At 42.3% G+C, this 60,948-nt stretch overlaps 3 protein-coding genes across 9 annotated transcripts; 1 reads left to right on the forward strand and 2 right to left on the reverse strand.

The window, feature by feature from the left end:
- The first annotated feature begins 3,462 nt into the window (after nucleotides 1–3,462).
- Nucleotides 3,463–14,775, forward strand: XAF1 (XIAP associated factor 1). Of its 4 annotated transcripts, XM_058164612.1 has the most exons (8): nucleotides 3,500–3,709; nucleotides 5,009–5,144; nucleotides 6,824–6,880; nucleotides 8,878–9,073; nucleotides 10,905–10,972; nucleotides 12,478–12,828; nucleotides 13,191–13,257; nucleotides 14,640–14,773. In XM_058164612.1, the coding sequence occupies exons 1-8, from the start codon at nucleotides 3,642–3,644 to the stop codon at nucleotides 14,681–14,683; spliced, it is 987 nt and encodes a 328-aa protein (XP_058020595.1). In that variant the 5' UTR covers nucleotides 3,500–3,641; the 3' UTR covers nucleotides 14,684–14,773. The 4 variants fall into 4 exon arrangements, with proteins under 4 accessions (XP_058020597.1, XP_058020595.1, XP_058020596.1 ...); XM_058164613.1 differs by lacking the exon at nucleotides 13,191–13,257 and having other exon boundaries at nucleotides 14,640–14,775; XM_058164611.1 differs by lacking the exon at nucleotides 14,640–14,773 and having other exon boundaries at nucleotides 13,191–14,597.
- A 262-nt stretch (nucleotides 14,776–15,037) lies between these two features.
- Nucleotides 15,038–33,323, reverse strand: TEKT1 (tektin 1). 3 transcript variants are annotated; one of them, XM_058164608.1, is made up of 8 exons: nucleotides 32,126–33,317; nucleotides 30,692–30,899; nucleotides 26,889–27,054; nucleotides 22,613–22,741; nucleotides 21,668–21,811; nucleotides 20,594–20,816; nucleotides 18,579–18,775; nucleotides 15,038–16,437 (listed from the first exon to the last, which is right to left on the reverse strand). In XM_058164608.1, exons 1-8 carry the CDS (start codon nucleotides 32,219–32,221, stop codon nucleotides 16,278–16,280), a joined length of 1,323 nt encoding a protein of 440 aa, XP_058020591.1. In that variant the 5' UTR covers nucleotides 32,222–33,317; the 3' UTR covers nucleotides 15,038–16,277. The 3 variants fall into 3 exon arrangements, with proteins under 3 accessions (XP_058020591.1, XP_058020592.1, XP_058020593.1); XM_058164609.1 differs by having other exon boundaries at nucleotides 31,687–33,317; XM_058164610.1 differs by having other exon boundaries at nucleotides 16,295–18,775; nucleotides 32,126–33,323.
- A 623-nt stretch (nucleotides 33,324–33,946) lies between these two features.
- On the reverse strand, nucleotides 33,947–56,669 carry SMTNL2 (smoothelin like 2). Of its 2 annotated transcripts, XM_058164605.1 has the most exons (9): nucleotides 55,966–56,659; nucleotides 44,867–44,954; nucleotides 43,168–43,356; nucleotides 42,044–42,139; nucleotides 40,318–40,381; nucleotides 38,055–38,225; nucleotides 37,343–37,460; nucleotides 36,990–37,141; nucleotides 33,947–36,723 (listed from the first exon to the last, which is right to left on the reverse strand). In XM_058164605.1, the coding sequence occupies exons 1-9, from the start codon at nucleotides 56,395–56,397 to the stop codon at nucleotides 36,597–36,599; spliced, it is 1,437 nt and encodes a 478-aa protein (XP_058020588.1). In that variant the 5' UTR covers nucleotides 56,398–56,659; the 3' UTR covers nucleotides 33,947–36,596. The 2 variants fall into 2 exon arrangements, with proteins under 2 accessions (XP_058020588.1, XP_058020589.1); XM_058164606.1 differs by lacking the exon at nucleotides 33,947–36,723 and having other exon boundaries at nucleotides 37,339–37,460; nucleotides 55,966–56,669.
- Between the last annotated feature and the right edge of the window lie 4,279 nt (nucleotides 56,670–60,948).

The following is a 60,948-nucleotide window of genomic DNA, read 5'->3' on the forward strand; positions in this document are numbered from 1 at the left end:
ATTGGTCCCAACAGACGTAATTCTCCTGGCTGGACCATTCTTCAGAGTAGAGGAAATCTGCTGAGGAGCTCATCCTGGCCCTAAGGTCTTTCTCACTGTCAGATAGTTGATTAATTGTCCATCTTTGGGAAGCCACAGCTCCTTTTAGGAACAATGGTTATGATTAGCATTTCAAAGGAAAGGGCAAGGACTGATCAGCCACAGCAAAAATCCAAAGAGCTTTCTGGGGTTTTAAAAGCCAACAGGTGTATCAGGACAGATCTGAACAAGCGTCAAACCAGGGGTAAAATGCTCCCGGTTCAGACCGGATCACCCGATCCAGTAGTGATGGCGGGTGGTGGTTCGGAGAACCGGTAGCAAAATTCCCTGCACCCCTGGCCCCAGCTGAGCCGCACGATCATCAGAAGATTTTTTTTTACTTTTAAAAGCATTTTTTTCTTCAGCTGAAAAAATGCTTTTAGAAATAAAAAAAAGCCTCTGATGATCGTGCAGCTCAGCCGAAAAGATTGTAAAAAAAAAGCTTTTAAAAGGCTCCCCTGGCGATCCCAGCTGAGTTGCCTGATTGCCAGAACCTTTTAAAAGCTTTTTTTACAACCTCTTGGACTGAAGAGGTTGTAAAAAATGCTTTTAAAAGGTTCTGGCAATCAGGCAACTCAGCTGGGATCGTCAGAACCCTTTAAAAGCATTTTTTTACAACCTCTTCGACTGAAGAGGTTGTAAAAAATGCTTTTAAAAGTAAAAAAAAAGTTGGCCACACCCACCCAGTCACATTAACCCCCCACCAAGCCATCCCCACAGAACTGGTAGTAACAAATTTTACATTTCACCCCTGCTTCAAACCTGTGTGTTATATAAATAGTCTTAAATATAAGAATGATATTGGTTTGTACGTTGGGTATATGCATGCTGCCTCTCAGGAAGTCAGCCCTGGCAGCCAGAAGATGCCTCTTCTATTTCTTAGCACCTTTCTTTGGTATAAAGGTAGTCCTTGACTTACAAGCATTTGTTTAGCAACTTTTCAAAGTTAAAACAGCCCTGAAAAAAGGGACTGGCCCTTCTACTTATGACCATTGCAGCATCCCCATGGTCAGGGGATTAACCAATCCCTTGCATGTATGATCACTGCAGCATCCCTGTGGTCATATGTTCAAAATTCAGATACTTGGCAAGCTGCATGAACAGGTAGTCCTCAACGTACGACCACAATGGAGCCCAAAATTTATATTGCTAAGTGAGAAATTTATTAAGTGAGTTTTGCCCCATTTTATGACTTTTCTCGCCACATTTGTTAAGTGAGTCACTGCAGTTCTTAAATTAGTGACGGTTGTTAAGTGACTTTGCTTGTTAAAAGGTCGCAAACGATGACATGATGCTGGGACACTGCAACCATCATAAATGTGAGTCTGTTGTCAAGCATCCAAATATAAATCATGTGTCTATGGGAATGCTGCAACAGTCATAAGAGTGAAAAACAGACATAACTCACTTTGTTCAGTGTTGTTGTAACTTCGAACAGTCACTAAACGAACGGTTGTAAGTGAAGGACTACCTGCATTTAGGACAGAGGCAGCATCCTGCAGTCATGTGATCACCACTTGAAAGCTTCTCAGCTAGCTTCTGACAAACGAAATCAATGGAGGAAACGGAACTCTCTTATCACGTGATTCACTTAACAACCAAAGTGATTTGCTTAACAACAAAACCCAAAGAAAAGTTGTAAAATCATTTGTGAGTCCCTCAACGATTGCCTTGCTCAGCAACAGAAATCCTGAGCCCAACTGTCATCCTAAAGAGCTGCAGTGGCGCAGTGGTTAGAGTGCAATACTGCAGGCTACTTCTGCTGCCTGCCGGCTGCCTGCAATTTGGCAGTTCAAATCCTACCAGGCTCAAGGTTGACTCAGCCTTCCATCCTTCCAAGGTTGCTAAAATGAAGGCCCAGATTGTTGGGGACAATAAGCTGACTTTGTAAACCACTTAGAGAGGGCTATAAAGCACTATGAAGCGGTACATAAGTCTAAGTGTTATTGCTATTGCCAAGTCAAGGGCTGCCTGCAGATTCTTAATATCACATGGCTTTTTCCCTGAGAGTGGTAGCCTACCCTTCCTCTTGTTAGCAAAACATATTCTCCTCATTGTGCAGAGCAGGAAGGATGAGAATATTTTGAGGAGGCTGACTGACTAATGAATAGCCACTGGGTGTTTTCCTTCCTAGTAAGAATTGGAACCCACCTACCTCCGGGAATCTACCAAGGAATGATCAAGGCTGAGAGATAAACATCCACCATTAAACTTACATTCAATGGTGTAGGGTGATTTAAGAAGAAAAACAGCTTGCTTCATCGATGTAAGACTACTTCCCTGTTGGAGGAAGACAATTTGGCCAGCATTACATAATCAAAGTAAAATATTGGGAGTTGCCAGGCACTGTTGTATCAATAGAAACTGCAAATAAGGAAAACCTTATATAGGAGAATAGAATTTCTCAGCTCAGCAACTTTTAAGATGTGTGGACTTCATGTCGCTGACTAGGGAATTCTAGGAGTTGAAGTCCAAACATCTTAAAAGTTGCTGAGCTGAGGAACACCAGTCTAGATGAGTAATCATTAGGCATTTTGCCATTTTAAACGAAACGGCACACCGGTCTTGCAAGCCAAAGTGCTGGGTAAGGTTGACCTTACACTTAGCAACCCTGGAAAAATGACTGGTTGTATTTTCCCCTCACCTTCCCATTACACACATAGAAAAAAAGACTGCAACCATGGAGTAGGGTAAGGTAAAGGTAAAGGTTCCCCTCGCAAATACGTGCTAGTCGTTTCCGACTTTAGGAGGCGGTGCTCATCTCCATTTCAAAGCCGAAGAGCCAGCGCTGTCTGAAGACGTCTCCGTGGTCATGTGGCCAGCATGACTCAGTGCCAAAGGCGCACAGAACGCAGTTACCTTCCCACCAAAGGTGGTCCCTATTTTTCTACTTGCATTTTTTCCGTGCTTTCGAACTGGTAGGTTGGCAGAAGCTGGGACAAGTAACGGGACCGCACCCCTTTACATGGCAGCACTAGGGATTCGAACCGCTGAACTGCCAACCTTTCGATTGACAAGTTCAGCGTTTTAGCCCCTGAGCCACCTGAGCCTACCCTATTGGAGTAGGGTATTCTGCTTCAAAAAGCAGCAACCTAGTTCGGTGGCCCAAGACAGGCCAAAAATGTCTGTCCTTTTCCAAGAGACGGGGCTGAGTAGGCCCCACCAGAAGAATGTTTCATCCAGCTTGTCCCACCACTTGCTGCATGAGGTACTTTCCCTGCTGTAACCTGAGCAGATCTAAGCAGCTCTGGGCCTTGGGATTGGAATGGGAAGGTTAAAAAAAGAGGAGCTCTGCTGCCCTCTAGTGGCTCCTCAAGTTTGAAAGACTATTTTTCAAATATTTTTTACAAAGATAAACATTTCATCACTTTGTTGATTCCGCTTAGCTGCGGGCGTTTGGAGATCTGGCTCCCGGGGGTTGGGGGGTGGCTCCGAAGTATTCTGCCTTTGAAGGAAAAAAGAAATCCTGGCTGTTCGTCCAGTTTCTTTGGCAGCAGCAAAAGTGATGTGCTACAGGCGGGCAAACGTTCTCAGTTTCGTTTCCGCTGATTCAGATTGCAGAAATGAAAGTGAAAGATGGAGCGAGTCCGAGCGGAGAAATGGAAGAGGAGAGACGCATCTGCAAGAACTGGTAGGAAAGCCTCAATGCTAATCTCAACTTCTCGCATAGGCTCAGAGCAGTAGCTTAGAGAGGCAAATGTGCTTTGTTTTTACAAAGATCGTTTCTGTCTGTTCCAGAATCTGCTTGGTGGCAGGCTGGAGAAAGGAGAAAGCTTTTGGAAGTTGGGCAGGAGTGATGTGGGAAGCCCAGTCACTAAACTCTAGCCCAGTATTTCTCAACTTCAGCAACTTTTAAGATATGTGGACTTCAACTCCCAGAATCTCCTAGCCAGCCATATACAGATAGTCCTTGATTTATGACCACAATAGAGCAGGGGTCTCCAATCTTGTCGTCTTTAAGACTTAAGCAAAGCTGGCTGAGGTACTCTGGGAGTTGAAGTCCACAAGTCTTAAAGTTGACGAAGTTGGAGACCCCTGCAATAGAGCACAGAATTTATGTTGCTAAGTGAAACATTTGCTAAGTCTTGTTTTGCAATCTTTCTTGATGCAGTTGGTAAGTGAATAATTGCAGTTGTTAAGTTAGTAACGTTATTAAGGGAATCTGGCTTCCTCCTTGACTTTGCTTGTCAGAAGGTCACAAAAGCCGATCATGTGACCCTGGGGCACTGCAACCATCATAAATACGAACCAGTTGCCAAGCATCCAGATTCTGATCACATGACCAAAGGGATGCTGCAATGGTCATAAATGCAAAAGTTAGAAGTTAGAAGTCACTTTTTTCAGTGCCCTTGTAATTTTGAATGGTCAGTAAATGAACTGTTGTAAATCAAGGACTTCCTGTATTTTTTTCTACAGCTTCAGCTATATTCTGAACCTGTCAGAATCCAGCAGGTTCTGACAGGTTCTAGAGAACCGGTAGTGGAAATTTTGAGTAGTTCGGAAAACTGGTAGCAGAAATTTTGAGTAGTATGGAGAACCGGCAAATGCCATCTCTGGCTGGCCCCAGGATGGGATGGGAATGGAGATTTTGCAATATCCTTCCCCTACCACGCCTACCAAACCACGCCCATCAAGTCACGCCCACAGAACTGGTACTAAAAAAAATTGGATTTCACCACTGATCTGGTCTATTTTCAAATTCATTTTTTTTCCTTTTGCTGGTGATCCAAAATACCAAATATCCCTCTCTGTTCAGTTTTTCAAGAATTAGCAGGTCCCAAGCCTGTGTATGTAATTTACTTCCAACATTCCACTGGGTTGTGAGGAGTAGAAAGAAAAACTGGTCTATTTATATCAGTCTTTTTACCAAAAGTGAAGTTTCAGACATATTGACACCTTGCCAATGGCTTTTTTTTTCTTTTCTTCCTAGCAAGAGGGATGTGGCTGCAGTGAATTTCTCTCTCCATGAAGCTCATTGCATGCGATTTCTTGCTATCTGCCCCAAGTGTGAGGAACTGGTTGCTTCAAAGGACATGAAAGAGCATCTCACCAAGGCCCACCAACAGGTAGGTAGGATCTTTTGCTTCGCTGATCTTTGACAGGAGGCAATCCATGGGCTGCTGTATCTAAGGTGCAACAGGAACATGGTATGATGAGAGTTTATGGTTATGTTCATGCCGGTTGCCAAGCTGCCTGAATTTTGATCAGTGGAGATGCTGAGACGGTTGTGTGAGGACCAGTTGTAAGCAGTGGTGGCCTTCAAAAATTTTACCAAGGGCTTCTCTGCCCGGTTGCTAGGTGGGAATGGCCATGGTGGGTGTAGCCTCCTGCATCATGGCAGGGTTTTGCCCTCCCCGGGCTCTGGAGGCTTTCCTTGAGCCTCTGGGAGGGCGAAAATGGCCTCCCCAGGCTTCCGGCCTTCCCAAACTTCTGGTAGGCCCGATTTCTGCTCTCTGTGAGCATCTACACATGCCCTGCACTTACCTGCATCCAAAACGGACCGCGTGGGGACTCCTGGGAAGGGAAGGGCGGGGTGGACGGGACCAGCGAGGAGTGGGATTTAGGGGTTCTCCAAACTGCACAGAATCTTAGCTAGAGGTTCTCCCGAACTCCTGCGAACCCCCAGCAGCCCACCCCTGGTTGTAAATGATTCTTTTCAGGGCTGTTTTAACTTTGAACGGTTGCTAAACAAATGGTTATAAGTCAAGTACCTGTATGTGAAACAGCTTAGCATTTTGCATTGTTTTGGGAGATGCTGGGCCACCATTTCCCCAATGAAAGGAAGAGTTCTTTCTATGCAACTTTTGAGCTTCAGGTCCTATAACAGCAGGGCTGGCTTGATAGATTTACACTCTAACCTCCACCCCCTCCACTTGTCTCCCTGCAACAGTTTTGTCAGTTTTGCTCTTGACTTCCCGCTGAACAAATATTGAGACTGGTTAACTATTGGAATAATTTCTTTTGTGGGTGGGCTGGAGTAATGGGCTATCGCTGCTGCAGGTTTTGCAGAATTCAAGGTGGGAAAGAGATATTCACACTCCTTGTTCTGAGCACCAGATCTGCAGAAATGAATACAATGATAGGTAGTCCTCTGAAAGCTTGTGGAGGGGAGACAGTGTCAAAATGGACATGATTTTCTATAGATGCACATTTGCAATGGTTTATTACCCTTGAGTTGATCCTGAGAATCAATAAAAAAAGAACACCCTCACCTAGCCCTATTCTTCCTAAATCCCATCTAGAAGGAAGGCTCTTCACCTTTCATTTATAAAGCTAATTTGACTAAAATTAATCTTCATATACCTTGCCTTTCCATCAGCGGTGAAATCCGGCCGGATCTATCTAGCTCGCACAAACCAATAGCGCCAGTGGCGGGAGGATCCGGCCACCTGCTGGGACATCATTACGTCCCATTTTTGATCCTCTGCACATGCACAGAAGGCTCTGTTCCTGTGCAGAAGGGGCGCACGCTCTCATACTCCTGAAACGGTAGCGAAAGTAAGTGCATTTCACTGCTGCTTTCCACGATCATCTCCAAAACATGCATGTACATCCATCAATGAGCTGTAACATTGCAGGCAACCAATAAAAAGTTTACCAAATCAGCCATGCTCTTTGGCGAAACCTCAACATCTTTGGAGCAGATCAGTGTTGTGTCTTGCCTTCCTGACTTCCAGTGGGTGGTGGTTTTCTTTGGGTAAAGCAACTGATTGCCTGTTTTCCATCCTCCCTTTCCCTCTTCCAGGTCAGATGCACACTCTGTCACCAGATGATGCAACAGTATCTGCTGGAGCACCATGAGGTAAGGCAGACATCTGTCCTTGCCTTTGCACAAGGTTTGTGGGATGCGTACAGGTCCCTGTTTTCATTCTCACCTATGCTGGGTGAACAGCATCTTCCTTGCATTCATTTATGACTGTTGTGGTCCGTCAGCAGCCTACGGAGCTGGCAACGGAGTCAGACAGCGATGAGGCTGAGGTGAGGCCAGGGCCATCGGGAAGTGAGGTGCGGACTCCAGAGCCTCCAGAGACTGATAGTAGTGAGGCAGAGGAACAGGAGGAGCCTGTTCCTAATGCACGCATGAGAAAAGCTGCCAGAAGACAAGAGCAGCTCAAGCAGAGAGGACAACTCGGGAGTAGGGCCAAGAGATGACTGGACCCTCCCATAAGGCTTAAATCAGACCAGCATTTGGCCTTTGCCGGAAAACAATGTTGTAGCTTCTGCTTGTCATCTGCGTCTTTGCTTTTGTGGCTTCTGGATGTTTGCCAGGAAGGGCCTTTGGCAGTTAGCCTAATTGAACTAAGGTTTGTGAGATAACTGAGGAATTTGTGCTGGGAGGCATTTGTTTTACTTTGAGTTGAACGAAGCTGGGAATGAAGTAATTCCCAGCTGTTCGAATAAAGTTTGTTTTTCCACGGACTAAATTTATTACTACCTACTTGGGCCTGGGTCACAACAATGATGTGTGGACTGACTTGAGCAGAAAATAGTCATTACAATATCTTATTTTCACAATGGAAATAAAATGCCCTAAAGCTCTTATGACCTAGCACCTAGGTAACTTCAGAACTGACCTCCTCCAATAAGAATCAACCTTCCCCGGTGAATTTGCTTGTAGTAGCAATTTGAGAAGGCTGGGAAGGACCGAGACCAGAAATGCTCCCTCTGAGTGGTAGGTCTCTTCTTTGAAATAGTTTCACTCTGGAACAAGAACGGCCTTATCTGGAGTAGCCTCCTGGAAGACAATCCAGAAGGTTTGGGGGTGAAGTGAGATATCATTAATAGCAACTGTGATATTGTCTTGTGCCCTGCAAGCTTTAACTGATGTAGTTGTGTTAACACTGTAAATACCAAGAGATGGGCGGTCCATAAATTTAATTAAAAATGAAGTAAATAGGCGAGAGGATGTTTCTGTTGTCTCTGATGGGTGTCCATTTTGTACATTACTGAGCAGTATACCAGGCTTGTTACTTAGTGTGATATTTGCATATGCCTAGTACAATTTAGTGTTAATCACAGAAAGCAGCTGAGAATATAGCAGCCTGGAGAATTTTTGTAGGCTGGCATTATGTGGGAATTCTGTCTCTTTGGTCAAGTATACGTTTCATGCAGTGGGTGAATCCAGAAAATAGACCAGTTTGGCATAGTGGTCGAGGGACCAGGCTAGAAAATGAGGGAACCATGAGTTCTTGTCACACCTTGAGCATGAAAGCTGGCCGGGTGACTTTTGGCCGGTCACTCTCAGCCCAAGCTACCTCACAGGGTGGTTGCTGTGGGGAAAATAGGAGGAGAAAGGAGTATTATGCATGCTCACTGCCTTGAGTTACTATAAAAGTAATAGAGGTGGGATAAAAATACATGATTTTTTGTAGACCCAGGTTTATGCAATGTACAAGACATCATACAAGGCAAGATGTCATCCACACACTTCCTGTGCTCCATAGCCAGGGGTGAAATCCAGCAGGTTCTGACAGGTTCTGGAGAATCGGTAGTGGAAATTTTGAGTAGTTCGGAGAACCGGCAAATATCACCTCTGGCTGGCCCCAGAGTGGGGTGGGAATTGAGTTTTTACAATATCCTTCCCCCTGGAGTGAGGTGGGAATGGAGATTTTGCAGTATCCTTCCCAAGCCACACCATGCCCACCAAGCCACACCCACAGAACCAGTAGAAAAAAATATGAGTTTCACCACTGTCCATAGCTAATTCCGACTGTCCAAGGTTCTTTCTGCAGGCTCTGAGGCCTTAAACACAACTGCAAAAACTGAACTTCGGGTCCTTTGTTCTTCTCACCCTTGCAGGCCGAAGATTGCCAAGAGCGCTCAGTTAAATGCCACTACTGTGAGCTGGAGCTGCCATTCCATAAGCTGCAATCTCACCTGGATGCGTGTGGCAGCCGCACCACCATGTGTTGGGATTGTGGCAAATACATCATGCACAAAGCCCAAGAGGGACACAAGCTCACCTGCCAAATAGGCAACCGGCTGAGGGCTTCTGGTGAGTTTCACACACCTGTAGGTATCTTGGCTAGCTTTGTCCATTCTCCCTCCCCATCAGTGCCCTTGTGAAATGCCACCCAGGAATTGATAGAGACTGCCCAGTGGTGGGATTCAAATAATTTAACAACCGGTTCTCTGCCCTAATAATTTCTTCCAACAAGCAGTTTGTCAGACTGCTCAGAAAGTTAACAACAGGTTCTCCCGAAGTGGTGCGAACTGGCTGAATCCCACCATTGAGACTGCCCCATCTTTTTGCATCTAGGAGTTGTGGCTGTTTTTCCCTGACCTGTGATTAGAGAAATGAAAGTTCAAAATGATTTTCTCTTCCCTATCTCTCTCTCTCTCTTGTGACTTCCTCTCTTCAAAATGTAGTTTAGACCAGGGGTCTCCAACCTTGGCAACTTTAAGATTTGTGGACTTCAACTCCCAGAGTTCCTCAGCCAGCATTGCTGGCTGAGGAACTCTAGGAGTTGAAATCCACAAGTCTTAAAGTTGCCAAGGTTGGAGACCCCTGGTTTAGACAGAAGTCAGGCATTCCTATCCCCATGTATTTCTGAATCTAGCTTTTACCTCAGGTTATAATGAACATCTGTTAGCATTTGCTGACAGCTGCGCTGAGCCTAAAATCTGCATTCAAAGTGTCACATAATGAACAGTGTCTTTTTTTTTAAATGGGACACATGACATTGTTGCTCAAAACTCACTCAGCACTCTCCTTATGTTTGAAAGCACATCCTCTAACATGGGTTCCTGCTGAATTCAAGCCACCAACAGGAACCCATGTTTTCAATTTACCATAGATCCTGGCTTGCTCTGAGAGTTTACAGGAAGAACTGTTGCCACTAGTAAATAAAAGCTGGTAATCACTCAATCAAATAAATAAGCTTGTTCTCTGTTCTTAGATTAGACATTTAGCAATTGGAAGGGGGCAGAAAAAAACTAAGATCCACATTCCTCATTGAAAGCTAGAATGAGGATTAAGGAAATTGTTTAGTATTTAGGGAAGGCTGAAATGAGGTAGAATAATTTGTAGCTCCGAATATCCAAGGGGTTGTCTGTAGCAAAGCAGGGCAAAGTCTAGCAATCCCTACCCACATCACTGCACTACCCCTTCCTTTCAATTCCTGTGTTGTGACACTGTTCCAGAGCATGGCTTGCACACTGGCATCACTTTGCATGCTCAGACTCCATGAAAGCACATCTTGTTCCTTGCTTAGGAGTGAAAGACAGTCCGGGCAGCTTGCTTCCTACTAGTAATTGCCAACTACAGTATTAATTGACCTCTTAGCACCATATTTAAAATTTTCCCTCCTTTACCTAGAGTTATTTTTTAAAATTCTGGGAATCAAGTTGTGTTTACTGATTTGACTGGCTATAGTGCAGGTGCCCTATTAATCATTGCCTTAGCCTGTTGTGTGATGTTAATGCATGATTGTTTTAGTTGCTCAAATGTTGCATGAATGCAATATTGTGTCTTGCTAAGGTTTAGTGTTTTCTCTTTGTCTAGATCAAAGTTAATAGTTGATCAAGGATTTAACTTGCTCTGTGAACATACTGTTGATTTTGCCAAAAATGGGGTTGTGCTACCATTGCTAAGCATCCATATTTCCCAATTTATCCTAGGAAATTTAAGAGAGGGACAAAATGGATGGATGGGTGGGTGGATTCATTATTTCATTCATTCATTCTCTTCCCTCGCTAAATCTGTGTCTAGATGATTTTGGCCAATCAGAGGCTGTTGGAAGGGGCACAGATCAGTCTGAAATCTTTTTGCAGCTCTTTGATCAGAAAGTTGGGACTGATTATTGTCTTCTACCTCTCACGCTCAGGTTCCAAAACAAATTTATGCCAGCAGTGTAACAATTGGTTTCCAGCAGATCAATATCTACGCCATCTGGTAAGAATTTTGGCCATCAAAAATTGGCCTTCTTATAGTAGTGGAAGTCAACGGTGATAAAAAAATCTGGAGATTCTGATAGTGATCGGTGGACTCACAAGAGACCAGCGTGGTTATTCCAAGTGTGTTCTTTTGTGTCATTGTTAGAGTAGAACTTGTTGGGGATGATAAGCTATCTCTTGAGCTGCCAGTCACACTTTTGAATAGCTGATATATTTGTATCCAACCAAGTAGTGATAATTTTACTGCCAAAGAAGAACTGGTAGTTTTATGAAAATACTAGCTATATTTTCATGTTCATGGTAGCAGTTAAAGCTGAAGCATCTGCATTTGCAGGATATGAAAATCACTATTGGCTTTAACCTTGTTCGATTTGTTTATAGCCTAGCACAGTGATGGCAAACCTTTGTGCTGCTGCGTGGCAAAAGCGGAGGGAGCGCAGGAGGGTCGCTCACGTGTGTGCCAACACCCATAATTCAGTGTGCTCCATGCATGCGCACATGATCCCCCTGCGCTCCCTCTGTTTTTGGCATGTGATGGCACCGTGGGCCTGGTAGGCCCATTTTTCGCCCTCCCCATGCTCCAAAGCCTTTCTAGGAGCCGGAGGAAGGTGCAAACGGTCTTCCCCACCCCCTCGGAGGCCCTCCAGAGGCCAGAAACGGACTGTTTCCCGACTTCCAGTGGGCCCAAAAGGCCCAAAAATCAGCTGGCGGCGCTGGAGCTGAACTAGGGCAATGCTTGCGTGCCCACCAATATGGCTCCGCGTGCCACCTGTGGCACGGGTGCCATAGTTTTGCCATCACGGGCCTAGCATCTTCAGTAAATTTCATTTATGGTTCATAATATAAGTGCGCAGTAAATGAATTGAAGAACTATGAATCTAAGAACTAAGATCTCTGAGGGAAATGGGTGATTAAGAAGTATAACCAACAAACGAAGTTACATGTGTTTTCAAAACCACTTAGGACTATGTAGGTCTAGTTTGTCCTTCTTTCTGATTTTATCTGATTGACGATGTTTTCAATTGACTCAATTGCTAAAGGATTATAGGGAGATTTCAAATGACTAATAATTAAAATCAGAAAAACAACAGAGACAACAATTTAAGTAAACTTAAATGCAAACCCTTAGACAAGCTGACTGTAAAAGAACTTTAAAAACTAGAGGAAAAAAGTATGGGGCAGAGGAAAAAAAAATTTTCTTTCACCTTTTATCCCTACAATTGGAATATTGACATTTGAACCCAGGATTGCCTGGATTCAGACCACTGAGCTTTGGCCTTTGTTGTGGGTCAGGGCCAGTTCTGGAAATGTGGGGTGGACATGAAGAAAAGGAAATCCTTCTCATAGGTAAAACGGATGATGATGTTTTACCAGAAAGCAAAATATCTTGTCTCTGTGTCTTGGGGCAATTAATTTCTGGGTTATCCTGCCCACTTTCATGACAGCTACTCAACCTACAATAACCAAGCCTTCTTTGAAACCTTTCCTTTATCTTACCCACAGAATGAATGCAGTTCATCTCCTCAGCTCATGGGGGCTCTCGCCACCCATTCTGCCGCAAGATCACGGTCTCCTCCATCTCCACAGAGCCTTCCAACTCCAGCTCCTTCTTCTCCTACTTGGAAGATGAAGGCGGAGAAGGATGTGCGGCCCAAAAGGAGGGACAGAGAACTGCCTTCTATCGAAAAAATATCTCTGAGGTCTCCAAGAAGCAAAAAGGCACCTGGCCGCCAGGCCTTTGCCTCCATCCTGACCTCCACTGGGCCTCAGGCCCACAATGACATGTATGACCAGCTGGTGACATGTTCCCAGTGCAACATCCTCCTTCCGAGCCCAACCCTACAGAAGCATGAGGTGAGGAAGATGAAGCCTATGGGAATGAGGCAATAAGGGAGCCATTTGGAGGAGGGAGTATTATCTAAAACTGCTGCAGGGGAGAATTCACGGTGGGATCTCCTTCTCTTGGGGAAGCTATGTCTGCCTCCCTGGCATTTGCTGCTAAACAGCTGAAATCCTAGCCATGACGGGCTATTAATATCTATATTTAGAAAATGGCGGGAGAAGGGAAATTTTTGACCAAAAAAGATTATTCAAGTTTAGTGAGCTTTTTGAAATTGAATTTCTCTACAATGCCTTTAAAAAAGACCTTTCAAAAAAAAAGAGAGAGGTTGCAACAGCAGAAATGTCCTCAGGTCCCGATTTCATTCCTATTTCAGAAAAAGTGCCAACGGGCAGCTTCCCTACAAGCAATTCGACAGAGCCCACGATTTTTAGAAAAAGAAGGTACTGATGTAATATCTGGTTTGCTCCTTTCCTGCCTAGTGATTATGTAAACCAGGGGTCTCCAACCTTGGCAACTTTAAGACTTGTGGACTTCAACTCCCAGAATTCCTCAGCCAGCAAAGCAAATTCTGGGAGTTGAGTTGAAGTCCATAAGTCTTAAAGTTGCCAAGGTTGGAGACCCCTGATGTAAACCACTTCATGCTTTTTTAAAAATGGGGAACATCACACAAATGTTGAAAGTATCTCCACCTGTTCAAAAAGGCTGCACTATTCCATTCAAGTACTTGCCATATTTCTGCACTGCTAGAGATTCAGAATGAGACAGCAGGATCTGCTTCTGTCCTGCCACCACTGGAATGACAACAGGGGTTAAATTGCAATAGCACTTAGACCTATATACCCTTTCATAGGGCTTTTACAACCCTCTCTAATCGGTTTACAAAATCAGCATATTGCCTCCAACGATTTGGGTCCTCATTTTACCCACTTCGAAAGGATGGAGGGCTGAGTCAACCTTGAGCCGGTGAGATTCGAAGTAGCCTGCAGTACTGCACTCTAACCGCTGCGCCACCTCCGCTCCTAAGGAAGCAACTCGTTTGTTTCTCCAGGAACAAGGAATTAAAAAAAAAAAAGCATACGGGGTTTGCCCCCAGCCTCTCAACAGGTGCCTTTCTTCTGTGCCTCTCCAGACTTCCTTGTTCTATGGAGCCAGCTTGGTCTCCTTCCACATAGAGCAGCTGCTTGAAGACTGGGAGGAGGTGGAGCATTTGTTTCATTCAGCAGTTTTGAGAGGCATATGGGCCACTTATGGTCACCCTCTGTTTGAAAATGGCCCTCTGTGGGCATGCGAGCTGTTGCTAGTGCCTCTTCTCATTTCCGGCACGTACATGCACGCTGGCCAGTTGGTCTTCACTGGAAAGTACTGGAAACCCAAAGACCAGGTGGCTGGTGTGTGCATGCGCACCAGCCAGCTGGTCTCCGGCTTTCCGGCACACTGGTGTGCCTGCACGCACACACATTCCATTTTGGGCATTCAGTGCCGAAAAGGTTAGCCATCATTGATATAGGGTCATCCTGCTTGAGCAGGGGTTTGGACTAGGTGTCTTCCAACTCTGTTATTCTGTTAAGTGGATAAATGCAGTGGTACCACCAACCTCAAGCATAGGTCTTAAATAAACATATAAATCGCAGAGGTTAAGACCTTTAATTTGCATGCATTTAGAATATGAATTCGTGCATGGGGGAGTTGTCCTAAGAGCCAAGGAGGAGACGATTCCCTTTCCCCTGAGATTTTTCCCCTTCCACACCCCAAAGCTATTATCCCCTGCTGCCCTCTACCAAGTTCCAAAGTATATTCTCTTTCCCCGTTTTTTTTATCGCAGGAGAATCCATGCAAAGCTCACCAGAAGGAAGTAGCTGGCAATGACTTTTCTCAGCGGCTGAACTGGCCCTTTTTGTTCCAGCAGGATCGGGTTCAGTAAAGTGCCTTGCAATACCCTGATCTGCCTTTTTAAGAATAAAAGAGCTACAGTTCACAACCAAGACTGAGCCATAAGCACCATTTGCGAGTTTACCACAAAGAGTCTTTGGAATGCCAAATAATTCTATGAGGTTTGGCGCAGCTGAATGGCACATGCAAAAGAGAAGAGTCTTGCATTTCTCTTCTCAAGGAAGAAGGAAAAAAATCTGTTGGTCATTGAAGAGAAACTTGGTTGGCCCGGGAAGAAAATATGGGTTTGCTGGAATCCAGAACTTAAAAGTATCTACAGGTAGTCCTCAACTTAGAACATTCACTTAATGTCCAAAGTTACAACAGCACAGAAAAAACAGACTTACAGTCCTCACACTTACGACTGTTGCAGCATCGCCACAGTCATGTGGTCAAAATTCAGGCACTTGGCAATTGGCATGTATTTACAACAGTGGCAGCATCCCAGGATCATGTGGTCCCCATTGGAGACTTTCCAGCTGGCTTCCAACAAGCAAAGCCAACGGGGTAAGCTTAACAACTACACGATTCACTTGATCTCCGTGGAGGAAAAAAGGATCATAAAATCAGGTGTGACTCGCTTAACGACTGCCTTGCCTTGTAACAAAAATTCTGGTCCCAATTGTGGTCATAAGTGGAGGACTACCTGTATAAGCTATGGGGATCATTGCCTACACAATATCCACATTTTAAAAATTAGCCCAAGTATTAGGAATCACATGACATTGCAGAGAATTATGCCAGGGGTATTTGAGAAAGAGCCGGGAGAAAAGAGTCAAAATGGCAGCTGTGATCATTTGGTTGAAGCCACCAACGTGTATGATCACTCCCGTCTCCTGTGGAGGTCACTGGTATCCTTTTTGATCTTGTGTCTCATGGATGAATGATTATGTGATCTGGATGGGACTGCCAATTGGTAATCGGGGTCAGGATCTTACGGAGGGTGACTCTAGCCCAGTGGTGGGATTCAGCCGGTTCTCTCCAGATCGCAAGAACTGGTAGCGGTGACTGCGGGAGGCTCCGCCCACCCACCCGGATGTCACGCGCAACTACTGCGCATGCGCAGAATGCTGTGCGCGCGCTCACATTTGTGAACCGGTAGGGAAGGTAAGTGAATCCCACCTCTGCTCTAGCCTCCACCTCATCCCCATTTTACCCTGTTCTAAAGGTTAACTTTTTAAATCTGTCTTCTGCCTGAAGAGAACAGAACATTTACAAACCCTGGGAAAGCAATGTATTGAATCAGCCATTCCCCTTAAGTTTTTAAACTATGTCTGCACTAAAGACACTAGTTCAAGTCCTGCTTGTGTTTTTCCCAGTCATCACTTTCACCCTAGTCCCCTGTCACAGGGACCCTCCAAGAGCTTATGATGAAGTTGGGCTCTGAGGTTTCACTAATTTATTATCTGGTAGAAAGTTCAAGGCCGATGTTTGGCTTATATAAAAGATTTTTTTTTTTGAAAGTTTAAGCCAATGTTTTAAGATCTATTCATAGGGTCCAGCCAAGCAGAGAGTCTGCCAGGCTCGCGGATCAGAAATTATTGATGGAAATGGATTCTCTCATCTGCATGCAGAGCACTTCATCAATATAAAGGGTATTTGCTTTGACTTCAATCTCTTCCTCCAGGGAGAGCTGCCGGCGGTTTAGGCCTTTCAGTTCTATTTCAGCCTGAGCCAATGTGTCCGTCAGCCTAAGGGAGGAACAGAAAAAAGGGTGAAGGCCACTACTTTCTAGAGTTTGGCCAGCCTCTCCATGGCTTCAGTCAATCAAATCATGACAATCTTCTGATTGTATGTTCTGCTCCGACCCTGCTTCCACTTCGGTATGTCATAAGAGATGGGTGTCCGACTCTAATCCTCAGAAAAGAAAGAAGGTTTAGTGTTAATGCCACTTTATAATGCCTTGGTAAGGCCACACTTGGAATACCGCATTCAGTTGCCACGATGTAAAAAAGATGTGGAGACTCTAGAAAGAGTGCAGAGAAGAGCAACAAAGATGATTAGGGGACTGGAGGCTAAAACATATGAAGAACGGTTGCTGGAACTGGGTATGTCTAGTTTAATGAAAAGAAGGACTAGGGGAGGCATGATAGCAGTGTTCCAATGTCTCAGGGGCTGCCACAAAGAAGAGGGAGTCAAGCTATTCTCCAAAGTACCTGAGGGCAGGACAAGAAGCAATGGGTGGAAACTAATCAAGGAGAGAAACAACTTAGAACTAAGGAGAAATTTCCTGACAGTTAGAACAATTAATCAGTAGAACAACTTGCCTCTAGAGGTTGTCAATGCTCCAACAGTGGAAGCTTTAAAGAAGAGATTGGATAACCATTTATCTGAAGTGGTGTAGGGTTTCCTGTCTAAGCAGGGGGTTTGGACTAGAAGACCTCCAAGGTCCGTTCCAACTCTGTTATTCTATTTCCAAGAGATTCTCATTGGCACTAAATTATCTCCTGCAGGGAACTAACTCCATGGATTTCCTATAACCTTAAGTCTGAAGGGATGGAGTCTTTGGTATTTGCCTTGCTCTGTTATCTGGGATTATTTTGGTCTGCAGCATCCAAGGAAGTAGATAGTTGCTGTTTCAGTTGGTTTTTGCTACCTTGGATCCCTGTCCTCTCAACTTGTAGGGAAAACAGGCGGTGTGTGTGTGTGTGTGTGTGAGAGAGAGAGAGAGAGAGAACATGTGGATCTAAACAATTGTTAAAGCCTCATTGCAGAAGACGGAGCTTCTGGCAACCTTGAAAGAAGAAAGAAGTTCCTGAAGAGGGAATTTGTGGAGCTATTGGTGTTGGAGAACAACCAAGCTTTAGGGAATGTACCCAACTGTACATTGCCACTCTGAACTGGGTATTCTTTCCAGCTGTCTGGAAACTATCTAGGTCTGAATGGGAAAGAACAGTTTGAAGCTGAATCCTGGCAATTTGTTGTCAATACACGAAGTGCCCCGTTGTCATCAAATTCTTCTGATGGACATACAGAATCTGTCAGGGAACACGTTCACAATTTAGGGGGGTGTAGGTTTGCACAACAGGCCAAGCCACAAATATCTACTTTAACATTACTCAAGCTTGGCCCATTGAACAAATGGGCAGCCGCGAAGTCTTTACCCAACATCACTAAGCTTGTAATTCGAACAGAACTTGATGGTAATGAGTCTGCTCGTGTGTCATGTATTCCTGCTTGCCAGAATGGCAGGAAAATGCCTCCCCAACTCAGCTGCTAGAAGCACCTGTTCAGTCTCAATCAGTCTCATTTGGATTGCTGGGATTCCTAGTAGCACTGCTTGTGCATCTTAAGTTTCCGTTTAGAGCCAGGACTAGAAGCTTAAGGAGAAAAATCATTCCCAGGACTCAGAATGCTATGCACTTTCCCAGAGTTTGATTCTGCTGCAGGTCAAATTAATGATACCTTAGAATCAAGACTCCCTCCATTTAAATTCTTTGTCCATAGAAGAGCCACCAACTGCTCTGATCTCCCCCATGAAGCAGCCCCACTTTCACTTCTATTGGAGAGAAGTCACTCCACAAATCCACTGAAATCTTTGACCAGAAGAGGGAGAATTTGGTTTAGAACAGGGGTCTCCAACCTTGGCAACTTTAAGACTTGTGGACCTCAACTCCCAGAATTCCTTTGCTGGTCTAGAATTAAGGTAAATGACAGGCCAGCAACCAAAGGATCAATCACAAAATGAAATGCAATGATCCACCGCACATACAGGTTTTGCAGAACAGGGATCTCACACTGTTTCCTGCTCCTTCCTCGCCCCAGAAAGTGCTAACTTCCTGAGATAACCCCCAGATTAAACTAAGCCCTGTGGCTTCTGTGTTGTACTTGCCTCTGGATATTATGGTTGATTTCCTGCACTTCATTCATGAGTCGATATTGCACCATGTCTCGGCAAAGCTCTACATTTGGGCGGTGAGTCCGGGTCTCCAGGCGAGTTTGGGCCACCTTGGCTGGCCCCTTCTTATCCAGGATAGCTTTCCTCAAAGCCTCAATATTTTTTGTCTGAGAGTTGATCTCCTCCATCAGCTTTAAATACACACAGAAGAAAGGGAGGGACACGTTTCAGCTGTGGTCATACCACGCAATTGGATCCCTTGAAAGTCTAATGGTCTAATATAGGACATGACGAGCTTAGTTCATATTAAGCCTGAGCTTTATTCTTTTGAAACTTTTTTGAGGGTTAGTTTTTTTAGCTATGCATTCTGCGTGAATACAGTCTGCTTGGTTAGCTTGTGATTTAATGGGCTGCAAACCCAGAGAATCACCTTAATTCAGTAACCAAATCAAACGTATTATGCAGATTCAGTCTTTGATTCTTAAAAAGACTTAAGGAAGATGAGTCAAAGGAGGGGTTGTTGAGCAGGAAATGCCTGCAGAGACTCTGTGACTCTCCCACATTGTCCTTGCTATTTTCCTCACAACTCTTTAAAGCAGGGGTCTCCAACCTTGGCAACTTTAAGACTTGTGGACTTTAAGACTTGTGGACTTCAACCAGAATTCCCCAGTCAGCCAGCCATGCTGGCTGGGGAATTCTGGGAGTTGAAGTCCACAAGTCTTAAAGTTGCCAAGGTTGGAGACCCCTGCTTTAAAGGGGGAGGAGGAATACTTGCAACTACTTGCTGGGCTGATGAACTGGCCATCCGCTGAGGAAGCCTCCCCTGCAGTCTGCCAGAGAGAAACTCTTTTCATTCAACTTCAAGTAATTTCTTTGCATGTAGGAAGCCAAGACTGCTGCAGCTCAGTTGGGAAACAAGTTTTCTGCCCAATATTTTGAACACGTGTTAATCTTGAGCTAAGCTATTGAAGTGGTTCAGAACAAAATTGAAACCAAGGCTTGGTTCCGCAACAACTATTGAACTGTCTTCTTTCCATAGAAGGTTCAGGATTGGTCACACGTACGACCACAAATATAAGGCAATTCCCCGAATGTTGCTTGATCAGTACCCTATGAAGGTTTTTCTCAAGTCTTCTGGAGGTGCCAAAGGTTAAAATAAGAAAACTCTCCATCAAAGAGGAGTACCTTTTCATTAGCTGTCAGTAAATAAATAATACTGCGAAGGTGGGGGAGAATGACGGATAACATTTTTCAAGTTTCCCCTATTTAGATTTTCTGGGGAGCATAGGTGGTCCTTGATTTACAACCGTTTGTTTAATGACTGTTCAAAGTCATGACTGTGTTGAAAAAGTGAATTATGACTGGTCCTTACACTTACGACTGCTGCAGCATCGCTACAGTCGTGTGACATAATTTGGGCACTTGGCAACTGTCATATATTTATGATGGTCCCAGCATCCCAGGGTCACCATTTGATCACCTTCCCAGCCAGTTTTCAACAAAGTCAATGAGGCTAAGTTGGATTTACTTAACAACCATGCAATTCATTTAATGCCTGCAACAAAAAAGATTGTAAAAATTGGGCATGGTCATGTGATGACTCATTTAACAACCACACCACGTAGCAAATTCTGGTCCCAATTGTTAAGTCCCAAGTAAATCAAGGACTACCATGTTACACCTATGATAATTTTAAAGGATGATAGTAATCCTTAATATGGCAGAAAACAGCTATAGCTACTTCTTTTCTGAAGTCTTAGCATTATTGTTTGGAAGCCTGCTAAGATGACTCTTTGGGTCAGAGTTTTGTGGTCATGTGTAAAGGACATCAGATATGAGCAATGCTACAGATTTTAGCAGACCCAGCACTGTATTATAAAAGTTACAATTCATTCAGCACATGATGGCTAGATGCAAATAAAATCTTATGACTAACATGAAGATATGTTTCTTTCCTTCCCTCTTTTTCCCCGCCCCATCCCAAAGTTGGATACCCCTCCAATATTTACCTTTGCCAGGTGAATTTCTAATTTGTTCTTGGCATCCTTGGTCTCCTTCACTCTATTCTGGAACGCAATGTTTACTGTCCTATTTTGCTTGCGCATGTCGCTTGCAGTCTGGGACAAAATGCTGTCAATCAAGGCTCTGAGGGTCAGGGAATTGTTTCGCTGCTTGTCAGCTTTTTCAACATTTGTGTTGGAGAAATCCATCCATTGTTCAGGGCTCACCGAGCTGTCCAAAAACAAGAATAAAAAGTTGACTCCCACATGGAATCCCTGAGTATTCAAGAGTCAGGGGAAAGGATGGGAATCATTGCGGAATGTTCAAATCTTGGAGGCAACAATCACGATCAAGGATATTCACAGGGTGGGTTTGTTAGTCACAAGATGGTGGTCACAACCATACAATCAAAGTCCTGTCATCAAATGCAAAGAAAATAATATAATACCAAGTATTCTGAGCAGGGATGTATTCAGCAGGTTCTGACAGGTTCTGGAGAACCGGTAGCGTAAATTTTGAGCAGTTCAGAGAACCAGCAAATACCATCTCTGGCTGGCCCCAGAGTGGGGAGGGAATGGGGATTTTGCAATATCCTTCCCCTGGAGTGGGGATGGAATGGGGATTGTGCAGTATCCTTCCCCTGCCACGCCCACCAAGCCACACCACACCCACCAAGCTACGCCCACAGAACCGGTAGCAAAAAAAATTGAATTCCACCACTGATTCTGAGGGTTAGTTATAGCTCTATGAGGGAAAAAACGATGGATTGGTGTAGCAGTTCTGAAGAAACTTCTTGGATGAAAAGCAAAACATTTTCAAGAAAAAACGAACTCCAGCTGCCTTTTGAAAAAGCACCTTTGGGACAACCGTGACCTGGATGACTGAAAATCTCCATAGACATAAGTGGAGCATGAAACCAAATGAACTTCTCTCTTGCTATTCTCACCTTTGGCAGCATCTACTGCCCAGTTCCTTTCCAATTTGGCCTTTGTTGAAATGCATCACGGTTACAGAAAAGCCAATGTGTGTCCCAATGACAGGTTTTCCTGGTTCACCCACTTAGTTCCCCATGTGACACTTACTTCTCCTCAACCTTCACAACATTTTGGGCATATCCAATATCAGTAGAGTTGTTGGTCAGATTGGAGCAATAGTTGTCAATTGTGAAGGCCGTGAATTTATCCTTCAGGTCCTGTTCAAGATTGTATTTGGCAGTGCGATTAAGCCTGAAAGAGGAAAAACAGTCTTTGAGAAGAGAATACATAAACAGCTAGCCCAGCCATATAGTCCTAAAATGCAGATTACGCATTTATCAAAGGACTTAATACAGCACAGCAGACATATTAGAGCAGTATTGTGCATACCACAAACCCCATGGAACAGAACACCAGATTTGCAAAGATGCCTTTTTTCTCTCTCATAATTTTTGCTGTAGAATGAAGAGACCAGCTCACCTTCCTCCTGCATGTGTCTATAGGAGAGGAGCAGGCAAAGCTGGAGGGCGGAGTTAAATGTGTCATCAGTTTAGAGCCCTTGCATTGCCACAAGAGATCCAACACCCTCCTCCCTTGAATTCGGTTGGTTCTTATCTAGTGCCAATTTTGTGCTGTTACTTGACCAGATTAGTGTGTGTGTGTGTGTGTGTGTGTGTGTGTGTACACATACTGTAGGCTTCAGTAAATGGTTTGTGCTGCAACCTTACAAATGGTCTTGATTCTTTGCGCCTGACATTGTCAATGCACAGTCCACCCAATTTCATTCTTTGGAAATGAGGTGAAAACTCATTTTGCTCATTTGCACCTGAGAATTTTTACATGCAGAATAGCTACTGTTCCATTAAGCTATAGTCTTAACATCAAAGACTGTATGTTGGCCTTCCCCCCACCTCCCTTGACTCTGTGGGATTAATAGCCTTAGTTCATACTGCATCTCAATTTTGGCTCTTCCCTATTACCCATATCATCTCCAGAATCTACATAGCTTTCTCTTTTCTTCCTTCCTGCCTCAGAATTTTGTTTTTCCTATACCTGAGTTGTTCATCAGTTTGCTCCAGTGTACGTTCAAGCAGAGCAACAACTCCCTGGAAGACTTCAACTTCCTTGATCAGCTCCCGTTCCACTTCATCATGGACCAAGTCAATGCCAACCCGCCTTTCCCTGAAACAAAAACAAAAATTATTTTGGTTTTTTTTTTCCTCTGGCACATCAGGAAATTCTGAGTCTGGGATTGTAACAATGTTTGTCAAATAATGAAGCATGTCTGATTTTTTCCCCTCCATTTTATTGTTATAAGCTACCTAGAGTAGCCCCATGGTGAGATAGGTGGCAAATAAATTTCACAAATAAATAAAAATAAAAGTAATAAAGGCACATATTCAGACAATAAATTTAAAACATTTCAACCACTGTATAGCCTATCTTTTATCATACCTAAACAACAATGTAATATGGGCAGGAATTTATGTACATATTATATTTTTATATCACTATACTTCCCAAGGATTCACAGCTGTGCACAACTAAAATTTAAGAACGTTACCATAACACAAAGATCAATATAATTCAAAACCAATAGAATCATATAAAGTATCAACTACAGAACACTTATGCACAGGGGTGCATAAGCGCACCTGCGTGCCTACCATCCCTGTCATAATATTCCTTTTTACTTACTCTTTTCATGTATATAAATTATGTTTATATTTTTACCTGTTACCTTATATATGATTGACAAAAATAAATAAATAAAATAAAAACAGAACTAAAATAAATAGGCATGAATAGATGTCAATCAACACTCTTCTGAACAACTTTTTTCAGAACTTTCCCGTAAGAGTAAATGCACTGTCTGGATCTCTGATGGGAGGCTGCTACAAAAGAAGAACTCAGTCACCAAAAGACACTAATTTATCATTTTTTCCCAAATCTCTTTTGAGGGAAGAACTTACAGCATAACACCCACGCACACCCCCAAGAAGATAGATATCTTTTTAGGTCAATATCAACACTTGGAATTGTATCCAAAAGCCTACTGGAAATCAATGCAAAGTGCACATCACAGGTGTAATACAGGTAATCTTCAAGTTACAACCACAGTGGAGCCAAAATGTCTTTTGCTAAGTGAGCCAGTTGTTAAGTGAGTTTGGCCCCCTTTTGCAAAACTTCTCGCCACAGTTGCTAATAAAGGTCATAAAATGGGTCACAACTCACTTAACATCAGTCTTGCTTAGCAACAGAAATTTTGGGCTCAGTTGTGGTCCTAGGACTATGTAATACGAACCCAACTTCTCAGGCTAGCTTAGGATTTCATGTATGGTGCAAACCTATAAGTAGCCAGTTGTGTTGGGCAAACATAATATATGGATTCAAACACACTACTCTGGCATAGGCCTTAAATCAAACCGTCTGGCTTAATATTCATCTATTGGTTACAACTGCTCTTTAATATTTAGAAAGGGCTTTCCCAGCCCTATCTAGCTATCTATACCAGGGGTTAGGCTAAGATCTCCTCCATGCAACGCAGATGTTCCACTACTTAGCCGTTATACCATCACAGCACAGAAGGTAACTTGGAAATCAGTTCCTTCACCTCGCTGCTCAGTGAAGAAATCCACTACTTCAGTTTCCCCACAGATGGCGAGCTAGCCTTTGTTTAAACATGTCCAGTGTAGAAGTCCAACATCTGAATCAGTCTGTTCCATTGCCAGGAGTCATTAGGAAATTTTATTTAATGTCCAATTGAAATATACTACAGATAGTCCTTGACTTATGGCCATGGTTAAGCTCAAAATTTCTGTTACTAAGCAAGACAGTTTTTAAGTGAATTTTGCCTCACTCACATTAAGTGAATCTTGCCACACTTGTAAAGTGAATCCCTGCAGTTGTTAATTTAGTAATATGATTGTTAAGGAAATCTGGCTTCTGCATGGACTACGCTTGTCAAAAGATCCCAAAAGGTGATCACATGACCCCGGGGACACTGCAACCGTCATAAATACATGCCAGTTGCCAAGTGTCTAAATTTTGGTCACGTGACCTTGGGGGTGCTGCAATGGTTGCACATTTGAAAAACATCATAAGTGTTTCAATTCAGTGCCATTGTAACTTTGAACTTTGTAACTTACAATAAATGAATTACTGTAAGTCAAGGACTACTTGTGTCATTTATCAATAGAATCAAAGTTAAGAGTGACCTTAGAGGTCACTGCATTTAAACCCTACTGCAGGATCTATTTATTTTATTTTATTTATTTTGTCACAACAATATATGTAGGTATCATACAAAAAGATTATATTGTATATAAACACATATAGGAGTAAATATAGGAGGTATAAGCATATATATATATATAGGAAGAAGAAAAGAAAAACAATAGGACAGGAACGGTAGGCACGTCTGTGTGCTTATGCACGCCCCTTATGGTCCTCTTAGGAATGGGGTGAGGTCAATAGTAGAAAGTTTTTGGTTAAAGCTTTTAGGATTATGAGAAGAGACCACAGAGTTAGGTAAAGTATTCCAAGCACTGATGATTCTGTTACAGAAGTCATATTTTCTGCAATCTAGATTAAAGCGGTTGACATTAAATTTAAATCTATTAGTTGCTCTAGTATTATTGCAATTAAAGCTGAAGTAGTCTTTGACAGGAAGGACATTACAATAGATGATTCTGTGAGTTAAACTTAGGTCTTGTCGAAGGCGACGGAGTTCCAAGTTTTCTAAGCCTAGGATTTCAAGTCTGGTGGGATAAGGTATTTTATTGTTTTCAGAGGAATGGAGAACTCTTCTTGTAAAGTATTTCTGGACACGTTCAATTGTATTGATGTCAGAGATGTGGTGAGGGTTCCAAACAGGCGAGCTGTATTCTAGAATTGGTCTAGCCAATGTTTTATATGCTCTGGTTAGTAGTGTGGTGTTTTTGGAAAAGAAGCTACGCAAGATTAGGTTTACAACTCTTAGAGCTTTTTTTGCTATGTAGTTGCAGTGGGCTTTGGCACTTAGATCATTTGACATGAAAACTCCAAGGTCTTTAACGGGATGGGGGTCGTCTATAAGGTAATGTCCATCTAGTATGTACTTAGTGTTTGGGTTCTTTTTTCCTATATGTAAGACTGAGCTGGTTGAAATTTGGAGCTGCCAATTTTTAGACCAAGCGGTTAGATGATCAAGGTCGTTTTGAATGATAGAAGTATTGTCTGTGGTGTTAAATAGTTTGACATCGTCAGCAAAGAGAACACAATTACTTGAGATATGGTCACAAAGATCATTAATGTATAGTATAAAGAGTGTTGGTCCAAGGATGCTGCCTTGAGGAACGCCACTCTTGACAGGAACAGGATTTGATAAAGCATTGCCAATTTTGACCACTTGTTGTCTGTTAGACAGAAAAGCAGATATCCATTTGTGAAGGGGTCCTGAGATGCCGTAGGATAATAGTTTTAGGAGAAGTTTATCGTGTACTACTGAATCAAAAATCTACTACAGCAGGGGTGTCAAACTCGATTTCATTGAGGGCCGCATCAGGATTATGTTTGACCTCGGGGGGGGCAGTTGGGGGGAGTGGCTGGGGGGGCATGGCCAGCTCGATGTTACTCGTGTCACGGGCGCCTGTAGTGGCCTGAGCGCTCTGCCAGGGAAAATGGGCTCCCAAGCTCCATTTCGACTGCGACAGCCTCCTGCAACCCTCTGCCAGCAAAAATGTTTTTGACTGCGACAGCCTCCTGCAACCCTCTGCCAGTGAAAACGGAGCTTGGGAGGCTGGGTGTGGCCCTCCCGAGCTCCGTTTTCACTGACAGAGGCACCGCGGGCCAGTCCTTCACTGTTTCCAGGGCTGCCCTGAGGGTCAGATTCAGCCCACAGGCCTTGAGTTTAATACTCCTATACTGCAGCATCTCTGACAGATAACCATGCAGCCTCTGATGCAAAAGAGAACTTTCCACTTCCTACAGCAGCCAGCTCCATTGGTTAATAAGTTAGAGTTCAGGAAGTTAATTTAAACCTATTGTTTCTTGTCCTGTCACAAGGAACAACGCCAGACAAGCCTTCTCCTTCTTATACGTGAAGAGCTTTTCACAAACTTGAAGATCACCATTCTCTTTTCTAGACTAAATAATCCCACGTCTCCAGTTATTTCTCATAACATTTTTTCCTGCCAGCTGCTATGAGCGACTCAAGACCTTTTCTCCCAGCTAAACAGTCATGATGACATTACACAGTTTCTTAACCCAGACAAGTTTATCCTGCCTGCCTCCAGCAAGTAGAACCTGAAGTGGCCTCTCAAGTCCAAAAAAGAAATAATCCTCTCACCGGTTTAAGAGACACTCCTGAGCAGTGAAAAGAGGTTCTTTGCAGCCCTCCAGAGCCTTTTCCAGCCTTGTTTTGAATGACACAAGCACTTCAGTCTCCTTCACAATCTGGTCAAGTTTGTCATCCAACTGCTGCCTCCAGAATTTTATCTCTTCAAGTCTCTGTTCTGCAGAAGTGAGAATACTCAATCACCCCAAGGTAGAGGAAAGCAGTATCCAAATCCAGCAGCAGCTAGATCTCAGGGCTTCATTCAAAAGGAGAATCTGATGACCACCCGTAACAGACCATGTGGATGAAGCTCAAGTGAATGATGCCATCAATTCAAGGGCTGAGTTCACACAGTATTGAATTAACCCATTTTCTGGGGTTGCGCAGTGTGGTGAAATTCAGCTGGATCTATCCAGATCACGTGATCTGGTAGCTCCGGTGGCAGGAGGTTCCACCCACCTGCCCGGATGTCATCACATCCTGTTTTTGACCCTCTGCACATGTGCAGAATGCGAGCGCGCTCACATTTGCAATTTGGTAGCGAAGGTAAGTGCATTTCACCAGTGGTGGGTTGCTCCCGGTTCTGTCTGGTTCTTGAGAAATGGTAGTAAAAGCGTTGGGAGGCTCCGCCCACCTGCCCTCATGTCATATTTGATGATCTGCGCATGTGCAGAAGCGTGCGCGTGGTCCTGCTGCGAACTGGTAGTAAAGGTAAGTAGAACCCACCGCTGCATTTCACCCCTGGTTGCGCAATATACTGAACCATAAACTATCCAAAAAACCTGGGTTTATATGGCCCAATGAGACCTAAAACTGTAAACTGTATATTTTACGAATGCAGCTGTTACATCTTTATCTTACCTGATTAAGCATCTTGGGTGGACATGTTAATTGTCATACATTGCAAAGGGTGGGGGGTTATTTTATTTTATTATTATATTAATTTATTATATGATTATTCTCTTTTATCAGTTTTATTGTTTTATATATGAGGTTTTATATTCTTGTAGGCCACCTTAAGTCGCCATGTGTGAATAGGTGGCAATATAAATTTCCTTAAGTAAATAAATATCTGCACATCCATCTCACAGTTCAATATTCAAGAGCTTCTCTATGGTTTATAAGAGGGATGGACAACCAGAGTCCTACATGAACTTCCCCCAAGGCCATTTTTGCAGCCCAACATTGTATTGCTAAAATGTGTTGACCAAATGTCACCCTCCAGCAGAATAATATAATTGTCTTTTTAAAAATTGACACTGTCAAATAGGCATGTTAGCACATTTTTTCCCAGTTTAAAAAACTTCCAACCCCTTTCCCTCCAGGGACAAAAAAAATCATTATTGCGTCATTATCGTGGGACAACTACCCCATGCCTTCTGCGGCTCTTAAATGTTGGAAAAAGCAGGGTTTTTATTATTATTTATTATATATATTATTTTATTATTTTATTAATTCATTTTATTATCTTTTTATATGATTCACTCTTTTTTTTTAGTTTTATTGTTTTATATATGAGGTTTTTATATTCTTGTAAGCCGCCTTGAGTTGCCATGTGTGTATAGGCAGCAATATAAATTTCCTAAAATAAATATGTAAGTAAAATTAATTAATTAATTAATTGTGACCACATACCACAGATCCCTTCAGGACAACCCCAACCAGCATGCAGCCTCCAAGACTCCTTTTAAGGGTCCCTGGTTCCAAAGCCATTCTAGCATGGACCAGATCTTTTTAATTATTTGTTTCAAAGGTTTCTATGCTCACCCATCTGAAACCATTCTGGGTAGCCCACAACAGCAGGAAAACCAGTAACATTAAAACAGAACCATAAAACAAACAGATACAAGAACCTTGTAGCCAGGGGTGAAATCTACTTACCTTCCTTACCGGTTCAGAAGTGCATGCACCGTATGCACAAAACTTTCTGCGCATGCGCAGATGGTAAAAACACATTACTTCCTGGTTAAAACCATGAAGTAATGACACCCGGGCGGGTGGGTGGAGCTTTGCTCAGCCATCGCTACCGGATTGCTGAACCACCGGCTACAATCGGTACCAGGTCGCACAATCCAGTCCAAACAGGGAGCATTTCACCCCTGCTTGTAGCTTAACTATCTCCTAAGGATGTCACACAGGAAGCTCCAATTACTTTCCTTCCAGACTTTCTGTTTTGGGGTTGAGGTTGGATGGTTCAGGGGCAAAACTGATACCTTGTCTTACAAAAATTTATCATGCCCATTTAAGCCCTTTGAAAACTTCCAGTATCAACCAATTTTCCCATTCTGTTTTTTAATACTTAACATATCTATTTTGCCCCTCAACCTCTCTCAAATAGGGTTCTTTTTTGGTCCATCCACTTCTGTACATGAAGACATCATTGTCTCATCTCTTGCAGTCCTTACCCAGCAATCCCTCACCCTTTGAATCAAACTTATGAACAGTCCTCACACTTACAGCCATAGCAGCATCTCCACACAAGCAATCAAAATGTGGGCTTTGGCATCTGGTAAGTATTTACGATGATTGCTGTTTATAAACCTTCTTAGTACCTGACTTCTGACAAGCAAAGTCAATGGGGACACCATATTCACTTAATGACTGCATGATTCACTCTGGCACAAAAGGTCATAAAAACAGGCACAATTCGTATAACAACTGCCTTACCAGAAAGGAAATTCTGGTCCCAATTATTGTTGTAAGTTGAGGACCACCTGTGTTTTCTGGGTGTGTATATTACAACCATAAACGAACAAAATGGGCACAAAATACTAACACCACCACCCCGCCCCAAAAGGCAATAAGGAAACTTAAAACAAAGCTTTGCATGTTGTAGAAATACAGCAACTTGATCTTTAATTGACTTGGTTCAAGCATCTTATGCAAACTCAGCCCCCTCCCCCACCCCGCTGTCAGGTCCATGTACACATAGGTAAAGGTTCTCATCGCACATACGTGCTAGTCGTTCCCAACTCTAGGGGGCGATGCTCATCTCCATTTCAAAGCTGAAGAACCAGCACTGTCCGAAGACGTCTCCATGGTCATGTGGCCAGCATGACTCAACGCCAAAGGCGGTACTTACGGGACCGTCTGCTGCCACCGAATGCCTCTCACCGACCCGTGCGCTCTCACAGAGAGGGACTCCTCAGGGTGCCATCGGCCAGGCAGTGCCGACTGGCGACACCCAGGGGAAGGGCCTTTTCTGTGGGGGCCCCCACCCTCTGGAACGAGCTTCCCCCAAGACTTCGCCAACTTCCTGACCTTCGAACCTTCCGCCGCGAGCTTAAGACAATCTATTTATCTGCGCAGGACTGGACTAGAATTTTAAATTTTTTAAATGTTTAAATTTTAAATTTGGTTTTAAATGGGTTTTTATTATTTATATCTCTATTTTAAATATTCGGCCTATGTAATAAGTTTTTTAAATTAATGTTTTATCTTGTATATATATAAGTTTTTTAAGTGGCTGTAAACCGCCCTGAGTCCCTAGGGAGATAGGGCGGTATAAAAGTACGAATAATAAATAAATAAATAAATAAATAAATAAAATAAATAAAGGCGCACGGAACGCTGTTCCCTTCCCACCAAAGATGGTCCCTATTTTTCTACTTGCATTTTTTACGTGCTTTCGAACTGTTAGGTTGGCAGAAGCTGAGACAAGTAACAGGAGCTCACCCCGTTACATGGCAGCATTAGGGATTTGAACTGCTAAACTGCTGACCTTTCCATTGACAAGCTTAGCGTCTTAGCTCCTGAGCCACTGCATCCCCCATGTACACATTTGTCCATATAAATGCATTAAAAGCATCCATCACCTATTCTCTTGTTGACATCACTCTGGGTCTTCTGAGTGGTTCTCTCAATTTCATCTACCAGCCGCTGGCTCTCATCCACCAAGCGTTCCGAATGAGACCGTTGGGCCTCGGCACTACTGTATTGGACCTTGTTAGCAATGTGCCATTCGGGGGGCAGAAACTTTGGGGGTGCTTGTATCAACTTGGCCATTATCGCATCCAGAAGATCCTAAGAAGGAAACAGGAGTTAAGTAACACTTAGAAATAAAATTGGAAAAGAGCAACAAAAAAATGGTAAACAGCAGGGAGAATAAACAGAAGTTGTTTTTTTTAAAAATGCATTCCCTAAAAAACTTCCCCTTCAGTTTGAAGGCAAAAGACTATAGTTATATTTCAAAAATTATTACAGTGAAATGTATATCTTCATAACTCTCCATGTCTGTGTGTTTATTTATTCCATTACTATAGCTGTCCATCTCAATAAATGACTGAGTGGTGAACCGTCTTAAACTGCATTAAAAGCAATCCCAATCACAAATACCAAGCTTAAAATACACAATAGCTGAGGAAAATATCACAACTGATGATCACTAGCATAGCTAGGAGGCAGGATTCTTCACACAGAGCCAATTTACTGCTTCTTGGTTTATTTAAAACGCCAAATCACCCTTTGAATATTTCATGTATTCCATTTGTGCTTCTTTCTGCCCAGAAGGACATCCTCCAAGGATCAGGACTTAGAAAAATCAAAGACCTTATGATATCATATAGCTAACTCTTTCTATGGATTCATCCAGAAAAGTCAGTGGCCATCTCAGATCCAAAATTCCTTGAATGCTACATTTTTGCTCAGTTTTTTAACCAGTTTGACTGAAAAGTTATAGGAAATATTAAGACCAAACATGCATGAAAAGAAAATGAATATTTTAAAAAATATTTCAAATACTTAAAAAAAATATTGTGGAGTGGTTATGGCACCAGGCAAAAAACTGGGAAGCCATGAATTCTAGTCCTACCTTAGGCATGAAGGCTGGCTGGGTACTTTTGGGACTAATCACTTTCTCAGCCCAATCCACCTCACAGGGTTGTTGTGGGGAAAACAGGAGGAGGAAGGAATATTAGGTATGTTTGCGACCTTGAGTAATTCATTTTTAAAAATGTATCCAGTCAGAGAAGTAAAAGCCTTGCATCAGATCGAAGAGGGAGAAACTATCCCCTTGAAATAAGCCAGGAAGGACCGGAGACCACGGCCTTAAGCCAGAAATTAAAGAACTGAGAAACTTCCAATGCATTTCCCCCCCAAGTTCAGTACTGTAGCAGCTTCTTGCAAAATCCCCAAGAAAGGAAGGGAACTGCTCCGAATCTTACGTGCATAAGGACACGGGGATCTTAAGTTATATCCATTATCCCTATTATTAACAGAGCTGGCCGTCCCATGCAAGCCTGCCTACCCACCCTTTGGCGGTGCTCTCCACGGCAGCTCCTCCGTTCGCAAGTTCGAATTGGGGCGTAGGAAAGCGGAAAACCAGACACAACAAAACCTGTTTCCATGGGAATGGGGGCGACGCCTCCTATGGCAACCAGGCAGGCGCTGTAGAACGGGGCCGCGATTGGCTGCTGCTCTTGGTAAACCCGTAAAAGAGAAAGGAATGAATGAATGAACGAGTCAACAGAAGCGCCAGATCAAGATATTTGAATACGTTAAAATCCTTTATAAGCAAATCCTTGGTCCCGTCGGTAGCAATTTTAAGACGACTGGATCGAAGGTTTAGCCCTGAGTGGGTTGATTCTCTATGGATATGCGGATGAAGTGGCGGCGGGCGCAAACCCTGCAGCGCCGAAAGCGGAGGGATCCTTTTCTCTGATCTCGCCTTTGATGTGAAGGACGAGCAGGTTTGCAAAGGAGGGCTGCCACATTTGGCTGCCACAATCCGGACGACCAATAGATTTCCAGCGAAGAGAGTCAGTAACTCTTCACTGCCATACTCCGGATCTTTGCAGCAGCGTGATTTTATCTTGGCCTCTCTTCGTTCTTCTGTCAGGAATAGCCTCTTCTCTTTCAGAGATTATATTCCCAAAAATGTTTTACTTACTTCAACTAACTTCGCTTCATTTGGTTACTAGATTAATCGATATTTTATATTTAAATGAATTGAATTGTATACTGACCAGTGTCTGGTTTGTAGAACAAGAGCTAGTGAACCATCACCAGGTTTGGTATATTGTGTGAATGTAATTGCTTGTCTTTAAGTGACTCGGTTAAATTTCACACAAACAGGTGACTGACAGCATTCACAATTAGCCTGGTTGCGGAGTTTGCATGGTATTTTGAAACAGAAATTATCAAGGGTGGGACTCTGGCCACACTTGGCCAACATGTGATTGGCTGATTAGTCCGATCAAAGGGACAATGAAAAACTCGGGTCGATGGTGGCTTTTCCAATCAGAGATAGTATTTTATGAGCAATTGGTAGATTGCTTCTTTCCTGTGTTTTTAAAACTCGACATTATGTAATGAATAACTTCTATTCCTCCCAACTCTCAAAAATCTAGAAAGGGCTGAAACTCAATACCACTCACTCCCATCCCACAAAACCAAAAATAGGTGCAAAACCCTCAAAGGCTCATCCATCCCTTAACAGGATTCCATCCACACATAAAGCTGTCAGAATGGATTTTTCATTCTTTTATATTATAATATAATATATATATATAATATATTATATTATCTTTTGTCTTTTATATATTGCCTCATTTTCAAGTGGGGGGACAGGCTTTCACATCACTCGTTTTGACAAGCACTTGAATAAATAAATCCATATAGCTTTCCCAAGTGTTTACCAAAAGGTTTGCTGTTTTCTTCTTTCCAAATATTGTAATAATAGCAACAGGCTTAACATAAAAAACAAGGAGTTGCCCCTTCTCCTGCCAAACTGTTATTTCTGGAAAGGTCATATAAGCTACATTTGGTATGAGGAAGCCTAGTATCTAAAGCAGGGGTCACCAACCTTTCAGACCTCAGGGACCACTAAATTCATAATTTTAAATCCCATGGACCACTAATATGAATCCAGCTAAAATATCTGTAAGACTGTGTTCTTCATGCAACTCACTTCTGAGAGTCCACTGGAATGGATGGCCACATTAAATTTAATAAATCATCGTTCACACACCCTTTCAGGAAGGATCAGCTGTTCTAATGCTTATATTATCTTTTGTCATCTTATGAGTTGTTTATAATTTCATGTATTTTGCTCCTAAGAATAAAAAAAAGGACCAGACACAAAGCTGCCTTTATTTTATTTGTTTTATAGTGGCCATCTGTACAGCCCCAAGGCAGGAAACTGCTCTGAGCAAGCTATTGACTGTGCAGGGAAACACCTTGGCAAGAAGTTGATAGGAGGTCTGTAGTGGCAGAGTTGTGTGGGCCAGACAGCTAAAAATCACTAATTCACCCCAAAACACACGACTATTCCTGCTGCTTCAGGATAGCCAAATAGCTGTGATTACATAGATGTCCGTAAAAATCAGGATGATGGGACACGAGCCAGTTTCATTATACAAATGGCGCAAATTCCATAACCTCCCAGTCATGTCCAATTTATATTATTTTCTTCATTTGAATAAAGTCATGACTTATGACATACACCCTGCTCCGAACATACACAAGCATACATAATTGGACATGGTAGAGGAAGCTAAATTAAATGTGCTGGAATCCCTGCCCTTATCTTACATTTTGTATAAATCAGGCCACCAACCTAACCATAATTTGGTTTCTTCATGCAAAAGATGCTATGTGAACCAAACAATTGGGTTTTGTTAATCTGAATTTCGTGTTAAGAAAATTGCATGACCCTAGGATTCAGGTCACACTGTCCCCAATCACACAACACAGTTAACTGGATCAAGAGGAAATTAAAATATTGCGTAAATAGCTTAGTCTAGTCAATGATGGGTTTAGAGGAGTTTGAGCCCAAATCCAAAGGATGTTTGAGACAAAGTTAATTTCCCCAGCGTACAGAACTAAGTATTTAACTCTTAACGAGTGGCCAGCGGGGGTCAGTCATATAAAGCAGCTTATGCTGATACTAGGCAACTTGCTTTCGTGCAAAACCTTGTATAATACTTGAGACCATTTTCAAAATAGCTTCAAGATGTGAAAAGCAAATCCCAAAACTGAGATTAGAAATGTGCTGCACTTTAGCTGGCTGTTTCTCTAATGGTGTGTCTAAGTGCAGCACAATTTCTTATGGATGGATGTAAACACTTTTCCCAGCCCGGACTAATCTGAACCATGACTCCATTTTAGCCACGATAGTTTTGGAAGATTTGGAGCCTCTTCCTTATTTTACTGAGCACAATTCTCCCACATACCAGAGCAATTGCTTCTAGGAGGACTCTTACCAATCTGGTATGGTCCAGAATTCTCAGTTAGCATGCATCAGGACTGATGTATCTGGCACCAGTTAATTCAAATATTTTGGAGAAACATTTTGGACTCAGTGGTGCTCTTGCTGTAATCAGTCTCCTTTCTGGCAATGACCTCCTGGGAATTTGATGTATATGATAAAGAGCAAATTCTCCTCATTCCTTCAAGACCAGAAGACTAAGGTATGCAAGTATTATGCAGAATTTCAACAATCTGCCCATAAGAGTCTCTCCACAGTCCTTGTACATCACCGTAGCTATTTGGGGTAAGTATTCTTGCTCTCTTGCAGGAGTGAGCAACCTCAGGGCTCAGAGTTATGCATCTCACAACTCTCATTTCTGCGTCCCCCAGAGCCTACATCCTACATCATAACGTACACCTATAACAGGCTTAATAGTTTTTAAAAAAATAAACTCCTCCTCACAAGTAGGAAAAATAATATATCTGTTCTCCTCCAGCCAGATTGCCTCACTGCACCTTTCTTTGTGGCCTTTCTGCCTCATTTGTCCCTTTTTTGTTACCTTTCTCTGCACCTTTCATGTGGACTTTCTTTTCCCTAAATCTCTCCCCCTCTCCCCCACCCCCCAAATGCTAAATCTGATAACCCTCACATGGTTGCCAATACCGGCTTCAGCATCAGATAATATCGCCTGACTGAGTCCTCATTTTTTCACTGAGCTCAGTTTCAGGTGGGTCCAAAGCAAGATTCAGCATGCAGCTTTCAGGTGACAGATTAACAGATATTGGGGGAAAATAATGCTGAAGCAGATTGTGGTGAAGTGTCAGTTATGGTCATGCAGGTTAATATCCTGCATTATTACAAGAGCATTTTTTTTAAAAAAATGTACAAGCCAGTCTTTTGGTTTGAAGGAAAACAGGCTTCAAAACTGCAGCCTTTGGAAACAAACTGAATTCTAAAAGTATGCAGGAAGCTCCCGTGATCAGGAGAATTTGCACATTAGCCTTCAAACTATCCACACTGGAATCTGTCTCTTTGCATTAATCTATCCCAGGAATTCCAGAGCATAAAGAAGTGGAATGGGGAAAAGAAGGGGAATATCATACAAAGCAACTAATAGCATAGCTGCCCACAAATGATAAGACATAGCATACAGACTTTTGAGAGACATCTATGGAAGAAAGACAGGGAGGAGGAGATCATGCTTGAATTATCCCTCTAGGTCAATTTGGTCAAATCAGCTTGCACATATAGTTAAAAGGAAATTCTTGGAACAAGAATCTCTATTCACAGCTGCCTAGAGAGAACAAGGAAGGACCTGCCGGCCTTCTATCATTATTATTTTTTCAGCAAGAGCTCTAGCTGCCCTGGAACCTTGACTGTTTTTATCTTTTCTTTCTCTTTGGCTTGTGGCTGTGTCCAGCGGCCTGGGACTTCCCTCTGCAGGGATGCAAGCAGCTGTTTAGCAGCACCAAACATTAGCACAAAAGCAGCTGTGGAGCAGTCCCATTCTAAGAGTCATGGCCTTCCTGGATTCATTCAAAGCGCCGAAGATGGTTGTAGAGAGACTGCACGTATGTGAAGACACACATGGGGTCTGGTTTGCGGCCCATCAGCATCATGTCCTCCACTTCAATCAAGCGGTCACAGTTGGCCATTTTTCTACAAAGGGAGGCAAGGCATCAGATTTAGGAAGGAAGGCAATTTGGAAAAATTGAAAATCGAAAAATGGAGGAAAACTATCATCCAAGATGATAAGTACCAACCCACCATCTTACAAAACTTTTCTCAAAATTAATGTCCTCGTGTTTTTCCATTATCAGACATGGGTTTAAAAGTGTAGCCTTCTTAACCAAGGGAGGTTAAGAGCTCTGTGCAATTACTATAAATTTAGAGCAGGAAACGCACAGCCGTAGCATCCTACTTACTCAGCTGTTGTGAATGCCAATTCGAAGTTCTCCTTGCGCTTGGTGGGGTCCAATGTATGGTATTCAAATGCTTCAGGGAAGAAGGAGTGCACCAGTGCACAGAAAGCCATCCCATCATTCCAGCTAGAGGAGAAGTTCTGCAGATCTATGTGCTGGAGGACAGAGAGAGTGGGGGTGGGAGGGTGGCAGGGCAGAAGGAGAATGCAAGTACTGTAATTCAGGATAAGAATCTGACAGAGTTGGGGTAGAGAAGCCTGAATTCAAATATCTGTGGTGAACCAGAAGCTGTACTACTTCATATGGGTTCACAAAGTGAAATAGTGAAGAAGGGGGGAAGGGAATTCCTTACCTACCTTGTAGCCAATAGTTTTGGACCGACACCATTCCAAGAGGATTTGCTTGATGCTGCTGGCACTGGCAACTGCAAAACTCTGGGATCTTTTGAGTTTGGTCCGGCCTACACTCTTCCCCCTGGACAAATGAGGGACACAAAGAGAAGGAATCAATGCTGTCATCTAGAGAGGTAGTACTTTAAATGGAAAAACCAGCTCCTTTGCCTAGAATTTTCCTATTTCATCACAAAGGAACGGTCACATTTGAATATCATTATCCTGTATACGTGATGAGCATCAGAAAACTGAGGGAGTTTTAGCTTTTACCTTCCCATTTGAATCTCTTCTCTTCCATTCAGTTCCTCCACATTTTACTTTAGCATAAGTAAAACAAATGTTTTTAAGACTCTTTTTTTTTCTGCATGCTGGTTGGAGAACATTGCAATGATTTGTGCTGTTTTGCGTCAACTAAAGATGCTGCCTAAGTAAACTGTTGAAATTAAAGTAGGAACTAAACTATGCTTAGGATTAGCCAATTTTACATTTTTCTTAAAAGTTGTTATGTTGTTAACAGAACAGAGCTTCTGGCATAGCCTTGTCCTGCAGACAAACAAATGCAAACCATTAGGCTAGAAACTGTGACCTGATTTAAGTCAGCTGTTTTTAGATCCCCTTCAGGTCTTCCCTGAACTAACTCTCTAAAAGTTGACCTGGACCCAACGGAGCAACGTACTTTCCAGTATCCTGCTCGAACTTCTCAAAGAGTGCTTTCCTAGACTGAGTCTCTGAGGTCCGGGGAAGAGTCTGAGATCTCACCAGCTCCCTTCGCTTTTCCACTTGTCGATGGACTGAAGAAGGTGAAGAGTGAGATTTTGAAGCCTGGGTTTGTTGGCTTGTGGTGACACTGCCCCCACAAAAAAAGACAGAAAATACATTTCAAAAGAACACAGTTGCAAAGGATGACCCATTGGGTTCTCCAAAATGGATGCAATACAATAGGTGGATTCATATAGTATGCTACATCAGGTCCATTACATATTGTACACACAATCTGGATCAGTAGGCATATCTAAAATTTTAAAACCATGACATGGGCACTCTCAAAACACAGCAGCCAGGGAAGATATGCGTAGTAAAAAAAAAACCAATGACCACTTTTTCAAAGGCTGAAATTACATCTAAATAGGTTGCAGTTCCTACCATTTTTGTTTTCTGTTATTATTTATTCCTATGTAGGGCCCAGAGTTTTGGGGATGCAGTGGCTCAGTGGCTAAGAAGCTGAGCTTGTTGATCAGAAAGGTCAGCAGTTCGGCGATTTGAATCCCTAGTATCATGTAACAGGATGAGCTCCCGTTACTTGTCCCAGCTTCTGCCAACCTAGCAATTCGAAAGCATGTAAAAATGCAAGTAGAAAAATTAGGGACCACTTTGGTGGGAAGGTAACAGCGTTCTGTGCGCCTTTGGCATTTAGTCATGCCAGCCACCGAGAAGTCTTAGGACAGTGCTGGCTCTTCAGCTTAGAAACGGAGATGAACACTGCCCCCTAGAGTCGGGAATGACTAACATGTAGGTATGAGGGGAACCTTTACCCTTTATCTTTAGGCCCAGAGGCATTGTTGTGTCTTGTCCGCTCTCACCGCAGCCGGGGTCTGCTTATCTGCTCCCGAACACGGAGGAATGTATGCCTCCCGGCCCCAGTCCTGGCTCCATGCCCAGACAAGCTGCAGAGGAGGGGGCACCTCCCGGTCCCAGCCCTGGCTCCATGCCCAAGCAGGCTGCAGAGGAGGGAGCATCCCCCGGCCCCAGCCCTGGCTCCATGCCCAGGCAAACGGAGCAGCTAGACCCCTCCCCCTCCTCCACAGTATGTGAGCCTGAGGAAAGTTTACTTCCAACAGCTGATTGGAGTGACCCTCGCATCAGAAGATTGGATAGGCAGAGGCAACAGAAGGAAGGGAGGGGCAGGCCTTATTGAGTGCTGAGTCATGGAGCCACACCCCATGGCCTATATAAAGGATCTGCTTTCTGGCAGTCTCTGAGTCAGGCAAAGTCGAACTTTTCTTGCTGAAGTCACTTACTGGTCTCCTGCCTGCTCTGAGGACTTTACTAGGACTTTGGGCAGAGCTGCAGAGGCAAGCCTGATTCGGATTTCCCTGACCCAGCCGTCAGCGGAGGAGTGGGACACGACAGGCATTCTTGAAAATAAAGATTATGCTTGGGGGCAGAGCTATATTCTAACATGCTAGCTTCTCATTTATGTTTTTCCCAATTAAAAAAAAAACTGTGCTACACTCAATTCCTACATGATGACTTAATGTGATGTGAGATATAGCTACAGCCAAATATTGTTTAGTTAACAAACCCTGTTTAAACAAACCAAACCAATGAGCCTTTTCCAACTGGCCATGACCATAGCACAAACATTTCTTCAAAACATTTTCAGGGAGTAAAAGCAGAGGGCAAATGATAACATGGACACAAGGATGTCATCATGCAAACTTTATGAACTTAGAGGGAAACAAGTATGGAACACTGGCAATGCATATGACGTTACCATACTTGTGTTGTTAATTTAGTTTCATCTTGGCACATCCTACTGCTTAAGGCTTCTTAGCTATACTAATGTTGAAGTCATGTTTCCCTTCTTACTTTAACACAGGGGTCCCCAACTCCCGGGCTGTGGCCTACTACCCGTCCATGGCCTGTTTGGAACCAAGTCACGTGAGTGGCTGGCTGGTACACACACACAGCTCAACTTGCCTGAACAGCAGGCCGGCATGCATGTGAGAAGCTCAACTTGCCTGAGCAGCGGGCTGATTCCCCTCCACCCTCCACCCAATAGGAAATGGGGACAGTACATTTCATAGTAGTACAAATTTTCCACAGGTCAGCAGTGGAGAAAGGCCCCGATGTCTGTTCCACCGAACCGCATGTTCATGCTTTGCCCTTATTACAATAAAACCCAAAGAGCAGATACTTGCAAATCCAAGAATGTTCACCTTTCACTAGATTGGCTTCCATAGTTTACAGTCGATGTGGATTTTGTCCCCGAAGAAAATTTATCTGCACAGAAAATTAAATAAAGAAATTGGGTCTCTCCCAGATCATTACCCTTCAGCATTTATTTTTGAGGGGGTGGGTAGAATGCCTGACACCAAGTTTGTGTATAGGGGGAGAGGGAATCATGCTCTGAATAGAGAAGTAGCTGGGATTTGCAATTTACTGGTGCTGATGATCGATCCACCAATGTCATATGAGAGGAATTCTTTACTAGGTAATTTCACCTTTGAATTACAAACCCAGGAAAGGCAAACTGATGCTTAATCTGGATCAGGATATAAAGTACTCAGATAATTTTCTTAGATTGCTTATATTATTAAGATTAAGGACAAATGCATCAAAATCTCCTAAAAAAATAGATTCAGATTTTTATTGGTCACCATACAAATATATTTGGACTACATCAAAAACTATGTAGTTCAGCACATTTAGGACTTGAAAATGATTCCAAAACAATGCTTTGAACTCTGGGTAAGCATTGAACTTCTCTGCTAATTAAAATAGCCACCTCATTTTCAGACCCCTGCCTGAACTTGAAAAAAAGATGGCCCTAAGAAATTGACCCACTGAAAAAATTCTTAGATAGCAGCAACTTTTTTTCCAGATTTATATGGAAGCCTAAAAAACAAACAAACCCAAGTCTATTTTGATAAAACACAGAAGGGTGCTGTGCTCATTTTCACAAGGTCTGAAGCAGTCCGCCAAATCAATTTTTGAATCATGCAGAATCCTATTATTTCTCTCAGTGGCATCTGGAGTTGGAGTGGATGCAGAAGGGAGTCAATCATGTCAAAACAGTAGGAGTGACTGGAGATGAAAGTCCCATCGCCTTCTCCACATATGCAATGCGCACAGCGCATGATAAACAGGGGCAAGGCTTCAATTGCCCTGCTGCATCCACTTCAACATTGTGGAATCCGTTGCAGACACCCATGTCTAGGATCAAAGCCCATCTGAGGCACATTAAGGCAGAAGTTCCTTAGCTGATGATGCTATAAGCATGTGTTGAAATCAGCAAGATGGCATTGTGTTATGATGAAGAGCAGCCCATGTCTTCACCATGCACCAAGAGTCTACCGACCTGCTAATTTTGAAGAGGAAAGCAAACTCCCCCTCCAAACTCCACCCCTTTTGTTTGTACGTCATGATATCACACAATGCACAAATTAAAGGGGTAGAGCTTGTTTCAGAACAGCATGGACTGTTTTTATCATTTTGTCAACTCCCTCTGATCTTGCGGACTTCTCTGCTTCCACTTTAATCAAGCCACCTGGTTTCCATACAACTTCTAGTCCCCAGGTTCTTCATCTTTCAGCCAGGGGCACCTGTTCTTCAGCCAAACAGCTGCCCGATACAAATGTCAATCAGACAGCATTTGCAGAAAGACTGTTGAACATTTAAAAAAAAACTATTATTAAAACTCTATGCCGCCTATCACACCAAGGTGACTCTAAGTAGCCTACAGTCATATAATTAAAATGCAATATAAAACATTAAAATAAGAAATGTATTTAAAATTCAGATATTTGAAGGTAATGTATGGAACCTGAACATGGAGGCCTCTGGAAACCTATTTATCATGTCAGTTTTTCCATACCATGGTATAATAGCATAGAAAAGTATTATTCAAACATAATGAAAATATATGCAAACACATTTGCCAACCTGAGGTAAAGGAAGCATTTGTTGTCCTCACTGAACTCATGTTCCAGTTCTTCGCAGTGCTCACGGTTGAACTGCCAGCACCTTTCACCTCTTTTTCTTTTAACAAAGAGCAAAAAATGTCATTTTGTTTTATAGAGAGAAGAAGAAAATCAGAACTCAAAATTAGACCGTTAACCCAGGGTTGAAATCCAGCAGGTTCTGACAGGTTCTGGAGAACTGGTAGTGGAAATTTTGAGCAGTTCAGAGAACCAGTAGCGGAAATTTTACGTGGTTTGGAGAACCGGCAAATACCACCTCTGGCTGGCCCCAGAGTGGAGTAGGAATGGAAATTTTTCAGTATCCTTCCCCTGGAGTGGGGTGGGAATGAGGATTTTGCAGTATCCCCTCTCACGCCCACCAAGCCACACTACGCCCGCCAAGCCATGCCCACAGAACTAGTAGTAAAACAAACTGGATTTCATCACTGCATTAACCCATCAAGCCAGGTTAGATCCCTCATGTCAAAAGGCAAATCAGCATTTGCCCAACAGCCTATTTGACTAGAATGAGATTCTATGTGAGTGTACAAACCCAGAAAATGGTTTAATTCTGTAACCAAGTTAAATATGTTGTGGGAATGCATTGTGAGAAATAACACTTCCCAGAACAAAGCCATATTTCTCTGATGTTTTCATTTAAAAGAAAAGGACCAGCCCAATTTTAATGTACAACAAAGTTATGTTTTCTTTTCTCACATTTCCCCACTGGTTTAGATCTAAGATATTTTTAAAGAGATGTGTGAGGAAATGGATGCAATGGGACACTCCTGGGTTACTGATGAAAACCACTTCCAGTAATTCCATCATATGTGGAGTCTTGTAGAGAACTTCTCTGCTATTCATTAAAGAAGGCACAGTTTTTTTTTCAGGGGTTATGCAGAATCCTGAATAAAAGTGCTCCCACTATATGACTCTTAGGGTAGTTTCTTAAGACATGAAGAAAAGAGAACGGCTTTAATGAATAGCAGAGAGGCACTGTATTCATGTGAAGTTCAAAAGCATTTCTTCCACATCATTTTCAAAGGGTGCATAGCGCTAATAGATACCTTTCCACAGCTAGACTTGCATAAATGGGAATTATTTTACCTGCTTGAATCAATGTTTTGGACACAGTCTCATTATGAGCATTGCTCTGCTGTCTGCCGGGAGAGTTTGGCACAGTTGGCGATCCAACCGTTTCTCCTGAAAACGTTTCCGATACTCTAGTTACTGCAGTAACAGGCTGGTGGGGCATCCGTGAAGACATGGCTGGAGCATGTGCCTCAAGGGGAGAATCTGAAAAATAAAGAGAAGAGTGTTTCTTGGTTGAGACTAGCCAGGGCTGGTGAAGAAAAGAGTAAAACTACGTTGGGATCATTTTTTAAATTTAGAATTCTACACTGTCTCAAATTTCCCAAGGAGTTCTTTGTAAATACTATATTTTTTAGAATAGTCATTTAAGGAAGGTTCAAACACCACAAATATGAGACTCCTTTAAGCAGAGTAAGTAAATGGCCAACTAATTGCCTGATTACAGCATATAAACAACAACACCAATCTCCAACTTTTATCTGACTGTACAGCCCAGTAAGTTACATTTTTGATGTTTATTGGGGTACGCTCAGATATAGAACCAAGAAAATCTATGCTTTCATCATGGGCTTTCTTTCACTTATTTAAAAGACATCCATGATTTTGTTTATGCTGCCTTTTTAATAAAGAAAGGAGAATATTTGTAGCTCAGGGCTGAAATGAGGCATCCTTGGTACTCTCTGAGCTTGGTTGTTTGCAAGAAAACATCTGCCAGAAAACAACCAAGGACTCTTGTTTTCAATAAATGTCTTGTTTTAAAAATGGATTAATATTTATCTAGGCAATCATTCCTATATACCCACTCCCCATTTAATGACTAGTTCCACTCCAAAGACCAAATTGTTAAGCAAAATGGGTGCTAAATAAACACATACAGGTGAATCACTGCAGTTGATAAGTTAGTAACCTGGTTGTTAAGTGAATCTGGCTTCCCCATTGACCTTGCTTGTCAGGAGGACGCAAAAGGGGATCACATGACCTTGGAACACAGCAAAGGTCATAAATATGAACCCGTTGCCAAGCATCTGAACTTTGATCAATGATCATGGGGATGCTGCAAAGGTCGTAACTGTGAAAAACGGTCATAAGTCACATTTTTCAGTGTTGTTGTAACTTTGAATGGTCACTAAATGAACTGTTGTAAGTTGAGGACTACCTCTAATTGAGAGAGGAAGATGCTGCAAAGAACAGTGGTTGCTGCCATCTTATCCAGGTAAAGCTATGGCAGCCTTATTCTCGCACTGTTGTCAGGCATACTAAATTTGGTTGTAAATGTGCACATTGTTCAGATTTTTTTTTATTACCATCGTATTTGCTAATGATCACTAAACAGAGGTAGTTGCTAAATATGATACTAAATAGGATACTACATATGATGGTCTTATTCACATATTTTAAAAAAATCACCCTCTCCTAAAATGTGAAATACTATTTCAGTTTGAACCATTATAACTTGTTAACAGAATGCTGGCCATCCATCTGGGTTTAAGCTCAATGTGGTAAACATCAAAAATATTTAGTGATTTAGAAGACATTCTTTATTTCCTCCCTAGCCTAAATGGATATTTTCCTTCCTGTAATCTAGGCAGGAAAAAAAGAGCGAATCAAACTTCCAGAGCCTGTGCAACATCAACTCCAAAAGCAAGTTTAATTTTCACTGCATCAGAAACGGGTAAAGATTTATGTTCTCACTAAAAAGATTTCCTTTCCTTACCTCCTGACAACTGATGCCCATTCTCAGTTATGGCTGAATCAGGAATTCTTTTGCTCATAAAGTTCTTTTCATCCTCAATGTCCAAGCTCTGCAAAGGTAAAAAGATAATGCACACTGTTACAAGCATTTACTTGGGTGTGTGTATGTGTAGAAAACACCAAAGAGAGCAGATGGCTATCCCAGATTGGAAACCCCCAACTTCCAAGTTTGCCAAAAGGAAGAGGGTGCATTGCACTGTTGAAAGGGAAGAGAAGTGCCTAGAGTAGACTGATGAGAATTTGCGGCTGTGCTCAAAAAATACACAAAGCTAAAAGAACAAACTTTATTATGGCTTAGTCAATTCTGGGAACCCAGCCAGTTGTGATTTACATACCCTGGTTTATGGCTTACAGTGGGTGTTTTATTTAATAAAATATGGGTTATACAACCTATGGATTAATGCAATATGTGATCTAAGTAAGTGGCTTAAAGCCATCCCACCAGAACATGTACTTATGTTTTTGTAGCTACGTTTGTTTAAAAAAGATCGGGAGGTAAGATAACATACAATATGTATGAGGTACTAGTAATGTTATTAAATCTAAATCCATCTCCTCTGAGGCCAAGAATAAAAGCTGTTCCCCAGCGTACATTTGATTTGTTTTCCTGTAAATCAACTACTTTAGTTCCTCAGTTGTAAATTTTAATTGAATTTCATCCACTCTGTTTGAAAATATTATCCTCAATAACATTTGACTAAAAGGATGCAAGTCTGTCCTCAAACTGGCATTGCCCATCCTAAAGGAGAGGGACTGAAGGAGGCTGGACTTTGCTATAGAGTAGCATTACTGGCTAAACCTGGCTTAAACTCGTAAGTATAAAAAGTTGTGGCATTTAAAAATGAATTACCTGCAGCCCAGAAGGAGTGTTGTTGCCATCCATTCATATTTTACACTTGTGGGAGAAAAGCAGGCAGAGCTGGAGTGGGAAGTGGAGTTAAGCATGTCATCAGCTTAGAATTGTTAGGTTCCCACAAGTGGTCCAAGTCCAATCCACCCAGAATTCCATTGACCCTTATCCTGCGCTAATTTAGGGTTGAACTTTAGTCTGCTAGATTTTTGTCTATGGGCTTGAATAAAGCTTCTATGCTGCAATCTAACAGACGACCCTGATTCGTTGTGCCTGACAACACTTACCACTACACCAAATAATGCCCGAACAGGAGAGTTTCTGAAGCAGAGGCCATTTTGAACCTCCCAAGAAACAGACAAGCTTATTTCTTAATTTACAAGCAGGGGCATCTATAGGGAGAGATGAGAGAACTGAAGATGGCTGCTTTGACCAAGCAATCAAAGCCCCACACTTTTCAATAAGCAGCAATGCATATTAGAATGGGGTGGGCTTTCAATCATACAGTCAAGGCTGCATCTTGACAATTTTTTAATTTCCCTCAGACAGCTCTGTTTATAGGGCTCAAGAGCCTGTCAACCTGGGGCAATGTACAATTCCCCAAATCTACACTTGGATTAAAACAGAGAAGATTAATAGACAAGATAAACAGATCATCTTTTACATAATCTAAACCAAGACTGAAAACCATGAATCGCAATACAGTTATACATAAACTGATGATCTGAACATTAAAAACCAAAGAACCAATGCAATCTGCAGTAGTCACAGCAACCTTGTCTCAAAAACATGATGGAACAAACATTTGGAAAGGCAGGAGAGGAAAGGGCATTTGAAAACCTGGGAAGGAATAATATTATGAGGAGGAGTCAGCAACTGAAAACAAATGCTCTTTCAGATTACAACCTCCAATTGAACAAATACAGGAAAAGCCCTAATTGATTAGGCAATACATTATTGGGTTCCTGTCAGAAAATAAGAAAATTAATTCCACAAACCTGTAACGGAATCTGACTTTTCATAGTTCTGATTAGCTTGCAATCACAACTCTACAAATTTCCCTCCCTATCTGTTTGTTTTATTTTTAACTATACCTTGTGCTCGTTCCGGGAAGTGGGGGGGAGGGGGGTTGTGAAGGGAGGGGGGAGGGGAGGGGGGAAAGGGGGTGGGAAATTTTCTGTAAAACTTTTTGAATAAAAAAAAATTTCCCTCCCTATCTACATCTCTGTTTTTGCTATCTACAAAATAAAATAAACCAGAGGAAATCACATGTGCAAATTGTTACTAACATTATTGCTGCGATGTCCTTCAAAGACAAGTTAGTTATAGTTTATTCAATAAAAGCCGATCTTACAAGCTGTGGTTATGCAGATGTAGCAGTTACCTGGTTTTCAAACTAGTACTCTTTATATATTTAAAATTTAATTTCAAATGCAAAATCCAGGAGTTAAACACTTTATTCCTCTTTCTCTTCTAATTCCATCCCGAAACAAATGATCATAAAATGACCTGCAGAACTATAGGCTATCAGACCAAAATTCACATCGTACTACAAAAAGATACATTACTTCCAAAATGCATATATATGGAGTTAGGGTTTGGCTTTAAAACTTGCTTCTGACACTGAGGGGACAATTACAAAAGATCTAAGCATGTGCAAAGCATTTTCTTTAGCAACAGCCAGGTTGTCCATTTCTGTATTTATAATATCAGCTCAGGAAATAATATCCAAGTTCAGAAATGGGTAGGATACAGGGGAAACGGTGATGGTTGTTACAGCTACTTATTATGCTTCCTTCCAAAAGAGCAAGCATCTCTTCAGTGCCTTTGATGTTGAGAGCCAGGTAAAGTAAAAGGAGCACTTGAGGCAGCAAAGCAACAGAAATGGACTGGTGACAGCAGACTTTGCAAGCAGCGGATGACAGGAGCTCTGGGTAATGTCTGCTACTACCTAGACTTAGGGACTATAGAAGGCATTAATGGTGGGATCCTATTCTAGTCACAGTCGCTCAAAACTCAGAGGGAAATCTCAGATGGCCAGGTCAGCTCTGAATCCATTCTTTTCCACCTAATAGCATCAAGTGAAATTGTGATGAGGCCCATAATAGTGAAATAAAACTTCATTCAACAGCAACATTCCTAGAACATCATAAAAACTAGTCTAGAGCCAAAATAAGCCAAGGGAACATGATTAGCTCTCCTGAACTTATATGCTGGTTGTGAACAGGCATCCAAACCAGTTTGATCTTTTTCCTTCTTGTGCAGAAAGTTTAACTACAGCTGTTTCCAAGTGTGAAGGATCATCACACATCACGGTAAGATTAAAATGCTGGAGTTAAGCTCCAACCAACTTGGGAATCACTCACGAGACCATCACAGATTTACAGGAACAAAATACGCATCCCTCAAAAATCCTTACTTCATATCCCATTGCAGCTGTCAGCCTTCAGTGCCACTTGGCGTAACATACACCAGGACTATTCCCCAGAAAAGCCATTAATCACATTGATAGAAATGGAGAGGATGTTTATTGCACTTGATGGCAGTTCAAGGGAGCTCCAGCTGCCAGTGCTCTTTCTCTTCTCCCCAAGGCCAGGAATGAGGCCTAGCTCCTTAGGATGACATCACTGTTAAATAGTCACGACATCTACCATAGTTCCAAGCCGCAACCACCTGAATAATACAGCATAGAGACAGTGCACTGCTTCCCTGCTTGAGCTCAAAAAATCCACACCAGATTCTGGCTGGAGGCTGCATGAAGGAGGAAAACGTCCTAGCCAAGGAGATAAACAATGGAAGTCAAACTTTAGACTGGTTGTTCAGCCAGATTTTAGTCTGTTGACTAAAAGAAACCTTGAGAGACAATTTTGTGAAGAAGGACAGACCTGAACGCCATTCCATTTATTGGCATGATGTTGGGAGGATCTGGGCAATTAAGAGCATAAGGAAAATGCATCAGTAATGGTACTTCATCACTTACCCAGGTGGTCCAGTTCACTGCCAACCATGTGGCTGGGATTATACAATATGCTCAATATTAACATTGATTAAAAAGGCTCTGTTTGAATAACATGCTGTATTCAAACAAACAAAGTGTATTATATCTTAACATAATGGCAATTACATACCAACGACACTTAGAAATAAGATCTGGGTTGCAAAAAGTCAGAATGACTATTAGATGGCAGCAAGGACTCCAGGATCAAACTCCTGCCATCCATTATTTATTTTATTATTTATTTTTTTATTTTATTAAATTTCTATACCGCCCTTCTCCCGAAGGACTCAGGGCGGTGTACAGCCAAAATAAAACACAGAATATATACAATTAAAAGAATTTAAAATGAACTATTACTATGATAATTAAAACATTTAAAAATTTAAAATATTATTAAAACCCCAATTTAAAAAGTCAGAATGACTATTAGATGGCAGCAAGGACTCCAGGATCAAACTCCTGCCATCCATTAGTCATATGAATTCTGGCAACCTTGATATGGTAGAACTACGATACTAAAACAAGTACTAAGAGGACCAAAGGATAGCCTGCCTCTCCCATTTCATTTGTTTGAGGTTCTTATTTGTTCCTCCCAGTTTCTAAAGGAAAGTAGAGATATAACTGGAATTCTGGGGGCTGAGAATGTGTTTGTTAGTTTGCAGATGTTTCATTACCCAATTAGATAACTTTCTTAGTAGAAGCATAAATGATATAATAGTATTACTAAGTAATAATAGTATTGACTATCTTCTCACTTTTTAGTTTATAGCTTGCTTTTTCGTGCACAAAACAAATTTTAACCTGTATTTTAAGATTGTATTTTAATTTTAATACAATTAAATGTAATTTTAATTCAATAAAATTTAATTAATTAAATAAATTAAATAAAGATCAATACAGTATTTGGTAACACCAATTCAACTAAAAATTATGAGTTTGATGAAAAAAAATGAGTCTTGGCATTTTTCAGCACTATGAACGCAATTGTTATCCAGCTTTATTCTCTTTAGATTCCTTAGAACACAAGGTAGTCAAATCGTGAACTTAAAATTCATATAAACTAGGAGAGTTACTACATTTGGGCATTTGGACACTAAAGATAATTTTGTCTCCTGGTGACTACCTGGATAGAAGTAGGTTTGGGTTTTTTTTTGACAATATCCTTGGAAGTAGTATTGGGCACTCTTGACTCCCTTAATTTTATTAACACTTCAAATAATACTGGTATTGCATTTGTGAGTTAGTAATGGATAGCTTGGCACATTAATAAATACTCATGGCTGAAGTTTATTCCAGATCTTGGAGCTACCAGATCTGGGCTGCAAAAATCCAGATCTCTTAGAGGCTCCTCAGTGGTTATTTTAATTTTTTGCAGTCCCAGAAACAGCCCTTCATTTCTAGATGATAGTGTTTCCCCGAAAACAAGACTGGGTTTTATATTAATTTGGTTTTATGTTAATTTTTGCTCCAAAAGATGCATTAGGGCTTATTTTCGGGGGAATACGGTGCTAAATGAGTCTGTCTAGCTGTTGATCTTAACTGGGGCTTATTTTTGGGATAGCGCTTATATTACAAGCATCCTGAAAAATCATGCTAGGGCTTATTTTCCATTGTGTTTTATTTTCAGGGAAACACGGTAGCTGTGATAACTGTAATTTCACAACTGCAGCTAATATACCAACTATGGCCCTTCCCCAGCTGGTCAGGTTATCAATGATTTGATGACATCCATCTTGACTTGTACATAATGGGCTTCTCTGGGAGTTTACAGGGAGGGGCTAATCAGTTTTTGGCCAGAGAAACAGAGAAATTTAGAAAATCCCCAAAATTCCTTTGCTGGCCATTCCCGAAATGTGCGTTCACTGTTCCCATAACTCATTTCTAAATTAAAAAATAAAACAAAAAGGGTTAAATGCGGGGAGTCAAAACCTCTTGAAACTGGGCTATAGCAGCTTTTTTCCCTTTGTCAAACACACCAGCTTCACTGAGCAGAAATTAGCAAAGATAATCTAATGCATGACTAACCTTCAGAATTCAACCACCACAAAATAGGATGAAGGCCACTACTTGATAAGACTTTCAAAAATATTATTTAGGGAAAGGGGATCAAGTCACCATTACTAACAAGAGAGCTACCTGGAACCTACTCTCCAGAGAGCATACGGAATCTGAACAAATGAACGAACTCAGCTGCTACCTTGGTAGTCAACTGATCTGGTTAAAGGTGATGTATAAATGCTGCCAAAGACTATAACTATGGGTAGTCAAACACAGTAGAGCCAAGGGGTTGTTGTTTTCCTGCCTTGCTGAGGAAATTTTTAGATAAGCCTTGTGAGTTGACTCAACAGTAGGGATCCTGTTACTATATATTCTCATGGTCTGGTGCTTAAATCCAGCTTACTCATGCTTGGTAGAGAATGGTGCATGTGGCATAGGTACAAATAAGGCTGATAACGTTCTCTACTATGCATGGAATGTCTGGTGAAACGTCTTTTAGCTATGTTTCCTTTTTTGGCACCGATAATTAATTTTTCTTATTTTTCTTTCTTATTTTTTCTTGCTTATTTTTTTTTGTTTTTTTTTTTGTTTACATTTATACCCCACCCTTCTCCGAAGACTCAGGGCGGCTTACAATGTATAAGGCAATAGTCTCATTCTATTTGTATATTTTTTTACAAAGTCAACTTATTGCCCCCCCAACAATCTGGGTCCTCATTCCACCTTATAAAGGGTGGAAGGCTGAGTCAACCTTGGGCCGGGCTCGAACCTGCAATAATTGCAGGCTCTGTGTTCTAATAACAGGCTTCTCTATTGCCTGAGCTATCCCAGCTTCAGTGTTGCTTAGTCTGAAAAAAAAAACAGCTTGACAGGTCTGCCTCAAAGGTGCTTTTTCAAAAGACAAATGTACTTTTTTTGTTTTTCCTTGAAGACGTTTGAGCGAACCAGAACTGAAGCTTTCTTGGTCTTCAAGGAAAAGCAAAGGAAGTCCAGTTGCCTTTTGAAAAAGCTCCTTTGGGAAAACCATGAACTGGATGACTGAGAATCTCCACAGACAGTCCAGTCTGTCTGTTTGCCCTACCTAATTTCTATAACATTTGGCTTCATAAAGATTTTATAAAGGCCCCCTTGGCACAGGAGTCAATTTCTAGCTATTTGGAAATGTTGGAGGAATATATTGAGATTATATGGGTAGGGGCGTAGGTATATGAATGTTGCCAGAAAGAGAATTAGTAAATCCTAAAGGGAAAGATGAAGAGCGCCGTGCTCTCAAGTTTGAAAATTTCCAGTTTGAGAAATGTCCTTGGTAGATGATGGATGCAGGACACCATGTCCCAAACCAACACATATTCTTCTATTCACAGGCGAAATAAATGACTGAGAGTTTATGTTTCAAGTCCAAAGCTCTTTCCAATTATTACATCTGCCATCATCAGCCCAAATTTAGAAAATAAACTCACAGGATCCCACCAATCTTCATACAGTTTACGAGGCAGCAGGCTGCAACACCAGATCTGATTAGGATCTGAACAGTATATACATTATGTTGTGTCCTGGAGTACATTTAAAAAAGACAAAGAAAAATTACGGTACTTGGAGCATATGTAAAGTGTCTTTTTCCTGTCATAATCATGACCTCCAATTCAACCCCTGGCATTTCACTGAGATAATTATTTGCAAGGCAGATCTATGCAAAGACACATCTTTGCTATGTTTATACAGTACAGCATACATTAGGTCATTAGAAGACCTAATGGCTGCATTTATGAAACGTATAAAATCTTGGTAAATGTTTTCATAGTTGTGCAAATGCAGATATTTGAGATAATTTATGGTTGAAAAATGTATTTCAGACCCCCCAAATGAGTTCCTTTAGAAACTGGGTTGGGTGTATTGTACAAACACAGTCCAGTATGTGGTAAGTTACCCTCAGGCTGATAGGTGTGGACAAAGCACTCCAGCAGACAATATTTTTCCATTTTTGAAAAGAGGTATGTAGGAGATGTAATGGTGCAAGCCCCTTGCTCCTTTCAGACAGCTCTTAAAGTAGAGGTAAACAATCTAAGATACAAGACTGAATGTTATTTTTGGCACCAGATGCACCTTCCCACTGTTCTCTAGAAACTGCACAGCAATTCACAAAACACATGGAAAATGGTATCTAAAATTTTATATAGACTTATCTTACTTTAAAAGGAAACTGAACCTCAGTCACCAGGGAAAGATTGGAGGGGGAGAAAATTCTTTCCCTTCCCACTTTACATTACCACAAAATCTATTGTAGCCTTTACCCCTTCAAAGCAAGTTAAGGGTAATTCCCAAGCTACCAAAAACTACCTATCCTGGTTTTAAGTCTCCTGGCTGGATCTTTGAAGAAGCAGGCTAGGAAGAGAATTGATGCTTTTTTTAACGTTAATGCTTAAGAAGACTTCTGAGAATACCATGGACAACCGAACAATTCAAACCAATATATCATCAAACAAAACAACCTGAAGGTCTCACTCAAGGCACAAATGACTCAAATTATCCTACTTAGGGCAGATCTTTCTCTCTAGAAAAAGTTCTAATGCAGGAAAGAGTAGAAGGAAAGAGAAGAGGATGACTAGCACCAAGGTGGTTGGATTCAGTAACAGTGGCAATGAGTGCACTGTTGGAAGACTTAGAACAGGGGTGTCAAAAACTCAAGGCCCGGGGCCCGGATCCGGCCTGTGGGATGCTTAGATCTGGCCCAGGGACCACCCTGGAAATTGCGTGTGGCTTTCCTGAGCTCCATTTTTGCTGGCAGAGGGTTGCAGGAGGCCATCACAGCTGAAAACGGAGCTTGGGAGCCCGTTTTTGCTGGCAGAGCGTTTGGGCCACCACAGGTGTCCCCAACATGAGTGATGTCATGCTGGCCACGGCCCCCCTAGGTCAAATATAACCCTGATGTGACCCTCAATGAAATAGAGTTTGACACCCCTGGCCTAGAAGAATAGATTAGAGACCGTTTGTCATGGAGAAAATCTGTCTATGTAGGTACTAGGAGTTGAGAAAAAACTTGATAGTACATAATCAAATCATCAAAGCTATCACAGATGCATGGGGACTGATTATGCTTATTTGAATGGAAGACTTTCTGATGGTCCTCAGTCATTCTAAACCTCTTTATATGGATGAACAAGTCACATTCTTGTTTTCCACTGTCTTTTAAGAGCTTCATAAAATAATCTAGGTGTAATTTTCTCCCTCTGTATAACCTACTGAACAAAGTTAATCCATTCTCTAATTTCACTCAAAGCCATAACTTTTGGACATTATTAAGCCTCAAAAATAGCCAAGGTGAACACAAAGCAATTTTAGCATACTGGGCAAATGGAGCAGACATAGGGTTTCAAGGACTTGGTGTGGTGAAAAAACAACCAATTCACAGTCTGAAAATGTGAGAGACAAGAGCTTGTCTAAAGCACCTATTGAGATGGAAAAGGGAATCCCTTATGCGAATTACAATAGGCCAACTCCACATTGGACAGATGTCTGCACAACTGCTTTACTTCAAATATCTCTGGGCAACAGGCTAAAGCAGAAAAAGGAGGCAGCTACTCCAGTCAGCTATGTCTCGTTCAGGGGAATTGTGGGAGAAAAAGAAGAAAACTATGATTCACACAACCACAGAGGAATCAAAAGTTGGAGACAGTCTCAAAGGTCATGCGTAATTAACTCCCTCCGGCAGAAAACACTCTGTCCTCCTGGCACCCTAGCTCACCTTTAAAAGATTCTAGTGAATGAATCACCACCTTACAAGAGTGTGGCTGAGTTGATACAACATACCTGGTTAGTAAGACATAATCCCAGTCGACAAATTCATAAAGAATATTAGGCCCAAACAAATAAAGCACCTTAAATCTGGTTCACACAACTTACTAGATTTGTACAACACACTGAACCACAAACCTACAGTATGAAACAAAGCAGTTTGCTCCATTCTCAGATTTTATTAGCTAGGATCATCTTATTTCAGAAGGAATCCAATAGCATCTTTTCAGACTAATAAGTTTTATTGAAAGCTGAAAAGTTTTGTGATTAGCACAGCCCTCATATAAACCTTTCCTTGTAATATGAACTCACTGATTCTGAAAAAACGAAGCAAATCTGTTACGTTTAGTTACAGGAAAACTCTTTACATACTTGAAGAAAAAGATTTCATTGCTTCTTATTGTCCCTTCTCCCATCTCTCCTTCAACAGAGGATTTGTTCCAATTCTTTTACGGAAGGATCATGTCTTGAAAAACTTTCCAAGCCAGGAGGATATATTATGATCACGCTTAAGAGCCCACTTATACCCGTGTCTGATTGTTTGATATTAGTGATGAAATCAAGTCTGTAAATTAAGGAAATCCTGATCCGAAATAAAATCCTGCTTTATTTGAAAGATAATCTGCTTGATTAAGAAGGTTGGCTTCTTTTTGCTTGGGCGACCTGCCCCTTCTGATCTCCCCAAGTTCCTAGCCCACCATCGCCCCGCCTAGCAGCAACCGGATCGCAGCTTAGCGCAGTTTCAGTCATGCGCAAGAAGTCAAGGGGCTCGCAGGGAGTGCTCCCACCCCTCAAAACCGGAGGCGGGCGGTGGGTGGGAGAGCCGCAAAACGAATTGCCCGCAAACAAACCCTGTCCACAACAAAACACCCGCAGATTCCATACACGTACAAAAAACCCGCCCCAGCATGGGACCCAAAAGGATTCCCAAGAGAACCAATCCAAGAGCAGAAAGGCTTAATTAGCCCCAGTGACTTCTCCAGAAAACTTCCACTGCTCCGCCCTGGACATGCGGTTAATATTGAAAGATCCAGGTTCGGGGAGGGGGGGGGGAGGCGTGGTATCTTCGCGCAGCGCGGGACGTTCCCCGACGGAGCGTACGAGAGCCCCCTTGTTCCTATCTGCGACCTTTCTGGGTGGAGCTGCAAAGCAGAAGTTAAATCGCACCGGGGGTGGGGGAGGGAGGAGGAGGGGAGGGAATCCTGTAAACAGGGAAGAAAGAGGGAAGGGGGCGCTGGAGGTCGGGGGATGGAAGAGAAAAGCCATAGATCTGAGCGAAGCTCGGGGGCAGAAGGGCCGAGGCCGACCGACCGGCTGAACAGCGCGCCAGGGATCCCTTCCACGCGAGGTAGGAGATCAAGTTATTTCTGCGCGCAGCTGTCTCACGAACGGCGCTTTCCCGCTCCTGCCACACATTTGTTACCTGACTCTTGCTGAAAAGGGACAGTCTAGCGTGGCTGGCAAAGCGGCTGCTGTTGCCGCTGCCGCTGCCCAGCTTCGGCGATGCCACGGATGCCGTCGGAGATGCCGGCTTGGAGACCAAGACGTCCGGGAGTCCGGCTGCCCGGCTGAGGATCTCCACCTGTTGAGTTAAATGCTCGACCTGCGTCCGCAACTTCTGGTTCTCTTGCTGGAGCTCGGCCACGGTGCTGGCCAGCGGGTTGGCCAAGCGCAGCACTTCGGCCACCTGTCGGTCCACGCCGTTCTTAAAGACCTGGATATCCACGTGGATCTCCTTAACCGCGCCGCGAAGCGTTTCTTCGTAGCGGCCCAGCGCTTCGCACACCGTCTGGGCGTCTTGGCTGTTCAGGTCCGCGATGTCACTCGACGACGTCCGCGCCGCGCTCACCTCCATGGCGGCCCCGCAAATGGATCTCCCGGGGCCCCCCGGTTAGTTCAGAAAAAAGCCCCTTTCCTCGTCCAGAGAACAAAAGTCCCGGCCGGTCGGTCTAACCCGAGCGCCCTTAGAACGCGATGCCCGCTTTCAAGCAGCGCTAAAAAGCGCCCTCGGTCGTTTTCTTCACGGTCTCTTTTTGCCAGCGCCAAAACCTCTCTTTTTATAGGCGGGTGGCCTGGGCGGAAGGAGCAGGTGGGAGGGTGCAAAAGAGGTTTCCAGGGGCTGATAGGGGCCGGGCAGGAGTACACCGAGCGAGCGGTGCTGCCCGGCTATTTCCCCTTGCCTGCGCAGACCGCCCCTTCGGAGGAGGAGCTGGAGAGGAGGGGAGACCGGCCGTGTTTGAGGCGGGGGCCGAGCTGGTGGCTGCGGAAGGAGTGGCCGCCTCGCTCCATTCTGAGACGCCGCCAAAAGAATCAAAACATTCCCCAGTAAGGTTGCAAGCTTCGTTCCCCCCATGTCTGGCCAGGTCTGCATTCACACACTATGCCAGGGGGTAACCTTGATTAGTCTTTTGTGGGTAGCCTGTTGGATGAATCAAACTTGTTTGGTTAATTTATGTTTGGGGTGTTGTGTGATTCCAGAAAATGATTTATTGCGAGGCATTCAAACATTTGGTTCACTCCGGCACCTTAACCCAAAATCGAGGTTCGCAGAACAGAGTTGCTGGGCTCACTTATCTGTCTCTGCTAAAAATAAATTGGGTTATGATTTAATAATAGCCCATTTCACACAAGATGGTAATGCAATGGCTGGGATCGGACAACTGCACTAAACTCTGCAACCCTGTTTTGGCCTACTTTAGCGCATTGGGATGACTAGGGAAGGCCAACAAGAGATTGAAAGAAAAGTGTAAAAGGGGCTAAATCCGTTCACAGCACCAGGTGTTCTTTCAAGTGTATTCTACAGAGGAAGAAAGGGTCAACCAAATTCAGGAAGAGGCCAGCAGGGCTAGTAGTGTTCAGGAAACCCTAAAAGATAAGAGTTTTCTTTCAGGAAGTGGAAAGCTTGTCTTAAAGACGAGAACAAATTGGAATACAAACTTGGCAGAAAAAGGGTAAAATGATCAGGAAAGCAAAAGGAAGAATGAGGAGGAAGAGGACCAGGAGGAGTAGAATTATATAGAAGCATTGCTTTCTGGTTCCCTCAGATTTAAAAGTTGTTGAGTAGGAAAACAGTTTTAGACCATCGAAATCACCCTCAGATTCATTCTTCTATGGTCTTAATATTTAATTGCTGTAAATTCTTTGAGTGTTTATAGAAACAAAGATAGCAAACTGAGATAATACCAGGAGGAAATCTTGAGAAACTGCCTAATCTTCAGGTTCTGATGGCATCTACCCAAGAATTCTTTAAAAATTCAAGTATGAAATATTTGGGCAAAATACAGTTTTGGTGCTGGAGAACAGGAAGAACTGACACATTTTTTTAAAAAAGGATCCAAAGGAGATAACTGTAGGTAAGTGGATGAAAGTGATCTTGTCAACATAACAACTTGAATTTAAAAAACCTATCAAAGTCCCTCATCAAAAGTTATTTGAGTGTTATATTTATAAGCCTGTCCTCATTACTGTTAGCTTGTTTGCATTGGTAGTTCCTTCATTGGGGTGTTATTTACTTCTTGATCGTTGGCCTAATGTTAAAACTACCAATGCAGACAAACAAGCTAACAGTACAGAAGTCCTTGACTTACAACGGTTCATTTAGTGACCATTCAAAGTTACAACGGCACTGAAAAAAGTGACATGACTGTTTTTCACAGTTACGAACTTTGCAGCATCCCCATGATCATGTGATCAAAATTCAAATGCTCATATTTATGACCATTGTTGTGTCCAAGGTCATGTGATCACCTTTTGCGACCTTCTGACAAGCAAAGTCAATGGGGAAGCCAGATTCATTTAACAACCTGGTTACTAACTTAAAAACGGCAGTGATTCATTTAACAACTGACAAGAAAGGCCATAAAATCAGGTAAAACAAATATCTCATTTAACAACAGAAATTTAACAAATATCTGAATTAGCAACAGAAATTTTGGGCTCAATTGTGGTTGTAAATTGAGGATTACCTATAAACAGTAGCCTAATTAAGAAACTACCAAGACCACTCCCACCAACACCAAAGGGCACACCACTGAGAGCAAATGAATTAGAGCAAATCCCATTCCCTTCTCATGTGGATTATGATGTTCTCCTAGTTTGGTAATGAAAAGTCTGCAAGAAAATAACCAAGCTCAAAGAGCACCAAGAACTCCACAGTTCAGCCCCGAGCTACAAATATTATCTTTTATCAGAAAGCAGAATAGGAATAAAATGCCAGTTTTCTCAGTGAAGCGACGTGCATGGTGGAATCCCTTAAAGCAGGGATGCCCAACCTGTGGGCCACTAGTGGGCCATGAGGTGTTTGCAACCTGGCTGCGGAAATGGCCGGTGAGCACAAGCGCGTGCATACATCCTCACTTGCGCGAGCAGTGGGTGAGAGTGTGCACTCTGCGTGAGCGGCAGGCACACATGCACACCACTTGTGCAAATGGAGCTGCGTGCGCACGTGTGCTTGCTGGCCAACTCACAAAATCATCCCCCTCCTCGCTGGTCCGCAAAACCAGAAATGTTGGGAAACACTGCCTTAAAAGATCACTGCTAGGACCAATGCTTTTTTATTTGTTCATAAAGGATCTTGACTTAGAAGTAAGCGGTATGCTGGCGAAGTCTGCAGATCATACTATTCTTTGCGGTAAAAAATAGAAGTGATTGTGACATGTTCCAGAAGAATCTTTTTAAATTGGGTGAACAATCAACCGCATACAAATCTAATTCAATTTAAGGAAGCGTAAATTTATGTACCCTGGGGCAACTAAAACTAACCATGTATGCACTGATGGAGTCTGAGCTTTCTTTAATGATCTTAGTGTCATATTAGATAGGTGGATGATAATAAGTCATTGTATAGCAGCTGTAAATCCCAACCTAAGATCTAGGTATCTGCAAAAGTTGTCAATATGGGAACAAAACATTACATTTCCATCTCAAAGTTCCTCCTGGACAGTGCCAGGTTTGTAGTTTCTGGGAGTAAATTTATTTATCTTTGGATTTATAGGACTGCTCAACTCAAACAGTTTGACTCTGGGTGGTATACCAGCAGAAAAAAAGAACAAGAAAGCAAGAGAACCACACAACATTAAAGCATATATAATATAATAATATAAACTGTGAAATGGCAGCCAAACATAATAAGACAACTGAAAGGGGACTCCATTCAGCTGGACCTAAATGCCTGAGGAAAAGCCAGGTCTTTAATGACTTTCATAAAGGTGAGCAGAGCTGGGGCTTGTTTATTGAGGGGAAATTGTTTCAGAGGGGTCTACAAAAATTCGCGCAGCCAACTTTTTTTTTTTTTAATTTCATTTTGTCACAACAGTATACACAAACATTGTCATAAGTAAAAAAAATATCATGAAGGAAATATATATATATATATATATATATATAAGTAAAGAATATGCATTAGCTATATTAATTTGATATAAAAAAACTTGCCATGGCCAACTCACTGCAGGACAAGTGTTATACTAATATCAAAGAAATTGTGGAATTGAATCATTAAGAAAAGGATGCAAAAGGAGGGACAAAATGAAATCTGAATGACAAACATTAAAACATTTTTTATTTATTTTAAATAACTAAATTGAATTGGTAACTTGTCCGATGGTGAATTGTCCCATGGCGAGTTGGCCATGACAAGTTGTCCCATTCTGGTTTCAGAGAACAGCTCTGAATGTTTAGAATGTAAATCATTCTAAACTTGACTGTAAAAAATATGATTTCTGTAATAGAGTTGTTAAAGTCTGGAATGCTCCACCTGATCCAGTTGTCTCAGGTACAGATTTCCACAGTTTCAGTCACAAATTGACTTCTTTACATGGACCTTACTTCACACTTAATAGTCAGTAGAGGGGGTGTGCATAAGTGCACTGACGTGCCTATCGTCCCTGTCATTGTATTTTTTTTAATTCTTCTTCTCATTTTTGTTTAACAAATTCTAAGAAATAAATAAAATAAACATGGATTTAGTAAAATACTACCTCCGTGGAGGCTTTGATCAACCAGAAGGAGCATGGTTATAATACAGGTCATCATACCTACCATCTCCAAGGAGACTGTCCATTTCCTCAGGACAAACAGGCTTGAACTCTTCCCAGATAACTTTATAAGATTGCTTCAGTCATCTCTATAGGATTTGATGGAATCCAAGTCAAAGTGAAGTTTGAGGTGCTATGGTTCCTCCCAAACAAGCTAGTTTCATCTGAAATGCAGTTCCAGTATATCTTGAATGGTAGAGTCATAGAGTACAGTTGGAAGGGACTACAAAAATCATCTAATTCAACTCTCTACCATATACAGTTTTACTGGAACCGTCTCTGACAAGTGGTTTTCCAGCCATGTCTTGTCCAAATGTTAACTTCCTAAAGTCCTGAACTTTGGTGCAAGACAACCAGGGGTGCTGACCAAC

Source organism: Ahaetulla prasina, chromosome 1, assembly GCF_028640845.1.
Source record: "Ahaetulla prasina isolate Xishuangbanna chromosome 1, ASM2864084v1, whole genome shotgun sequence".
Classification (NCBI taxonomy): Eukaryota; Metazoa; Chordata; class Lepidosauria; order Squamata; family Colubridae; genus Ahaetulla; species Ahaetulla prasina.

What these genes read in the sequence shown, in the direction of transcription:
- XAF1 (XM_058164611.1), top strand. Translation starts at nt 3,642, where the DNA reads ATGAAAGTGAAAGATGGAGCGAGTCCGAGCGGAGAAATGGAAGAGGAG. An exon ending in ATCTGCTGGAGCACCATGAG is followed by an intron (nt 6,881 to 8,877) that starts GTAAGGCAGACA and finishes TCACCCTTGCAG; the next exon opens with GCCGAAGATTGCCAAGAGCG. An exon ending in CAACCCTACAGAAGCATGAG is followed by an intron (nt 12,829 to 13,190) that starts GTGAGGAAGATG and finishes TTCCTATTTCAG; the next exon opens with AAAAAGTGCCAACGGGCAGC.
- SMTNL2 (XM_058164605.1), bottom strand. Translation starts at nt 56,397, where the DNA reads ATGGAGGTGAGCGCGGCGCGGACGTCGTCGAGTGACATCGCGGACCTG. An exon ending in CCCTTTTCAGCAAGAGTCAG is followed by an intron (nt 44,955 to 55,965) that starts GTAACAAATGTG and finishes TTACCTTTGCAG; the next exon opens with AGCTTGGACATTGAGGATGA. An exon ending in CAAAACATTGATTCAAGCAG is followed by an intron (nt 42,140 to 43,167) that starts GTAAAATAATTC and finishes CTTTGTTAAAAG; the next exon opens with AAAAAGAGGTGAAAGGTGCT.
- TEKT1 (XM_058164608.1), bottom strand. Translation starts at nt 32,221, where the DNA reads ATGGAAACAGGTTTTGTTGTGTCTGGTTTTCCGCTTTCCTACGCCCCA. An exon ending in TGATGTCAACAAGAGAATAG is followed by an intron (nt 27,055 to 30,691) that starts GTGATGGATGCT and finishes TCACTTCTGCAG; the next exon opens with AACAGAGACTTGAAGAGATA. An exon ending in TAGAAATTCACCTGGCAAAG is followed by an intron (nt 18,776 to 20,593) that starts GTAAATATTGGA and finishes GTGTATTTAAAG; the next exon opens with CTGATGGAGGAGATCAACTC.